The sequence below is a fragment of the Chroicocephalus ridibundus genome, chromosome 11 (genome assembly GCF_963924245.1).
Source record: "Chroicocephalus ridibundus chromosome 11, bChrRid1.1, whole genome shotgun sequence".
Taxonomy (NCBI): Eukaryota; Metazoa; Chordata; class Aves; order Charadriiformes; family Laridae; genus Chroicocephalus; species Chroicocephalus ridibundus.
The window spans coordinates 2272534-2341880 of record NC_086294.1 but is presented as its reverse complement, the minus strand read 5'-3'; the positions used below and the strand labels follow the sequence as shown (position 1 = coordinate 2341880).

General features: G+C 60.5%; 1 protein-coding gene across 2 annotated transcripts; it reads left to right on the top strand.

Moving 5' to 3' along the window:
• Positions 1-20714: 20714 nt before the first annotated feature.
• LOC134521916 (START domain-containing protein 10-like) lies at positions 20715-69047 on the top strand. 2 transcript variants are annotated; one of them, XM_063349026.1, is made up of 6 exons: positions 20715-21096; positions 66857-67004; positions 67123-67226; positions 67344-67461; positions 67746-67798; positions 68072-69047. In XM_063349026.1, the coding sequence occupies exons 1-6, from the start codon at positions 21073-21075 to the stop codon at positions 68282-68284; spliced, it is 660 nt and encodes a 219-aa protein (XP_063205096.1). In that variant the 5' UTR covers positions 20715-21072; the 3' UTR covers positions 68285-69047. The 2 variants fall into 2 exon arrangements, with proteins under 2 accessions (XP_063205096.1, XP_063205095.1); XM_063349025.1 differs by lacking the exon at positions 20715-21096 and adding an exon at positions 61893-63515.
• The last annotated feature ends 300 nt before the right edge of the window (positions 69048-69347 follow it).

The window sequence follows — 69347 nt, the reverse complement described above, 5'->3', positions numbered from 1 at the left end:
CCAGCAACTCAGAAGAGCACAGGCCTCCCCAGTTGCCACCAGTGCTAACAGACCTGCCTCGTTTTTAGGTGCATAGTGGGGCCCAGCCATCTCCCAGGTGCCCTGCATGGGTGTTGAGTAGACAGGCAAGAAGCCCAAGAAAACCCTCTACCCACCACCCTTCCAGGTCACCATCTCCCCTGGGTCTGCCATGACATGGTCTGTGTCCTACCCACCACCTGTCCAGGTTACTCTCTCCCTCTGGGTCTGCCCAGGTCAAACCACATCCCATAACATGCCATGAGCAAGATGTGTCATCCTCTGCTCACTTGGACTGCTGAATCAGTTGGCCACACCACTGGTGTCTCCCAGGTCACAGCCACCAGAAAGAACCCATGCGGAAGGGCTTCCCACAGAGGTCTGGTATTTGTTAGCTCCTCACAGGTGATTCTTGCACTCCCACCTTGATGACCACGTGCAGAGACAACCTGCATGGGGCTGCAGTTTGCAAGGATGTAGAAGCATCCCCTCCCTGGGCTGGAGGGAAGACAGGTGAGCTGGCTATAAAGTTCCTCATGCCCACAGCGACCTCCTCCAAAGTTGCCAGACTCCATGTGGGGAAGACTATGGATCCAGCAGCTTCCAAAGCTGTGGAGAAGCCAAGCAACATCCCTAAAAGCTGTATGCTGGTAAGATGATACCACCGCTTTGCACAGAGCCCTGGCCCAGTGCAGCACAAGATCCCCTTCCCCGGGATCCCTTCATTGACCGATGCAGGCAGCAGGGAAGGAGAAGGTGGTAGTCTCCAGGATTTTCTGCCTGCCCTGCTCTCCCTGCCTGCAGCTCCAGGCAAGTTCCCATGTTCACCACCTCAGTCGTGTGGGGTTCCTGTGGTATGGAGGAGAGTTGGGGCACCTACCGCGGGTACATCACTTCTCACAGCACAGAGGTGAGTGTGCAGAAGTCAACGATCACCTAACACCCAGGTTGGCATCACGGGTGTCTGGTGTCCCATGGGTGGTGCAGGTCCCAAGGACACATGGAAGCTCACTGGCAGAGCCTGCTATGGGGCAAACCTGCCAGCACAAAGCTCATGGCCAAGGGGCAACTGCCGACATCTGGGTGGAGGGTGAGGACTTGGGACAAGCTTGGGACACATGCAGGTGGCACATGGCACACGGGACAGGAAAACAAGGAGGGCAGCACATCAGGGCATCAGGGGTGGCACTTTGTAAGCATTGCCAGTCCCCAAATTTCTATGCCAAATCTCGTTCCCTGCTGATGTATAAAAGCCCCAGTGCCCCGTATATCAGTGGAAAGACCCTGTCCTCTGAGAGCTGAAATATCTGTTGAAACCTGAAAAAATACTGTGTGTTCCCAAGCAGGAACCAGGGGCAGGAGAAGAGAGGGGACACTGAAGGGTGGAGAGGGTCTGGGAGCAGGGATGCTGTGCTGGGAAAAGAGGGCTGGGGTGGTGGGAAGGGATGCAGTAGGCAGCAGGCTGAGCAGAGTGAGCTGCAGAAGAGAAGGAGAAGGGCTGGTGGCAGAGCCCGAGCAGTGGATCCAGGAGCAGAACCACACGTGGGAGGTGCAGCCCTAAACGGGTACTGGGAGTTCGTCGCCCAGCCCCGGGTGCAGTGCTGGGGCGGTTTCCATGGCACTTTCCGTCTGCTGCTCTGCCTGCTCCGAAGGCTGTGATTAAGTGCAGGCAGACCCACAATTACTGTGGGGCGGCTGCTGGCAGGCACGCCAGCTCTGCGGGAGTGCTGGGGGCCCTGCCTCTCTGCACCTGCCTGCGTGCGGTGTGCCAAGGGGCATCTGAGCTGCTGCTGCTGTGATGCCTGTGCTGCCTGCACTGGCCCCAGGCAGGGCACGGATCAGAGTCCCCATGTCCCCAGGCAGGGAAGGGATCATGTCCCACGTGCCCCAGGCAAGGCAGGGTTCAGTGCCCCCATGTCCCCAGACAGAGCAGGCAGCAGCAACTCTCCATGTCCCCACACAGGGCAGGGATCAGTGTCCCCATGACCCCAGGCAGGGCAGGGATCAGTGTTCCCATGTACCCAGCCATGACAGGGATCAGTGCCCCCTTGTCTCCAGGCAGGACCGGAATCTGTGCCCCCATGTGCCCAGGCAGGACAGGGATCAGTGTCCCCATGGCCCCAGGAAGGACAGGGATCAATATCCCCATTGACACCAGGTAGGGCAGGGCTCCATGGCCCCATCTCCACAACGGGGCAGGGATCATGCCCCACATATCCCCAGGCAGGACAGGGATCAGTGTCCCCATGTCCCTGGGCAGGACAGGGATCAGTGTCCCCATGGCTCCAGGAAGGACAGGAATCTGTGTCCCCATGTGCCCAGGCAGGATAAGGATCAATGTCCCCATGGCCCCAGGAAGGACAGGGATCAATATCCCCATTGCCACTAGGCAGGGCAGGGCTCCATGGCCCCATCTTCACAGGCAGGACAGGGATCAGTGTCCCCATGTGCCCAGGCAGGAACAGGATCAGTGTCCCTGTGGCCTCAGGAAGGATGAGGATCAATATCCCCATTGCCACTAGGCAGTACAGGGATCCATGTCCCCAGGTCCCCAGGAAGGGCAGGGATCATGCCCCACATATCCCCAGGAAGGACAGGGATCAGTGTCCCCATGTTGCCGGGCAGGACAGGGATCAGTGTCCCCAGAGACCTGTGGCAGGGCAGTGAGATGACAGGGGTGTCCATCCCCTTGGGGACCCCTCCTTGCTCAACACCCACCGTCCCCCATGTCCCTCATCTTATTCTCCACATGTCCCATCCCTGTGGGGTGACGCCCTCTCTCCGTGACACCCAGGCGGGGTGCCAGTCCCCAAGGAAGGAGCACAGAGGGGCATCCGCCCACGCAACTGGAGCAGAGTAAATGCTGTAACTTTGAACATGTCCGGAAATAATGACTTTAAAAATGTATCATTCTGCAAACTAATTAAGGCACGCGCCCGCATCCCCGGCAGCAGGGGAAGTGAACTGTGAGTAACTCTCCCAGACCTGGAAGCCCACTTGATCTTTACAAAATGTGCGCAGCGAGTGCTCCTGAATATTTAACCTCGTCAACTCCCCCGGGGCTGGGGAGGCGGTGGGAGGCACAGAGGGGATCCCGGAAAAGGGGACATGGGGACACAGGAGGAGGGGGAGGCCCTTTCTCCTCGCCCTCCTCCCCATGTGGGCACCTGAACATGGGTGGTTGTGCTGGGCTCCCTGACCCACAGCCATGCCTGTGTGGGGCAGGGTGGCTCCCAAGCCTGGATGACACTTTGGTTTGGGCTGGGACATCCATCCCGAGCCTGTTCAGCTCCAGTTTTGGCAGCACTGGTGTGGGATTAAGCATGGGAATGCTCATCCATCCCTGTCCATGCCTGTGCTGGGAGCCAGGGCTCTGCCAGATCCACCCCTGGGGACAGGGAGGGAGTCTCCGCGTCCCTGGGGGAAACGGCAACACCAGTGGCACTGCCATCCATCCAGGCAATCCTGTGTTGGAGCGTCTTCAATTCCCAACTGCAGGGCTGGCATTTGGCACTGCCTCTGGTACCTGTGTCCCTTGCTCTCCTTGTCCCACGGCAACCCCTGATGCCACATACCACGGTACCCCACAGTGCCCCACGGTCCCACGTGATGCCTCACGAGGTACCCTCCATGCCGGGCTGCCCTGCAGCGCTGCGCCCCACTGCTGTGCCGCATCGTGCCCGCTGCCCGGTGCCTGGTGTGTGCCAGTGCCTGGTGTCCCCGCAGAGCTGCGCCCGCAGCAAGGCTCTGCCGCCCGCATCCACCCTGCAGGGCTCATCCCCAGCAACGCACCCGCCCGTCATGAGATTAATTCTCGAGAAGGGGCTGTAATTACCTTCCGTCTCCCCCTTCATAAATATGTAGAAATAAAAGCAGCGCACTCTGCCGAGCCCACCAACACTCGGCGGTGACCTTTCCGAAACAATATGTGCTGCGAGGCACATTCGCGCACCAGGCAAGCGTTGCCATGGCAAAGCAGGAGCACAGAAAACACACCGCAATTACGGGGGGAAAAGCTCCCCGGCAGCACCGCGATGTTCACCGCGGAGCCACGTACCCGCCTTTATTGATACGGCCTTTTGCGCAGTGTAAATGTCGCCGGGGGTCTCACCTGTCTCGCGCCACCCGCTGGGTACCGTCACCTGTGGGGCCTGAGGAGGTGGGAGGTGGATGCTGAGGTGGGTGGTGGCCCTGTGAGGAAGCCTGTGAGGGAGCACAGCATCCTCATCCTGCCCAGCCAGGTCACCCGCAGCCCCTCTCCTGCATCACTCAGCTCCATCCCCATCCTTGCCCAGCCCACGGCTCCCCGTCAGCTCAGCTTTCTGTCCCCAGCTTCAGCTCAGGACAGTTATCATTTCTGGTCCCTTCTCCCTTCTCTCTGCTGGGGACACTTGCTTTCTCCATACAGCTGTAGATATAGGAAGCATCCATACTCCTATTCCCCCATATAAACCCTAAACCCCTCCTTCCCACTCCCTCTCCCCTTTCCTCCATCCATCCCGGCTTTGCAAGGCATGCCAGCCCGCTCAGGTGCCAGCACTGAGGTCCCTGTCCCCTGCCCTGTCCCTGTCCCTGTCCCCTGCCTGCCACCTCCCCCGGGTGCCAGAGGGTTTTGAAAGGCAGGACGGCGAGCGCAGGGTCCCTGCTCATGGAGCGCGAGCAGGTGGCTGCCGGCACGGCGCAGCACAAAATCAATCGCCCGCGCTCGCTCCCGGAGACGGATTTATACAGAGAACAAAAGGTCTAAAAATGTGCCAGCGCTCCCAGCCTGCTGGGAAAGCTCTTCATGCACAGCGAGCGGAGATGCTCGCCGGGCCTCCGGAGCCGGCTCGGAGGTACACGTTGCAGCGTGCCCCCCCTCTCCTCCTGCCCCCCTCCCAGTGCCCTGCTGATGTGCAGCTGCGCCAGCCTGGCTTTCTGCCCCCGCACACCCACCCTGCTCAGGCTGGCATCTCCCCAGGGCACCTCTGCTTCCTTTGGGGCTGCTCCCATGGGTGCTTCAGGTCCCACTGACAGGCACAGGCTGGTGTCCCCCTGCCAGGGCTGGGGGGTGGCCAGAGTTGGCTGAGCTGACTTGGAGCGGGGGATTTCAAGGCTTCTCCCCCCAACAGTGCCACTGCAGGGTTGGGATGCTCTGTAACACACGCACCCCCCCGCCTCACCATGCAGGCAATTTCCTTTTCTCGCAAAATCCTGCTGCTGCAGCCCCAGGAGCAGCGCAGGCAGCGGTGGTGCTGCGGAACACCGGGCAGGGTAACGCAGCAGATGATTTGCAGAGACAGGCTGACCCCGGCCACATCCTTCCCTGCGCCCACCCATAGGGATGGGACAGCACAGGGGCCATCGTCACCCCATCCCAGGGCTAACTGGAGCCGGAGCTGCTGCTGCCATGGACTGTGCCGTGCCGCTGCTCTGCTCCGTGCCCCCAGGGACACCAGCCGATGTCTTGCCTCGGGCAGAACAGCTCCGGCGTGGCGCTGCGTCCTCAACATTATGCTCGACGCGCGGCTGGCAGGATCTTTTCAGATGCTTTTCCGTCATCCTGTAACATCTCCACCCTCTGCTGATCCAGGTGCTTATGGGGCACGCACCGAAGCATCACTTCTGGCCTTTTCAAAGAAGCCAAAGTCGAGAGCGCTGCCTGAACATGGGGGTCTGGGGCACCCCTGCCACCTGCATGGGGTACCAGGGATGTCACAGCATGTGCGGGTACCACTGTGGGTCTGGGGGCATTGCTGTGTGTGCCCCTGCGTCCGCACATCACCGGGAAATGAAGTGACATGGGTTGCGGCTGCGTGTGCCACCGGCAGCGTGGCACAAGGCGAATGCCACCCTGTGTGTGTGTGAGTGTGCTGCAGGATTGCCGAGCGTTCCTATTAGCTATTTATTTAACCTTGTTTTGGAGGCGGGTGAATTCCCTTTGCAGTGATGCGAAGCTTTATTGCTGCCAACCCATAAATCAGGGAGTTTCACTCCTCTCAGATGCCAGAGGACTGCAATTAGCAGCTCTCCCGCTCCGTGCCTGACCCTGCGCAGGATGCCCTCCCTGCACCAGGGGGGGCATCAGGGCTGACAGCAGCCTCCTGCACCCCAGGGGAGGTTGGAAGGAGCTACTGGGAGACACCCCCCCAAAAATGCAGAGGCTTGCATTGGAGGGGTGAGGCTGGGAAGAACCCCTCGTTGCAGCACACCGGAGGGCTGGCAAAGCCAGGGCCAACCATGGGGCATGGGGTGGGGATGGGGCAGCCCCAAGTGCTCCCTGACCCAGTGCTGCCCCCAGGTACAGCCAATGCACCCCGAATAAATGGGGGGTGGTGTCTCCATTTGTATTTTCTGAGCCAAAATGGGAGCAGGGGAGATTTTCTCCCCTGTGAAGAGCATCACTGATGCTCTCAAGGTGGAGGAGGCTGGTTCGCATGTGTGCAGGCAGCACTGGCCCCCCAGAAAAGGCGAGGGTCTCCATCCCAGCGGAGCCTCTGGCAGGCAGGCAGGGAAGCAGGCTCCTGTTTGGCACCTGTATCTGCCAAATCCGGCTTCCCAGTGAGTCCAATTTTCCTTCTTGCTGAAGAGGGAGAAGGCGTTTCAGCAGAAACACCCTTGTTAGGGAGCTGGAGCGAAAGGGGAGCTTGGGAACACGGCTGGCCAGCCCTGAAGGTGCCTGCGACAAAGCAGAGCCAAAGCCACAACAAGCTGGAGCTCCCTGTCCCCACTATGTTGGCTTTCCAAAGCGAGAGGTGAGGCTCTCAAGGAGAGCACCCAGGCTCAGCAAAATCCCCCCCTGCGCCTTGGGGAGGGAAAATGTGGAGGATTTCCCACTGGGAGGACACGGGTTCCCATCAGGCCTGCAGCAGGGATGCTGCCCAGCGCACGGTGGGGTGTGTGGAAGGCACTTCCAGGGTCTGCCATATGGTCCATGCACTGCAGCATGGATGGTGCACCGCCCAGCAACTTCCTACCTCATCCCCGTGCTCAGACTGGCAGTGCCAGGGCCACTCCTGGCAGCAAAACCTCCGCTTTGTGACACCCCAGGGACAAGGATTGCCGCTACCACACGGCACAGCTGGCAGCAAACTGGCCATGGCCGGGGCAGGGAGCAGCGTCTCTCTTGCTGCCTGGGGCTGCCCCCACGCTGCCTTCAGAGGGTGGCTCCGTTTCCAGCTCAGCAACCCGCAGCGAGCTCCCATTTTCCACTTTGTTAGCCTTGCTGCTGGAGCGGCAGCCGGCCGCACGGCTTCCCCAGCCGGCCAGCACGCAGCCGTGCATTTCCCAGCTCGCTGGGGAGCCCGGGGCCAATCGCCACTGCCACGGGACGAGGGCAGCGGGGGACCATGGCACAGCGAGCCATGAGACGCAGAAGGGATGCTTATCTGCGCATACGGGCTCATCCAGCCAGGCATCACTCCAAGGACGAAGGAAACCTCTGGGTTGCACCGCGGTATCCTTTTCACCCTGTGCCAGGAGGCTGAGCAGCGCGGGAGGCAAGTAGCAAGGCCGGTGGGCTCAGTAGGAAGTAGTGTGGCTTGTCCCTGCCATGAGCCCTTCCCTGACACAGGGATGGGTGCAACGGGCTGAGCTCCATGCCCGCAAGGTGCTGAGCAGAGAGGGGGAGCAGGGGCTGGCGATCACGTCAGACTTCAAAGGGGAACGCGGCGTAAATATTTCACCAGGCCCTTGCGCAGAGCATAGAGGCAGCGGCAATTAGAGCTGGGCACGTCCACTCGGAGCAGAGCGGGGAAGGAGATCAAAGCCGCCCAGCGGGAGCCCGGCCAGGACCTCGTCCTGACCTGGGCACAGCCTGTGCCCTCCTTCGGCCCATCTGTCCCGGACCTGGCACTGTCTGCCCACAGCTGGGGACACCCAGGAGCTGCAGCTGGTATCCCCCAACCCTGCCGGGAGCTGCTGCGCAGCTGAGCACCCACGGGTGGGCTGCTTGAAGCTGTCCCCTTGCATCACCCTGCTCCTCCTCCTGCCCTGCTTTGCGCCCACGCAGCCATCGTCCCAGCCCAGAGGGGTGGCAGGTCCCACAGGCACAGACAGGGTCACTGCAGCGTGTACCGGCCCCGAGCCCTGCAAATGGGGAGCTGTGGGGCAGAGGGTGGCGCAGGGAGCCGGGAGCTGCTGCGCTGGGAGAGGCAGCGCTGCCGCCTGCACTGCATTTCGTGCCCCCAAATTAAATGGAATAATTCATTTGCTTTGGCTTCAAAAAGGCGTTTGCTGGAAGTGCTGTGAAGCATGCCCGGGCCCTGCTGCCGTGCTGTTTCATGGCATGGCTGGCACAGACAAGAGGGGTGTCACCAGGAGACGGTCTCTCGGCCTTGGGACACTAAAGGACTGTCCCCAGGAGGGCAGTGGGGCTCAGCGGGGACGTGGGGCTGCCCCCCAATTCCCCGTCCCCAGGTCTGCCCAGGACAGAGGGACAAGGGGAGAGCACCCTGTGTGCCAGCAGCTTGTTCTGCCCATCCCCGTGACCACGAAAGGCTGGGAGGTGACACCAGCCATTACTTTGGCTTCCATTTCGGTATTCCCAGTAACAATACAAAGCTCTTGGCTCCCTCATCTTCCTGGCCAGGAGGAGAAGGGTCAGGGTCCCAGCAGTGCTCTGAGCCGTGCCAAGCCACACTGCCACATGACGCTGCTGCATGACCCTACCAGCAAAAGGGCTGTGGCCAAGGTGTGAGGTCACCCTTGGTGGCACCCGTATCCTTGGTGGCACACTTGCCCAGCAGCCCTGGAGTGCACAAGCTCTCCCTGGCACCAGTGACACAGTGCCAACGGGGCTGCTGAGTGCCCTCAGTGCCACCACGCTCCCCCCATCCCACTGCTCCTGTGGTTCTCCCGTGGGGGTCTCACGCAGTGAAGCCAGAAGGTGGGTGGTACAGGAGGAGCAGGGTGGGCAGAGGGTGCTGGGGGCAGTGGCAGGGCGATAGGGGCTGTGCATGCACACGTCTTTGTGTGGGCGGGTGTTTCCAGGGGTGCTGTGTGTGTGCGCACACTGGGGCTGTGCACGGCAGGGCTGTGCGTGTGCAAGGGGGCTGTATGTGCAGTGGGGCTGTGTGCACAGCACACACAGTGGGGTCTGTGGCACCACTTGGCCAGATAGCAGCGCCAGGGGACAGCAGAGCCCCGTGGGCAGGGGGGGCTGTGCTGGGGACCCTGATTTCTGAGCCCTCCCTTGCTCCCAGGGGTGGGTTACAGCAGCCCCCGCTAGCCGACTGCAACCCCTGAGCTCCAGCCCCCTCGGGTTTCGGCTCTCATTTAAAATATTCTCCAGCTCTAGTGATGCTGCCAAGATGGTCCGAGCAGAACTGGGCTCCCCACTGAGGCACCCAGCCCCTCCTGGGGCACCCACACTCCCCAGCACCCATGCCACTGGGGCGTCCTGCTCAACGGGGATCACAACCTAGTGGAGGGAGGGTAGCACTCTGCAATATGCCATGGTCCCAGAGCACAGGGAACTGGGACGAGTGTCCTCCCATGGAGGCGGGTGCAGGAGCGGGGACCCCCGGCACCCTGCCCTACAGCACAAGGAGAGGATGCAGCCTCCAGAGAATTGTCCCGGGAGCAGAGACTTGAAGCCGGAGGCAGGTTTTTCATCACCAGCCTCGGCAGCACAAGCCGTGCCGAGCAATGGGGGTCCTGCACCCTCCCCCCTTGCCCCGAACAGGTTTCGCTCGCCGGCACAGCTGCCACGTCCAGATGTTGCTGGTATTGAGGGAGGCAGGCTGCTCAGCCCACAGCTGCTCCCTGCTTCGCTTGCAATTGCTTTGGAAATATTGTGTGTGCTCAGCTCTTTAGAGCTAATCTCCATCCTGCAGCCGGGGCTGGGGGAGCTGCCCACGCCTGCCCGGCCGGTGGGGAAGCTGGGGAAGGGGAGGGGGCCCCACCGGCAGCACCCTGCGTGGGGCAGGGCCGAGGCAGCCGCGATGCTGCAGCGAGAGGTGGGCTGGGTACCACCCCAGCGATTCCTTCCCGCTTGATTGGGGTCATTAATCCTGCACTCTCCGCCAACCTGACAGAGTCTGTAAGTGTCAGCGTGTGAGCGATCCGCTCGCTCGGCACCATCCATCAGGCCCCTGGCAAACGCCGCGCGACACCCCCTCCCTGATTTATCTGAGGCCAATGGAGTCATGAAAAACAGCTGGTAAATCCTTCCCCATCAGCCGGCTGATTATTAATGCAGCCAAGTGTGGAGGCAGCGAGCGATGTGGAGAGACGGGCCCGGCCAGTGATGGTGAAAGGGAGCATATGGCCCAGTCCGGCTGCCCCCACGGCGAGGAACCCGCCTGCTCCCTGCCACGGCCGCAGCCGAGTCCTGCCTGCCCCTTGTGCACGTCAGCAGCAATGCGCCGGCTGCAGAAGTGCCCCGTGCTCCTGCCTGCACCCCCAACTCCAGTCTCGGGTGTGCGGGACACCCTCTGCCCCAGAATGCCCAGGCTGGGGGACTCAGCACCACCGGGAAGAGTAAAATGGGTAAAATGGCCCATGGACTGGGGGCAGCTGGCACAAAAGGGCGCCGGGGCTTTTCCAAGGTGAGGACAGGCACAGGACGCTTTGATGCAGGGGCAAGTGGTTGCCCAAAGGAAGGAGGGAGAAGCCAGCACCAGCGCTACAGGCAGTTGTGGAGCGGGACCAGGTGCTGAGTGAAGGCGCAGCGCCCCAGACGTGGCCCGGCGACACTGGCTGCACCATGGGGACATGCACAGCCCCCGTGCACGGGTGCAGGATGCTCCGGTCCCTCCAGCCCGCGCAGCCCGTTGCATCCCCTTGCACTGCCCCACGGAGGCAGCACAGCCCGGGGGCACCCAAACCTGGTGGTCACCGGCATCATGGCCACCATGAAGATGCAGAACCTGCTGCCTGCACCCCTCACGGGGACCATATCCCCACGCACATCCCACCCCCTGCAAAAAAACATCCCTCAGGGCCAGGAAAGCCACTCGCCAGCTTTTACAGCCCCCAGACCCCTCTATTGCACCACGCACGCCAGGGGCCCGGCGTGCTTCTCGTGCCCTGCAAAGCTGCCGTGCCCTCTGCATTGACGTAACGGCTCGGGGAAAAAAAAAATAAAAATAAATGAATTGTGTGAGTGGGCTGGAAGGAAGCTAGAAGCAGCATTTTTGTGGTTGTGTGCCGAGCAGGTGCAGCTGACAATTAGCTATCTCTTCCCAGCCTCTTCATTTAGTTCCTCAAGGTTATTTTGAAAATTGAATATTCAATTAATGAAAGAGTGGCTTTCGGTGCTCCCTTCCCCGGGTGGAGGCACCCTCGGGGACAGCTCGGGGGGGGATTGAAGGAGGAAGAAGCACATCCTCCTCCTCATCTTGGCCTCCTCCCCTTCGCCCCCCTCCTCAGCAACGGTTCGAGCACTCTGAGCCCCAGATTTATGCTGAGAAGATGAAGCGGCAGAAGTCGTCGTGGTGGAAAGTAGGTGACGTTGAGTCACGTTTGAGCCTGTCGCGGAAGATGTCGTGCTCCCTTCACCGGTGAGCCTCCCCTTCGAAACCCAGCTGGCAAAAAGCCCCACACCCCGCCCATTCCCCCCACAGCATCACCCCAGCCCACCCAGTCCCCAAAGCCATGGGGCTGCATGGGAGGGAAGGGGGGCAGCTCCTCCCCTCCCTCCAGCACACCCTCTCTCCCGCCCTCCCTTGTCTGTTTTATTTTCTTTTCTGCGGCTTAAAATATCGTGCGACGGCGAGCCCAGATTGCTTGGAAACTGCTTCTCTGCTGTGTCTTATTCCTCAGCACCTTGCCAGTGCCCAGAGTAATGCTCTCCTCCACCAGCAAACACCCTTCCTGGCCAATATGCTCATGTGGGGTCACCTGGTGGCACCCTCACAGCCCACTGATGGAGTAGAAGGTCATGGAATCATAGAATGGTTTGGGTTGGAAGGGACCTTAAAGCCCAGCCAGTGCCACCCCCTGCCCTGGGCAGGGACACCTCCCACCAGACCAGGTTGCTCCAAGCCCCGTCCAACTTGGCCTTGAACCCCTCCAGGGATGAGGCAGCCACAGCTTCTCTGGGCGACCTGGGCCAAGGGCTCACCACCTTCATAGGAAAGAATCCCCACCATGGGATCCAGGAGTGCTGGCCTGATCCCACACCATTCCCAGCTTCCTTTATTTTAAATGATGAGCCCTGCACTGCTAGAAAGTCATCAGCATCATGCTCAGACCAGTGGTCCCCATTTTTGGTCCTTTTCATTGCTGGACTCAGAAAAACAGCCTCAAAGCCCAACTGGAGAGAGGGGACATGAGCTCTTCCACAGCCCAGGGTTTGCCAGAGGGGACTTTGAGTCACGGAGCCCAGTTCCCAGAGCCAGCTGCAGCCCAGAGGCAGCAAAGAGGCGGCATTTTCCCCAGGGAAGTGGCCACAGCAGATTGCCAAGGTGGCCGGAGCAGGTGGCGGCAGCGTGGGGACACCTTGCCGGGGTGATGGACGAGCGCTGGCTCAGACCTCTGCTTCCTCAGCTCTTCGTGGAGAAGGGATGATGGGAGAGAGCTGGGAGATTTATAACGAAATATCGCTTGGTGTGTGCTTGGTGGGTCCCAGAACTGCTGCGTGGACCCTTTGCAAGGTGCTCGGCAAGGGCAGGAGCCCTGGTCCCCTCTTTGCTGACCTGCAGGTGCTCTCCTGCAAGGTGCCCTCCAGCAAAGTCCCCGTAGCTGTGTGACAGCTGGCCCTGGGGACCACGGATGGACCCGTGCTGAGAGCTGCGTCCCCTCTGTGAGCTGAGCAGAGCTCACTATGGCAGCAGGACCCCTCCAACACAGCTTTCCCAGAGCCTCTCCGCTCATCCCAGTCCAGAACGCTCACTGGGAAAGAAGGATTTTGCTTGGGAGACGCTGCTGTACGTCCTGTCCTCTGCCTACCCCTTCTTCCACCCCAAACCACACAGGGCCATAGCTCCAGGAGGGGACATTTTAGGCTACCAAGGGGCATATTGCCTGGATTAGGGATGACGTGCGCTGCGGGGTCAACCTCCCAGCTCAGGGTTCATCCCGGAGCTCCTCTCCTCTCTCTCTTGTGTGTCCCCCCCCGCCTCCATTTCCCGTTCCCAAAGCCACACTCACATCTTCCTTATTATCCTCCTCCCCGCGCTATCTGGGTCACCCTCCCCTGCCATTACCCCAGATAATTGCGAGCTGAGCGGAGGCCACGGGCAGCAATCTGGCAGGCAGCACCTGCGTCGTCACCCCAGCACGGGGGAATGTGCCGCCTCCGCGGACATCTCCTCTGCCTTTCTCACACCCTGCTCCTCGGGTCCCTCAAACCCACGCCGTTCCTCCACTCTTGGGAAAGACAGGCAAGCTGGCAGGGCTGCAGGCAGGGGAAGCCTGAATCGCTGGGCAAAATCACCCTGAAGGGGGCTGGGGTCGCCCCACTCGCACTGCCCCGTGCAGCGAGGCATATTCACTAAGTGAGGAAAAACCTTGGAAGATAGCTTTGGGGAACGGTCCTCGCCGCAAAGCTCTGGTTTCTAGGCAAGAAATTGCTGCGCCCCAAGGCAGGAGGGCTCTCAGCCCAGCGCTGCCTGCGTTGGTCTCACGGGCACGAACAGATTCAAGCCTCACCCAGAGAAAAAAAAAAAATTAAATGGCACCATCTGGCACTGGGAGACCTCTTCCCCCTCCTGCCAGCGGGGACGGGGTAATCCGAGACGGGAACCAGGCCATGCTGCGGGACTGGGCCACCAGCCTGTGTACAGCGGTGGCCAGGCATCCCCCTGCCCACAGACTGGGTGGGCAGAGGGGAAGACCCCCACCATGGCCAAGGCAGGGTCTAGGGTCCCCAAAGGCCGGCATGGTCCCATCAGGTCCCAGCACATCCCAAGTGGCAGAGCTGGACATGGCTCCTCCCCACAGGGACAAGGCCAAGCTTTTTTTATACATAATTATATCTCCGAAACTGGCCCAGCCTCCTCCCAAAGCTGGTTTTAGCTTGGAAACGTGGAAATATAGCTCCCGCATGGAAACTCAAGCTGTCTGGGCTGCCCAGGGACCCCATCCCTCTCCCCTCTCCTGCCCAGCTGGAATGCTCCAAATCCTGGGCAAGGCAGGAGATGGAATATCCTGCATCCCAGCCTGTGTGAGCAGGGCACAGGGCAGGACGCTGGGATTTTGGTCCTTCCTCTAATGATTTAGTAGAAATGAAGTTAAATAAAGGACGAGAGGAAAAGCATCGAGCCCCGGCTGGACTTTCCCCCATCAGGTGATGGTGGGTTCTGTGCATCGGGGCTGCTCTGCCCCAGCTGCCCGCTGTGCCCCAGAGCTGCCTGCGTTTCCCCTGCCTGCATCTCTCCTGCCTGCGTTTCCCTGGAGAAGCGGTGGGGAGGAGGCGCCTGCTCCCTGCGATGGCATCAGGGTGGCTGCCTCCGCAGGAATGCAAAACCATCAATTAGGAAATAACTGCCTCGCCTGTCCTTGTTAATCCCCTCCTCTCCGGGCTGTTATTTATTATTTATGGCGAAGGCGCCCCGGGATGCGCTATCAGAGGGACGCCTGACAGGCTCAATCTGTACCGTACAATTACATCCTCCTCGCCAGCTGGGGAAGCCCTTTCTCCGCTCTCACCGGCCCGCTTTATTCCACATCCCCTGCAGGACCAGAGCTGGGAGTACCAGACTCCCCCTTGCCCTACCATTGGCGACTGACCCCACCATCCTCATGGGTACAGGACACCCCCTTGGCCCCATATTGAGGATGTCCCCCCATGCAGGGCAGATGCGGGGGGACACCGGCCCCTTAGGTGCTGGGCATGGGCAGCTCACCCACCGTTCTCCTTTTGCCCCCCATCTCGGGCGTGACACTTTGCAATGGGCACAACAGCATCCCAGAGTGAGCCACAGGATGAAGCTGCCCCACTCATCCCCTCTTGCCTGTCTGCCGGTGAGCATGGGAGGCAGCCAGCCTGGAGGGGGGGCCCAGGCGAGCTGCTGTGGAGGCATTAGCTGAGCCTGGGATTAACATTCACCAGCGAAAAAAATAACTCCATCCAAGCTGCGTCTGTTCTGGGGGCCTCGTGTGCGGCACGAATCGAAGCGCGAGCTCCCCTGGGAGCCCTGGGGATGTGTGTGCTGCAGCCGCGTCAGCTCTTTGCAAGGGCTGCTAATGTCTTGGCTAACAAGCTCCCAGCTGAATGTGTCCTACACACACCTGAGGATGGAGCCGGCCTCCTTTGCTTCCTCCCTGCCCTTCTTCCAGCTGCTCCCATCTTCTGCCAGTGCCATCACCTCCTCCAGCCACCCCATGTGGGGACCAGCGCTGGGCCGTGGGGTCTGTGCGGGAATCACTTGGGGACATGCGGGCACGACGAGGAGGTGTGCAGGGGCTCGGAGGCTGGGCAGGCATCCCGGGGTGTTGCGTTGGCACTCAGGGATGTGGCAGGAGATTTGCAGGTTGGTATCTTATAGGGCCAGATGGGGTTTGTGGCCTGCAGGGTCCATACTTGGAGTATCCTGGGGAGCTGCGACGGGGCTTGGGGGCTCATTGCTGAGCTTTGTGATGACCCCACACACACACACACACAGTCCCCCATGAATGTAGGCAATGTGTGCCATCTACGCTGAAGTGCCGGGACAGCTCTGGCACTGGTGGCATGCAGAGAGGGCACTCAGGGGTACCCACACATACCTGCAGCAGGTGGGTGTCCCCAATGTACGCAGGGTCCCCGTGCCATGGGCTGGTGATACGTCACGAGGCGGTGTGTGGGATCAGCTGGATGCCCTGCACATACATGTGTGTGCAGGTGTGTCTCCCCAACCCCTGGGGGACACCCCGGGGAGCTGCTAGCATCCCATGGCTCGGGAAATCCTGGGGGTACCAGGCACCTGCAGTAACCCTGTTCCCCAGAGGGGTTGTGGGGTGTCTGTTGGGGTTGCGTAGGGGGGTGTCTGGCACATTATTTGCCTCTCGGAGCTGTTAAGCTCCTGTTCATCTGCGGTTTTGCACTCCCAGCTTTGACCAACGGTGAGTTGTGCCTCCAGGAAAGGGCAGTGCCCCTGGAGCCCAGGCCATCTGCGTGGGCAAAGGCTGCGGCTCCAGCTGCAGTGGGCACCGCAGGCCAGCATTTTAATAACAGGCTGAGGACAAGAGGGATATAAATAGCCCCCGGTACTGCCTCCCACTCTCCAGTCTGTGGGGAAATGGCGCCTTGCCACCCCAGCCCAGGTGGTTATTTTTAGGCTGTCACCTCCTTGCTTCTCTCGGGGGTGGCTTTTATAAATAGCCGGTGCCTCTGAGCGGCTCCAGTGCCAGGCAAGGAGCTCAATGTGCCCGTGCCCGGCAGAGCTGGGAAAGACCCTGCCTCACCTGCCCAGCCATGCCTGCTCACTGCCCTCAGCCCTGCCTCCTCTTCCTCTGGACATGGGCAGTAGGGATAGAGCCCGATCCCACCACCCAGCCCTTCCTGCCAGCCCCCGGGGCTCGGGCACAGCTTCCCCAACTCCCTGTGGTCACCTGGGTGCTTCAGATGCCGTCCCCCTACCTGGATCTTCTGGCTCCTGCTCCCACATCCTTCTGGCTCCTGCTCCCACATCCTTCTGGCTCCTGCCCCCGCATCCTTCTGGCTCCTGCCCCCACAACCTCCTGGCTCCTGCCCCAACACCTTTCCCAGCCCCGCTCCCCGTCCTCTGCTCCTGAGCTCCCCATCCCTGTGCTCCAGCTCCTTGCCAGGTCCAGTCCTTCCTCTATCGCAGCTTTGCCCCTTCCCCAGGGCCTGGAGCATCCTCAGGACCCCTTGATCTTCCTCCTTCTTTTGCTCTCCAATTTATTTTAGCAACCATACCTCCCCAGGCGCCCCTTGCCTGGCAGCATCTCCCCAGCACCAGTTTGCCCAGTGCCGGCTCTCTGCAGCCGTAAGCGCTGCAGAGTGGCGGCCGCGGTGCCGTAATTAGCCAGGTACAGCAGGAACGCACTTGCAGCCTGACAGCTCTTCTGGAGTCGAATGGGAGCCAATTAATCTAATTAAAGCGGCCGCTGGCTCGTTATCCCTGCACAGTTCACAAGGCTATGAAGGCGCCCTGTCCTCGCTCTGTCCCTGCCCGCGAGCTGCTCGAGTGGGTGCATACGGATGGGCATGGAAAGCCACGGCTCCCTCTTTCCATGGATCCGAGGTGCTCGGGGCACTGCCTTGGGATGAATAAGGGGGCACAAGATCTGGGTGCCCCTGGTGGGGTGAGTCTGCCCCGCTCATCGGGCACCTGGATGTGCCAGAATGTGGCTAGGGTGCCAGTGGTACCCGTGGGAGCAGGATGCAGGGGGATGCCTGCCGAGGATGCCATGGCTACGGGGTTTGTATGCCATGAGGCTGCAGTGCCAGCCATGTCACCAGCCCCGGCAGCCGTCGGTGGAGCCTGGCGCTGCGCCACGTCCCGGCGAGGAAGGGTTTTGTTTGTCGGTGCCGGAGCAGGTCCTGCCGGGCGGCACGGCAGCATCCTGCAAGCTAATTACGAGGCAGGCCGAGGAGGAGGTCTGTCTGCACAGGTGTCTGTCAGCGGGGCGCTGGCACTCACGCCACCTAATTAGACACCCTGCCAACCTTTAATGAGAACAAATGAGAGGCCAGGCAGTACAGGGCTGGGCCGTGGCATCCGGACCCTGTCCTGCATGCTGGCTCTGGCCAAGTCCCCTCGGAGAGCCGGTGGCCACTCGCATCTGGGCATGAGGGGGGGGCTGCAGTGGCTCAGCGCCCCATGTCAGGGAGCCCCGGCATCAGGGCAGTCCTTTCCCTGTCCCACCATGCCCCTGTGAAACATCCTGCATCCCACAGGGCACGGGGTACCACTCTCCTGGTAGCCCCTGAGCCATCCCCATCCCCTTTGCCCTTCACCAAGCCCTTTGGGGAGCTGGGTCTTGGGGCTTCATCATGGCAGGGGGGGTCCCGCCATATCTGCCATCTCCCCCATAGCTTGTCTCACTGCAAAGAGGGGAGCTTGGCCCCAGGTGGATCTGCCCGCATAGGCTGAGCCTTCAGTTATGAGCCTCCAGTTATCAGCTCGGTAGCTGCCGGTGCTCCATGGGGCATCCCACGGCATGCAGAGTGCCGCCCCCCTGCCCTCATCCTGGCAGCACTGATCCAGCTGCACCGTGGGGTTCAAAAGCAACAAGCTGTCCTCGGGATCCCCACGTGGCTCTTCCATGGCTCCCTGTAATCTTAAAGGCAAATAAGCAGTGGTCCTCAACAGCACGTCCCTGCACCCTGAGCCTTGGGCACAGGCAGGGTCCCTTGTTGGCGCAGGGACCTGGGTGGCTAGGGTGGCCAGGACAAGTTGGGAGCCTCAGGTATGCTCCAAAAAACCTCAGTGAGGCTTGAAGAGGGGCTGCAGGAGAAGACCTCGGGACACACATGCCTCCGGAGAGGGAAGTTTAACCCAACAGCGGGACCTCAGGGGAGTCTGGAGGCTGCAACAGGGCTGAGCAAGCTGGGAACAAGGAGCAGGGTGATGGGCGAGGATGGTGCTGCTGGGAGACAGCGCTGAAGCCCCGGTTATAAACTCCTCTTGCAAGTAGATTTGCAGACCAGCGGGCGCTGGGACATTGTGACAGGCGTGTGTGCCCAGCCTGGGAAATGGGGAAGGGGGGTGGCGAGCCCCCACGCTGCACGCCGGCTCCACAGCAGCCCTATAAATAAACACAGCCCCACGCCACGGCACACGCCGGGATGCTGCGGGGAGGAAATTGTGCACGGCTCCCAGTGGGCAGCAGGGAGTAACGGGACAAGACCAAGCAGGGGGAAATGCCGTGTGGGTTTTAGGAAATGTCACCTGGCAAAGAAGCCATTGGGGAGGGCGGCAGGTCCCCCCCCCGGGAGCCGGGCACGGGCAGGGCTGGAGTGGCCCTGGAGCCCCCAGGAAAAAGGTGTCTGGAGTGACACAACACCTGTGCAGTCTGGAGGGGAAGATGTGCCATTAAGGGACGTGCACGCCTCCGCACCCCCACTGTACACACACACGCGTCTCCATCCCTGCGTGCAAACTGCCCTTTCCCCCCGCCACGTTCACCCCCTCGTCTTGACATGCCCCACCCCCCCCACGCATACACGCACCTTCACTTCTCTGGTGTCCTATGCATGCATGCCTCCATCCCTCCTTCCGTACACGTCTTAGCCCCTGTGCACCCTTGCAGGCACGCGTCTCCCTCCTCCCCGTCTGCATCCCCACCAAAAATCACCCTCGCAGCACCCGGGGTTGGCATCCCGAATCTCCATGTCCCTGGGGGTGGAGAAGGATGGCCACATCCATGCCACCACAACTCTGCCAGCCCGGCAGCTCCCGGCAGGCTGCCGTCACGCTGCGGCTTAGAGAGGTTTAAGGGAAAGGCGGGGGCGGGGGGGAAGACGGACGTGCCAGGTCTCGGAGGCCGAGGCCAACCCCAGCAACGCCAGGCAGGGGGTGGTGGGATTTGCTGGAGTGCTGGGCAATTTCTCTGCTGCTCCGCTCCATCCTCTCATTTTCGCGGCAGGGTCCGAGGGGTTGATGGGCAGGTTGGTGTCGCTGGCGCGGCTCCCCTCTGCTCTGCCGGTGATGCTCGCCCGCCTCCCAGTCCACCCAGCGTGTGCCTGTTTTTTTGCAGGAGGAAGTGGACGCGGAGCTAAGGGGCTTTGCCGGGGATTTTTGCAAACCTTGGGGATGGGTAGGGGGCCACACAGCATCGCCAGCGGTCCCAGCTCCATCCAGACGCAGCCCCGCTCGTCCTGTACCCCTGGCAAGCTGTGCTGTGGCCATGCCGGGCATCCCATGGCACTGGCCGCTGTGGGAAGGGGCAGAGGGAGTTGGTGGAGGAGGATGGAGGCAGGTGGGGACAGGGATGCTGCAGCCAGGCGGTTCCCCTCCAGCCGGCCATGGACCAGAAGCTGGGGAGCCACACCAGCTGGCACTGCCAGCGGGGCAGAGGTGTGGGGCAAGCGGGGGTCCTGCAACCTCAGTGCCCCTCCAGCCCCCTTCCGGCGACCTCGGGCCCTGGCCTGCGGGGATGATGGAGCAGATGATGCTCTTGGTCTGAGGCGAAAGGCAGACCGGAGTTGCCATGGAGACCGGCTATGTCATTTTAAGGAGGCACGGAGGCATTCGCACCCATCCCTCTCGGATGAGCCCCAGCAATGGGAGGCAGGGGGAGCGGGGTTGGGGGGACACACCAGCATCCCCTTCAACCCCAGGGGGGTCTGCTGGTCCCCAGCAGTGCCACCCTACGCCGGAGCCAGCAGCCAGGCTGCAGGCAGGGCTGCCTGCCCAGGGCGTTCCGGGGTGGGGGGAGCGGAGCAAAGATCCCTCAGGGACATCTGTGAGCAACTGGTGGCACTGGGGCAGAGTTACTCTGCTGCCAGCCAGGCCTGGGCAGGCGATAGGGAACAGCCTGCAAGGAGCAGAGGTCAATACATGCCCCCCTTCCCACCCTCCATTTTCCTGAGATTGCCCCATGTGCTGGGGAGGGGCTGCGAGTGCCGACCGAGGGGCTGGGGTGAGGTTCTGGGTGAAAGCAGTCATATCCTGGCTTTCTGGATAATTTAAGCTTTAATTAAAATGAGGCTTTAAGTATTAGCAGCCCCCCCCCCCTCCACCACCACCACACACACACACACACACACGCTCTGCTTCCCGGGAGCGGGAGCGCTGCTGCTGCTCGGCCTCCCGGCGCCTGCGGGCAGCTCTGGTGCCTCTGCTGGAGTCCCCTCCGCATCGCCACAGCCCTACAGAGGCAGAAATTATAGGGTGGGGGGGGGATTAAATATAGCAGCACCTCCAATGGGAAAAAGCGGCCCTAAATACGGAGGCAAATAAAGGGATGCAAAGATGCCCCCTCCATCCCCATTTTCCCAGCCCGGGAGGATGTTTGGGCATGCTCTGGTGCCATGGGGCAGCAATGGGGCTGGGGGTCGCTGCATGTTTGCTGTAGGTCCCCTTGGCCTGCCATCCCCTGGCCCTTTGCGGGGTCCCCCCGCAGTGCTGGTACCCCGAGATCGAGCAGTTCCGGAGATGCTGCCGGCTCTCCCTGGGGCTGTCATGCTGCTCGGGGCTGTCGCGCTGCTCAGCGCTGTCGCCGTTCAGACGGGACCGGATGAAAATCGGCATAGCTGCACCGGTAAGTCCATGGCCGGGAGGATGCCAGGTGCCGAGGTGGCTGCCAGTGCTGTGGGCCAGGTTGCCCAGGGCAAGGGTTTGTAGCAATGATGGGGCGGGGGAGGACGGGACACGGCAGCGTGTGCTGCCTGCACAGGAGGCGGCCAAGCCTGCAAGCTGCAAACAGAAATGATGCCTTGACGGGGTTTGGGGAGAAAGGAGGGCGGCCGTCTCCGGCACGACTCAGAGAGAGGTGCTGGCACTGTCCTGGGGGTCACACAGGCTGGGCTCAGGGACACCCTCCCCTGGCAGATGCTTGCCCAGAGCAAGGGGACATGGAGCTGGGGCGAGGGGCCATGGGCTGCGCACGGTGTGAGGTGTGTGCACACGGTGTGAGGTTTGTACGCACGGTGTGTGCAGCGTGAGCCACCTGCTCCCGCCGGGCAGGTGCACGGTGAAGGTGTGCGGCCACGCAGAGCACGTGGGAGACGTGGGCGCACCAAGCGTGTGAGGCTCGTGCCGTCAGGCACGGGGTGAGTGTCATCGGCCGTGCCGCGTGTGCAGTGTGAGCTGCGGGTGCAGCCCGCGCGTGCGACGTCGACGTGACATGTGGTGCGTACGCGGTGAGCTGCAAGTCTCTGTGCGGCAGCGTGCAATGCGAGGTGAGTGAATGCAGTGCACGCTCACTGCGGGTGGTGTGAGCGGTGCAGGGCATGGACTCGACGATCTGAAAGGTCCCTTTCAGGCGGTTCTATGGTTCTATGCGTGCATGCAGCGCACGCTCGCTGTGGGAGGTGTGAGCGGTGCAGTGTGGTACACACCACGTGAGGTGTGTGGATGCAGTGCACGCTCGCTGTGGGAGGTGTGAGCGGTGCAGTGTGGTACACACCACGTGAGGTGTGTGCAAGCAGTGCACGCTCACTGTGGGATGAGTGAGCGGTGCAGAGCAGGGCGATGCATGCATGCAGTGCACACACCACGGGAGATGTGAGCGGTGCAGTGCAGGGAGATGCATGCATGCAGCACACACTCACTATGGGAGGTGTGAGCCATGCAGTGCATGGACTACATGATCTGAAAGGTCCCTTCCAACCCAGGCAATTCTAGGATTCTATGGGTGCATCCAGTGCACGCTCACTATGGGAGATGTGAGCAGTGCAGTCCGGTACGCCATGCGAGGTGCTTGGATGCAGTGCACGCTCACTGCGGGAGGTGTGAGCGGTGCAGTGCAGGGAGATGCGTGCATGCGGTGCATGCTCCCTGTGGGATGTGAGAGCTGTGCAGTGCAGGGAGATGTGCGCATGCAGTGCACGCACACCATGGGAGGTGTGAGCAGTGCAGTGCGGGGAGATGCGTGGACGCAGTGCACACTCACTGCAGGAGGTGTGGGCGGTGCAGTGCAGGGAGATGCGTGGAGGTGGTGCACAAACACCATGGGGGGTGTGAGCCGTGCAGTGCAGGGAGACGTGTGCATGCAGTGCACATTCTCTGCGGGAGGTGTGAGCGGTGCAGTGCAGTACGCCACGCGAGGTGTGTGCATGCATGAACTGGGCGAGAGGAGCGCGGCGTGCAGCTGCATGCCCAAGGCCAAGCGGCAGACCGTGGTGGCCAGGGATGCATGGAGCAGGATCGAAGTATTGGCACCCCAAGGATCCCAGGCTGGATCCAAACGGGCCCCAGCTGCTATAGGCATCTCCCAAAACCTTAGGGAGCTCTTCCCCCCAGCTGCCGGAGCCTGGCACACGCCCGCAGCCGCCTGGCCGGGCGGGAGCATCTCCTCCTGCCATGCCTGCCAAGACTCCCACTCTCGAGACTCTACGACAGGAGAAAAGGGAACAAAAATTCACGTTTTCACATTTAGCTTCCTTTGTACTCAGCTAATTAGCGCCTGAGTCTGGTGATGTCATTAAAGCAGCACTAAGTCTTTATTGGGGTAATTTAATTTTCCCTTTCATATCAGGATGATTTCCTTTGTTGGGGTAGGTGCTGGGGAGGGGGAAGGGCCCGTGCAGACAATTGCTATTGTCAGGATAAATAATTCCCCAGTGGATTGACAAGGGGGGGAGGTGGGCTGGGGGGGGGCTGGGAGCTGTCACTCACCCAGGTGGCAGCAGGAGCCGGCCAGCCCGCGGGGAGTTGGGTGCCTTGGGGTGCCTCTCCCCATGCCGGGTGGGCTCCCCCCGGGCCAGCCAGGCACCTGCCTCGGCCCCTTTCCAACCGCCAGCACCACGGCAGCCTCTGCATTCCAGAGGCGAGTGGGTTAAAGTTGGCGGGGGTTGCGGGGGGGTGGATGTCTCCCGTATAGCTCCCCTGCTTCTCCCACCCCATCACCATCCCTGGTGCCGGGGAGAGGAGGGAAGCAGATTGTAGTGGGGTAAAAGGAGCATTTCAGAGCCACCGGAGACCCCGTGGGTAGTAACCCGCTGGAGACACACAGGGCTCTGCGTGCAGCTGGGACGTGCAGGGGAGCAGGGACCTGCCGGGGCTGGCGTAGACCAGGAGGAACCCTTAGGGGTGAAGGTGACCCCAGCTTGGGGGGGGGGGGGGGGGGGGTCCCCAGTGGCATTCCTGCACTTGGAATGGTGGAACTGGGCTCAGCAAATATCCCCTGCTCTCCAGGCTCTGCGTGCCATAAGGTGATGCTTGAGCACTCACTGCCGCGGCAAACTTGGCACAAGGAGGGGGCGGCCTCCATGGGGCAGCGTGCGAGACCCAGTGCTTGGCGTAAGAGAGGGGCAGGAGGCTGTTCAGAGTTGCAGCTCCCTGGGAGACCCACTCGAACAAGCCTCCAGCCCCTTTCCCAATCCTGTCTTCCCTTGTCCCACGCCTCCCCTCAGCCCCTTGGCTCACGCTGCCCCAGGAGGGATCCCAAACATGGCGTGAGAGGAGAAGGAGATGTCCCATGGGGTCAGAGCCCCTGAGGACAGGCTCTCTCAGTCCCCACCAAGCATCGCTGGCAGCAGGTCTCCATCCCACCCCTGCCCCACCATGCTCGTCATCTCCCAGCCCTCCAGAGCACGGGAGAAAAAGGTGGCACGTCCCCAGGAAGCAGCTGGGAGACGAGAGCTGTTGACGTGTGCCATCATTCAAGTCATGATGTCCCCGGGAGCTTGGGCACAACCCGTGGTAAGGCTCCAAAGGGGTGATGAGTGGGGCAGGCTGACCCTGGTGCAGGGGTGCACTTCTTGCCCAGGCAGAGCTGGTGGCCATGATGTCCTGGTCCAGCAGAGCATCACCAGGGTGGGAAGCAGTGGCTGGTGTGATCCCAAAGTCCCAATTCATCAGATTTAACTCTCCAGACACTTCCAGAGGAGCCATCCTTCCCCGAAAACAGGAAGGGATGTGCCTGGGAGGAGAGCACAACTGAAGGGAGCTATTTTCCACCCACCCCCGGGTCCATCACCAGAAGGAACCAGCCCTTCTGGAGCCCACCCTGCAAGTCCCACCTTCCCCAAGGCCCCCCAAGCACTGCTGCTGGCTTGGATGTGGACCAGGAGGAGGGGGAGACGGGCTGCAGAGGGGAACGTCACACCCAAAATGCAAACACCGGCTTGTTGGTAATTAGCAAATGTTTCAAGAGGAATGATGAGAAGCCAGTGACAGGCGGGCGGGTTTCTATTAAAAGCTGCCACGTGTGATCCTTCTCCAAGCCTGCCGGCCCCTCCTTACCTGGCGCAGGGGAAATCAGATGCAAACCTGACATTAATGCAGCGTTCTGGGGCAAGCTTTAATTGCAGCCGTGGCAGGACCTGTGGAGCCGGGGGGACAGCGGTGGGGCCCGGGCGGCAGGGTGACGGGCACCCTCACCTCCGCCGCCAGGAGAGGAGCCGCCCGGTGCCTTTGGGTGCTCTTCTCCCCGCCATCCTCCTCCCCGACCTTCTCGCAGAGGGCGTTGAGTCACAAGGTGCGCTGAAGAGCGCACTCGGCACCCCGCGTGTCTCCACAAGCAGAGGCACTTGCTTAAATGTTAAGGGCTTGTTTGCATCCAGCGGAAGGGAAGCAGGAGCTGAGCCCCAGCTTGCCAATTGCTCCTCTGTGCCTTCCGGAGCCAAGGGGCCAAGCAAGTGCTCCTCCACGCAGGGAAGCATCCTCGAGTGATTCCTCCATGTGCTCAGCCCCCAAAATGCCTCTTTTCAGCCTCACATGGCTTTTTTTTTCTGCCTTAATGACTTTCCAGAGCATCTGCTGTGTTACAGAAGGAGCATCCCAGACATTAGGGAAGGTGGAGGCCAGGGCAGTGTTTGCGAGGTGGCCCCAGGACTGATAAACAGTGGTGGGGTGGGTTCTTCTCATGAATCTGCAAACCAAGCCCAGGAGGAGCCAGGGCACACGGCACTGGAGCAGTAGGAGCTTGGTCCAGCAGCATCCAAAGCAGACATATGGTGGCCTTGGGCCAGGAAGGTGGAGATTGCCACAGAGCAGGTTCTGAGGATAGATCTGCTCAGCAATACATCTTGCAAGTGACGGGAGCCAGGAGAGTAACCTAGTTCTGGCTTTATGAGATTGGCTCCCCCAATCCCCACTCCCTGAGATGAAAGTGAGTAATTACTGTCTGACTCGGCAGAACGGTGAAGGAGATCAGCCAGAGGGGCCAAGCCCACTGGCGGTCGAGACCATCGCTTTGTGGGTTAGTGCGCATCTCCTGCCTCTGCTCAAGGTGTGAGCAGCGGTGCCCATGTCCCTTGCCATCATCTCAAGGTGAGGGCTCCCCTTGCTTCACAATTTCTTCTGGCCTCACCACCGTCACATCTCGATCCCAACCTTTCTGCTGTCCAACAGGTCTACCCACATACTAAGGAGCCAGCTCCATTGGCTGTAAACCCAAGAGCAGGAGCAGGGATGAACAGTGTGCTCATCTGCCTCTCGGCAGGGTCCTCTGGCAACTGATTTGCTGAGCGACAGCAAGGTTTTGCTTTTAACGAGGGCTGGTTGTGCTGAGCAGGGTTTTACTTGGCCTCCTGCTGCCCTGGGCTGGCTGAAGGACGTGGGTCTCTCTCAGATGAGCTCCAGACCTTCTGGAAGCGACGTGAGCTCTTCCTTAGAGTGTTCTCGGGGAGTTTCTAGCCGTCGTTCTGCCTGGATCTAGCACTGGGGACAGAGTTGCTTTAAAAAAGAAGTTGGATGAGAGGCTCCTTCCACCCAGTCCCCTCTGTCCTGGCTGTCCTTGGTTAGCTGGGACCTCCTATGATGCGGCTCAGGTGAAGGCAGTGTGGGAAGTGAGGGCTCTTCCTGCTTCGGGTCAATTCGGAGCAGCGGGATCCTTGCAGGTGAGATGTTGCAGAAAGGCAAAGAGGTGCCCGAGGACATCGGTGACACCTCTCCCCTGTCACTGCTGCAGGAGGGGACAACCCTCAAAGGTGCATGCAGCTGTCGCAATCCCACCACCACCAAGAAAACCCCAGAGCAAAGGTGCTTCAGGATGGCTGGGGACATCACAATTATTGGGTTATTACCCAAAATAGTCAGCTGGGGACAGCAGGTCTGGAGCAGAGGACTGTCCTAAGGCAATATCAGCTCTCCTTGCTGTCAGCGTCTGCTAGCTGGATCTACCCTGGACCTTCTCAGTGGTCTTCCAGGGTTGACAGGGTGCCCCCTTGTCCCCTGTGGGTGGTGACATCCTCTTTCCTTGCATCCAGCTCCTGGCTGCCCGGCAACTCTTCAGATGCCCTCACACCCTCCAACTGCTGCTGTTAACCAGCTGTCCCCGTTGCCTTCACCACCGTCCTGAGCTTCAAGAGCTCATTTGTTTCATTAGCTGGTACCTGGGGAGGGGGTCCCTGTGCCACTGCTTTGTCCAGGATGCCTTGTCCCCGCTTTGGGGTGACCCTTGGGACTCCGTCCCTGCCTGTCCCCGCCGCTGCTGCTGCCTGCCCAGGCTGCTGCACACACTTGGCAGCACCATGTGGGTCTGTGACCTCCACACGGTGCCTGGTTGGGGTGATTTGTATCTTACAAACACTCTAGTCATTGTTTAAGGGCTCTTCTTTGGACTACAAAAGCACAGGCAGCTGCCACACTTCTCTGCTCCTTAATGTATTGCCTGGCCTGTCTGTCTTCCCTCGAGGCTGAAAAAAACCCTCTGCCCAGGCAGCATCTCCAAGCTCTCCTCCTGCCCAGGGTCACGGCTCCTATCAAACAGGTTTGTGAGCTGCAGTGGTGTTCTCCGGTTTATTTCTGCAAGAAGAAAGACTCATTGCTTTGTTTTCCCATCTAGACCCTCCACACTCAGCCCTGTTTCGTAGAATCATAGAATGTGTTGGGCTGGAAGGGACCTGCAAAGGCCACCTAGTCCAACCCCCCTGCAGTGAGCAGGGACATCTTCAACCAAATCAGGTTGCTCAGAGCTTTATCCAGCCTGGCCTTGAATGTCTCCAGGGGTGGGGTCACCACCACCTCTCTGGGCAACCTGAGAGGCAAACTGGCTTTGCCACCAGTTTTTAGTCCTGGGCATGTGCAGGGGTCCCCCCTGCTCCTGGCCAACAGCCACCCCATGGCTGTGAACCCCCCAAGCAGTGATGGTGGTGGTGCCAGAGGGGCCATCCTAGCTCTGCTACAGCGTGAGCCCGTGCCATGTGAGCTGGACCAGCGAGCCCAGGGCATCCACAATTGTTGCCGCAGCCCAGGAGGTGCTGGGGTGGGTGACACCAGCGGCATGGAGGTGGCTGGGGAGAGGCTGAGCTGGTGGCGACACCGCTGGAAGAGGCAGAGGGAAACAAGGCGGGGGAATAGAGGAGGGGTCCTGCCATGAAGAAAAGCATGAGGAGGATGAGGAGGGGTCCCCAGTCCGCTGCTGTGCGGAAACGATGGAGCCCGCAACTCCTGCCCTGCCTCCCCCGCACCGTAGCTCACTGCAGAGGGGCCCTCGAGTGCGCGCAGGCGAGGAAAGGCAGGGAAGGGGGGGGCAGGGGGAGAGATCTTTTCATCTAAAAGGTTACATTTGTCCTACTTCCTCCCATCTCCAGCAATTAACTTGAAGGGAGACATCACTGCTAATTGAGCAGTGAAGATCAGGAGCAACAATTACGCCTTTTGACAAGAGACAGCACAAGAGGGACTGCTCTGAGGCTGAGAATGGTAGGGAACGGTTTCTATGGCAATATAACTTTCCTCTCTTCCTCTCCAGCCATAGAAATGATAAAAATGTAGATTTCTCCCTGATTAATGATTTAATGAAAATAAAGAAAATTCTTTAAAAAAAAAAAAAAAGAAAAAGGAAAAAGGGAAAGGGGGGGGGAGAAAAAATCGATAGGACGCAATGTTTAGCATGAGTCTGCGGCTGTGGGGAGAATCGATGTCCTTCTCTGGGCTGGACGCGGTGAAATCTATTACGGCAACGTGCCGAGGACTCAAAGCGGCCCTGCCGTTTGGTAATTAGGCGGCAGGCTCACACGGGGGAAACGTGAGGGCTATATTCAGATCTCTGATCAAAGGAGCTGCCCATCAAAGAGCTCCTCGCTCTGGCTTCTCCAGCAAACCTTCGCGCTCGCTCCACATCTCTCCTGCCTTCCTTTCTCCTGCCTGCCTTCCCCCAGCCTGCCGTGCTCCTCTCCAAAATCATTATTTTTAATTTTAATTATTCAGCCCGGGAATTCAGCCTGACCCCATGGCGGCCGGGAAGGGGCGGTTGCCAGCCCGGCAAATGGCGATGCCACGTTCGCTGGCAGCGAGATAAAGGGATGACCTGCCGCAGAGGTGGCCCTAAGCACGGTGGCAAGGGCTACCATGGCCAAGCAGTTGTCTCCCTGGGAGAGAAGCAAGGAGGAGGAGGAGGAGGAGGGTCAGGACTCATCCTGCCCCTGCGGAGCTGCCCCTTCCCTTGTGGAAAGACCTGGTGGGGAGCAGGTGGGGCAAACAGCAGCTCGGGGCTGCTCATAGCCCATAGCTGAAGACGACACGAGGGACGCATCCATCCGTATCCATCACCAGCAGCAGCTGGCCACTGTGCCACGCTGCCTGGCTGGAGGAGCCAGCAACAAAGTCTAGAGGGGCCAGCAAAGCTTTTCCCAAGCCTTCTCTTCCCCCTGCCTCGCTGACCGGGCACGAGCATCCTCTGTTTCGCAACACACTCCGCAGCCCATCTACTTCCTCCTCAAACAAGCAAGTTTTGGGTTGTTTTTTATTTTTTTTCCTTTAAGGTGATGCTGCTTCAAGGATGCAGGGAGGTGGGTGGGGTGCGCCCGGCCGCAGCTGCTCTGCTGACACAAGGGAAACGATGCAGTGGGTTCAGGCCAGCTCAAACCAAAAGGCAACGGCCTTCGGCGAGCAGAACTGGGGTCTGCAAAACACCCCAGGGCAGCGGGGAGACTTCTGCGGCCGGTCCCCTAAGCCCAGCCCAGGGTATGTTGTGCCTCCTGCCACGGGGACCATCCTGGGTACTCCCATCCCCCCTGGCTACCTCCATAGGGATGCGCCTTCCCCATGGCAGACTGTTCCCCCTGCGGCGGCAGCCCTACAGCTGCCCATCCTGCCCATTCCTGCCCATTCCTGCCCCTCCCTGCCCATTCCTGCCCCACACCAGGAGCCAGCAGGGCCCCAGGACGCACATCTCCAGCCAGAGCTCTTTATAGGAGCAGAGCTTGGGCACACGGAAGGACTTTCCCACCTCCTCAGTTCCTATTTTATTTGCCAAACCGAAGCATAAAACACACATAAACAAATCTAACGGCGAGAAATGGGTTGCTATCAAATCAACAAATTAATCTAATTATAGGGCTGATTAAATCGTATCAGATAAACCAGCGTCTCCTTCCCAGTGCTTGGCAGCCGCGTGGGGGAAGCAGGCAGCCCCGGCTCCCGCTGTGCTGTTGGGTCCATGGCATGGACAGGATGCGGACACCCCGGGGCCGGCGGCATATTGGCAGCCCCAGCATGGCAGGGGGGCACCGAGCCCCCTCTCCCCAGCCCCGGCGCGGGACGGCTGCGCTGCACATCTGAATGGCAAATGCGGATGCAAAGTACATGATTCCTCGGGATTAACGATGCCGCTCGAGCCCGCGAAATGTATGCGGGGAGCCGTCTTTGGAGCGAGATTGCTTAAACCTAAGCCTGCTTTACGGTATTTGAGGAACAATTTTATCAGTGCTGTTTGCAGAGCTTTGCCGGGGTCGTTTCCACCTCTCCGGGTGCCTGCATATGCCAGCACCCATGTGCAGGCGGGAAGGCACTTCTGCACCAGCACCCATGTGTCATACCCTGCCTGCTGGGAGAGAAAACGCATCCCGTCTGAAAGGCAAAAGCTCTTTATCGCCTGGTGACACCCGGCACGAGGGTTCTGTGTGCAAGACCGCTGGCAGGCTTCGCCCAGGAAGGTGGTGGGGTGGCTGCAGACCTTCGCTGGAGGGGCTGGTGGTGGCTCTGAGGCTTCACACGACGGACTGGTTCCCCGGTTCCACCAGAGCTTGAACTTCAGATCTTGCCCCTCGGGAGACTCTGGATGGGAAGGTGGAGAAAGCACCGGTGTGCCCGCCTAGGCCAGGACGTGTAGGCTCCCCACAAGCTCCTGCATCTCAGTGAAGAAGGCAAATCCTTTTAAAAGTGAGTGTTGGCTCTGGTTTCACCTGCCTCTGGAGGGTGGCAGAGGTTTCACTGCCGCTGGCAAGTTGTTTTCCTCTTTTCAGGGCATCATTTGCTCCCAGCCATGGGTTACATCAGGTCTTGATTCTCCTCCTCTTGCTCTTCTCTTAGCCGAGTTGCTCTTTTCCAGGAACAAAGGCATTGAGAAGTGATGTTTTGTCCCCTAATGGAAGATTATACCACAGTGCTGTCAACCTCAGCAGAAGACAAGACGAGCTGGAGAGCCCCAGCGTGGGGCGGAGCTCTTAACCCTCTCAGGGCTCCCAGCAGGTCCCACTTTGCCCCCGGCTCTGCTGATGCTCTTCTCCTTCACACCCCGCTTCAGGCCATCCTGGACAGCTTCTGGAGGCCAAGAAAATACACAACAGCAGGTAAATCGGAGTATCACCCGCTTGTCAGAGCCAAGGCCAGGGTGCTATGGCCAAGACCAGGCACATCTCGCCATGACACGGGCAAGCGACGCGTGGTACCGCGGCTGCAGGGCTGTGGGGGGAGCGTCCCCCCCAGGAGCCAGCCGGAGGGAGAGGATTATCCAGCGGGAAGACTAAAGATACGGCTGTGACGGGCCCAGCTGGGTGGATCAGCCCGGCGGAGATGAGAGCAAAGCCTCCTTTCGTGTTCCAAGGCACCGCTCCGTGCCTGTCCCCAGCATGCCACGTCTTGGCAGCACCGCGAGGGCTGGGGTACCGGTGGGGAGCCACCGCGGTGGGCAGGGGGGGTTCAAAGCAATGCCGACCCAGGCAATGAGCTCAGCTTCGGACAGTCTCTCGCTACTATTTTTTTACAAATCAATCCTTAATCTGTCCTTTCCCCCTTGTAAAAACACGTAAATAACGCAAGCGGCGGCTCAGGGATACTCAGCTGCCAGGTCTTGCACCCCTGCCCAGAAATATTACTCGGGGGGCACATCACACAGCAGATTTCCCGTGTTTTCGGCACAGGCGAGCGCTGCGGTGCCCTGGGCCATGCCAGGTGCCTGGGGGTGCTGAGGACAACCCCAGCGTATCCCTGGGGTGGGATTTAGGCTGTCGGTGGCAGGGTGGGCAGCGATGGGGGATGCTGAAGGTGATGCTGGGCTGGCAGCATCCCCCATCGCTGGGGAGGACAGCTCGGGTGGGGGGCACAAACCAGCCACCTAAACGTGCTCCCAGTGCCCCCCGCTGCTCCCAGTGCCCGCGCCCACCCGCTCTGGGAGTGTTTGCGTGCGCCCTTCTCCCTGTGTGCATGCATGTATGTGTCTACGCAGAGCCGCGTGCGTGCGTGCATACACGTGTGTTTCTGTGTGCACATGTGTGTGTACACGTGTGTCCGTGCCCGTGCGTGCCCACGTGAGGGTGGGGGTGCGGGGGGCTGCGCACAGGGGTGGGGGGGGAGCTCCGTGGAGAGGAGCCGTTTCCCAGCCTGCGCTGATGCAGTTTAGCAATCAGAATAACTTCGCTGATGAATATTTAAGCCCGAGCGCTGAATATTTAAAGCATTCAATTATTTTAATGGCTTCTAAGTGTGACAGCGAGAGGGGACGGGGGGGATGGCTGCCCCCCGGGTCCGGGCAGGCAGGCAGGGATGCTGTGGGCAGCCCCCTGCTCCGGATGGGGTTGGGAGGGAAGTGTGTTGTCCCCAGCAGGGTGGTGGCATCTTTGTCATCCGGTGCCGGATTCCAGTGCAAACCCTGCCGGAGCTTGGGTGGGTGGGCGGGCAGAGCCCCAGTGGGCAGGAGGAGAGTGGTGCCCTGCCACCCTGGCAGCCTGTGCCCTGTCCTACTGCCCTAATTCTTGCCTGAGCAGCCTCGACGCGTGCCAGCGCCACGCAGTGCCAAACCCCTCCTCCCTGCCACCAGCCCTGCTCCCGAGCGGCGCCCGTCCCCGTGCCATCGTGCCACCGTGGCAGTGGAAGCACCCCCACACCAGCACCGGGATGCTGTAGACATCCCCGGGGATGCGAGGATGCAATTGGGACGCCACAGCCACCCTCACCCCCAAAGTGCCCCCGAAGGCAGGTTGGCGGTGATGGGAGCGCAGTGTCCCCACCGTGGTATGCCCAGCCCCACGGCGGGGTGCTGCCCCCCGCAACCTGCCCCAGGCCCGGGGCAGGAGGGTGGCGGAGAGCAGAGAGGAGCAATTCCTCTGTGCGTGCTCCCGCGGCCATAAATATTCATATTCTTATACTAATTTTCCATGTACTTTTCTGTCACATCCAATTTTATTTTAATTTCCCTTTATAAACCTTCGCAGCTAATGCACTCTGTGCTCCCATGATTACCCCAATCAGCCGGCGCTTTAAACACAATCCCTGTAGGCAGCTCCTGTTGGAAGCTGTAGGATCACCGAGCATCCACGCAGGAGCTGGGCACACTCGGCAGAGCTCCTTTGCCACCCTGCGGTGGGCACAGCTCCCATGGTGGGTCCCACCCATGGTGGGCACCGTCTCCGGGCTGCGCTGGGCTTCCCGTGGTGGCCACACCAGAGGACACCTCCAGAGTCTTGTGTTTTTTGCAGTAGACTTGGTCGTGTCCGTGTCCTGCAGCATGTGTGTGGCACGTGCTTGCGTCTTGCATAGGGACACGGCTGTCCTGGTCACGGGTCGCCTGGGCAGGTGGTTTGGTAGATCCCACCTCCGGGCACCTTCCTGCGTGGCACCCAGCGGGCAGTGACGCCCTGCCTGCGGGCAAGTCCTGGTTCCTGGAGCTCCTGGAGAAGAGGGGCAGAAGGTGTGCAGGGTCACTGTGCTGGTCTAGCCGGCATGCTAAGGCTGTGCCAGGGCTGTGCCATGCCGGATGCCTGGGCTCAACAGTGCCTTCCCTGCAGGGATGTGCCGTGCCGTGCCGTGCTGTGCCGTGCCATGCCATGCCATGCTCTGCCACACCAAGCATGTTTCCCAAGCTCAGTGATGCCATCCCTGCAGTGTCATGCTGTGCTGTGCAGCTTGGTCACGTTCAGCAGTGCCGTGCCATGCCACGCTGTGCCATGCTGTGCCAAGCAGGTTGACCAGGCTTGGCAGTGCCATGCCATGCCACGCTGTGCCATGCCATGCAGGCTGCTCATTTTCAGCAGTGCCATCCCTGCAGTGCTGTGCACTGCCAGGCTGTGCCATGCTGTGACAAGCAGGCTCAGTGATGCCATCCCTGCAGTGTCATGTCATGCTGTGCACCCTGCTCAGGCTCAGCAGTGCCATTTCTGCAGCACTGTGCCATGCCACGCTGTGCCATGCTGTGCCGAGCAGGCTGGCCGTGCTCGGAGGTACCATACCTGCAGGGCTGTGCCATGTCATGCCACGCTGTGCCATGCCATGCAGGCTGCTCATGTTCAGTGGTGCCATCCTTGCAGTGCTGTGCCATGCCGTGCTGTGCCATGCTGTGCCAAACAGGCTGCCCAGGCTTGGCAGTGCCATGCCATGCCACGCTGTGCCATGCCATGCAGGCTGCTCATATTCAGCAGTGCCATCCCTGCAGCACTGTGCCATGCCACACTGTGCCATGCCGTGCCAAGCAGGCTGCCCAAGCTTGGCAGTGCCATACCTGCTGTGCTATGCCATGCCATGCCATGTTAGCTGCCCTGTGCCGTCTGTGTGTGTCAGTGCCAGGCCCCGTACTGGCGGCTGATGAAGCCGGTGTCTGTGCCGTGGCCCATCTGTTTGCCACACAACTCAGGCAGCCCTGGCCGGGTCCTGCTCATCACATCCTGCGTGCCACCAGCACCCTGGCACGGCTCAGTGCCACCACACCGCTGCTCCCACAGCACTGCGGGGTTCCAGCAGCCCTGGAGGCACCAGCGCTGGCCAGGCAGTGCCAGCAGTTGTGCGGAGGCTGAGCCAGCACCAGGGTCACCAGGGATGCCATCAGTAACGAGAAAGGTGCTGGCTGCCTGCAGTGTGCCACCCTGCCCAAGGGGACGTGTCCCTGCCCTGGGTGCAAAGAGGTTGGCACTGTGTGTGCACAGGTGTCCGTGCATGTACCCACAGCTGCGTGTGTGCATAGGGGTGTTTGTGCCCGTGCACCACTCGGTCCCTCGCTGGGGACCCCGAGCCAGCCCGTGGCCTGAGCACACAGCAGGCATTGGACAGGACACAGCCCCAGAGGGTCAGGACATTTCCCCACACCGGACAGGACATCTCCCCAGCAGGGCAGGACGTGTCCCCAGTGGGGCAGGATGTGTCCCCCGTGGAGCAGAACATACCCCAGTGGGGCAGGATGTGTCCCCAGCAGGACAGGATGTATCCCCAGTGGGGCAAGACAAGTGTCCGGTGGGGAAGCATGTGTCCCCAGCAGGGCAGAATGTGTCCCCTGCAGGGCAGAACGTGTCTGCAGTGGGGCAGAACATGTACCCCAGCAGGGCAGGACGTGCCCTCAGCAGGGCAGGATGTGTCACCAGTGGGGCACAATGTGTCCCCAGCAGGCCAGGAGGTGTCCCCAGCAGGACAGGATGTGTCCCCACTGGGGCAGGATGTGTTCACAGTGGGGCCGGTCATGTCCCCAGCAGAACAGGACATGTCCCATCAGTGCAGGACACGTTCCCAGCAGGGCAAGACATGTCTCCAGTGGGACTGGATATGCCCCCAGCAGGGCAGGATGTGTCCCCAGTGGGGCAGGACATGTCCCCAGCAGGACAGGACATGCCTCCAGTGAGGCAGGACATGTCCCCAATGGGGCAGGATGTATCTCCAGCAGGGCAGGACATGTCCTCAGCAGGGCAGGATGTGACACCAGTGGGGCACCATGTGTCCCCAGCAGGGCGGGATATGTCCATAGGGGGGCAGGACATGTCCCCAGCATGGCAGGAGGTGTCCCCCACAAGGCAGGACGTGTCCCCATTGGGGCAGAACGTGTCCCCATTGGGGCAGAACATGTCCCCCGCAGGGCAGAATATGACCCCACTGGGGCAGGATATGTCCATAGTGGGGCAGGACATGTCCCCAGCAAGGCAGAATGTGTCCCCATCAGGGCAGGACGTGTCCCCAACAGGACAGGACATGTCCCCAATGGGACAGGCCACCTGCCCTTGCGCAGGAACGGCTCCAGAGTGGGGTCACACAGCAGCAGGCGATGGGAAGGGCCAGGGCTGCCGGGATGCAGAGCGCTGCTGGCAGAAGGAGGCAGCGCACGGATGATAATTATTTCCTCGCCATCCATGGGGACACGAATTAAAGCGGCTGGGGGGAACCCGTGCCCATCTCCTGCTGGGGGTCCCACGGAAATCCCCCCGCGGGCAGGGACGGGGCGGCTGCCGTGCTCCTGCCAGCCGTGGGAAGTCACTCAGGCTCCGCTCGCTCGCTTCTGAAGACCTCTTGATAAACATTTATAAACATTTGTAGTATTTTAAATTCCCCCTCAATAATTTATGAATAGTTATTTTATATACTTTAAAGAGGGTAATAATGTAAAATTTATAAGGCGGGAGCGCTCGGAGTGGCAGCGCGGCGTCGCGGGGCTGGGAGCGGGAGGCGCAGCCTTCCCCGCCTCTCCCCGCCGAGCACTGATTGAAACTTTAAAGGCTGCGGCAGCGGGGGAAAAACGGGGCGTCGCGGGGACGCGGAGGGGCACGTGAGCACGGCGGACACGGGGGGACACGTCGGCCGGGCGGGGTGGCAGCGTCGAGGCTGGGCCCGAAGGTGGTGGAAGGAGGGAGGGATGGAAAGGAGAGAAATGCGGGGATGGAGGGGGCTGAGCGGTGCAGATGGAGAAGGAAGAAGGGGAGCGGGCGAGAGGGGCGAAAGGATGAGGAGAAGGAGGAAGGGAGGGAGGAGGGATGCGTGCGAGGGAGCGATAACCGCGGCGGGAGGCTGCGGGAGCGAGGGATGGGAGAAGGAGGGATGGAGGGAGCGGCGGGGAGGGGCGAGAAGCAGCTGGGAGCCAGAGATAAAGAGGGAGGAGAAGGGTGCCCAGCTCGGAGCGCGGGAAGGTGTCAGGCAGACGGACGGATGGATGGATGAGGGGGTGGACAGATGGATGGATGGGTGGATGGGGGATGAGCAGAGCAGGGAGAGGCGTCAGCAGGGGTGCGTGGGGGAGCGTGCCGGCATGCCCAGATCCACAGCGTGCCCCCATGGTGGAGGGGGGGGCGGGGCATGAGCAAGGTTTGGGGTCCAGGGGTACGGGAAGGCGGGGAGAGGTGCCCGGAGCTGTGGGGATGGGGATGGGTGCGTTTGGGGGCTGTTGGTGTCTGGTCGTGCCCAGGAGGCGCCTCCGAGGGTGCACCAGGGTGTAAGGTACGTGGGCAGGGTGGGCTCACGTGCGGGGTGGCTGACACACACGGGGGGTGTGACGGTGCCAGGTGGGTGCGAGTGCGCACGCAGGCCGTCAGCGCCCGCCTGAGAGGTGGGGCGGGGGGGGGGGGGTGTGCGTGTGTGTGTGCGAGGTGTGGATAAGTGTAGAAAGCGCGCAGGGCCGGAGGGTGTGCGCAGCGTGGGTGAGCAGGGAGGGAGTGCTGGTGCAGGGGGTGAAGATGGGCAGATTGGGAACGCTGGTGCAGGGGTGAGCGTGAGCAGGGCGGGAATGCTCGTACTGGGGGTAAAATGGGCAGACTGGGAGTGCTGGTGCAGGGGGTGAGTGTGCGCAGGGAGGGAGTGCTCGTGCAGGGGGTGAAGATGGGTAGATTGGGAACACTGGTGCAGGGGTGAGCGTGAGCAGGGTGGGAATGCTCGTACTGGGGGTAAAGATGGGCAGATTGGGAATGCTCGTGCAGGGGGTGAGCGTCAGCAGGGCGGGAGTGCTGGTGCAGGGGGTGAAGATGGGTAGATTGGGAATGCTGGTGCAGGGGTGAGCATGAGCAGGGTGGGAGTGTTCATGATGGAGATGACTGTGAGCAGGGAGGGAGCGCTCCTGCAAGGGGTGAAGATGGGCAGATTGGGAGTGATGGTGCAGGGATGAGTGTGAGCAGGGCGGGAATGCTCGTCCTGGGGGTAAAGATGGGCAGATTGGGAATGCTCGTGCAGGGGGTGAGCGTGAACAGGGTGGGAGCGCTCATACAGGGGGTAAAATGGGCAGACTGGGAGTGCTGGTGCAGGGGGTGAGTGTGAGCAGGGTGAGTGGTGGTGCAGAGACGAGCACAAGCAGGGTGGAAGTGCTCGTTCAGGGGGTGACTGTGAGCAGGGCAGGAGTGCTGGTGCAGGGGGTAAAGATGGGCAGATTGGGAGTGCTGGGGCAGGGAGGAGCGTGAGCAGGGCGGGAATGCTCGTACTGGGGGTAAAGACGGGCAGATTGGGAGTAGTGGTGCAGGAACAAGTGTGAGCAGAGAGGGAGTGCTTGTGGTGGAGGTGAGCGTGAGCAGGGTGGGAGTGCTGGTGCAGGGGGTAACGATGGGCAGGTTGGGAGTGCTGGGGCAGGGACGGGCAGGAGGAGGGTGGGGGTGTTTGTGCAGGAGGTGAAGATGGGCATATTGGGAGGGCTCAGGCGGGCATGAGTGTGAGCAGAGAGGGAGTGCTCGTTGCAGGAATGAGTGTGAGCAGGGCGAGAATGCTGGTGCAGGGGGTGAAGATGGGCAGATTGGGAGTACTGGTGCAGGGAGGGGTGAGTGTGCACGCCCCGCAAGTGCGCACGGGGCGGGAGTGCACGTGCGGAGCATTACTGCACGTGCACCTGAAGGCGAGGAGGCGAGTGTTTGCCACACAAAGGTGGCCCCCCCCGGCTTCCCTCAGGCTCCCAGGGGTCCCTGTGGCAGGACCCTCACACCAAGGCACCTCAGAGCCCTCAGGGACAGCCCTCCCCCAGCTCCCCGAGGGGATGGGGGGCAGCACCCCACGCTGGGCTCCTGGGGGCTGCCCTGAGCTCCCCGAGGGCACGCGACGGGTGCCCCTTCCCACGCAGGGCACGCCAGCAGGGCCCGCCTCAGCTGGAGACACCCCCCCCCCAAAATTACTGCCCAAATTACCAAGGCACCTTAAATGCCCAAGCGAAATCCGTCAGGAGCTGGCAGCCGCAGAGAGGGACCTGCCACAAAATGATAACATCTCCCCGTGCTATATATAGCGCTGCCTTTATATACATATACCGATAGATATTTATTTATGCCGCTTCAAGGAGGCTGGCAGGGAGAAAGGGGAACACCCAGGTAGGGCGTGTGTAGGGCTGCAGGGGGGGGCGGGAAGGGGGCACGGCGTGTGAGGTGGGAGCACAAGCACGGGGCAGGAGCGCACGTGCCTGTGTGGGGGGTGTGAGTGTGTGGGGTGTGAGTGTGTGAGGGGTGTGAGTGTCCTGGGTGTGAGTGTGCAGGGTGTGAGTGAGTGTGAGGGGTGTGAGTGTGAGTGGGGTGTGAGTGAGCGTGGGCCATGAGTGAGTGTGCTGGGGGTGAGTGTATGTGCAGAGTATGAGTGTGCGCGGTGTGAGTGTGCAGGGTGTGAGTGAGTGTGAGTGGGGTGTGAGTGTGCTGGAGGTGAGTGTATGTGCGGAGTATGAGTGTGTGCGGGGGGTAAGTGAGTGTGCGGAGTATGAGTGTGCGCGGTGTGAGTGTGCAGGGTGTGAGTGTGAGTGGGGTGTGAGCGTGCGTGGGTGAGTGAGTGTGCAGGGGTGAGTGTGTGCACGGAGTATGAGTGTGCACGGTGTGAGTGTGCAGGGTGTGAGTGAGTGTGAGAGGTGTGAGTGTCCCAGGTGTGAGTGTGTAGGGTGTGAGTGTGAGTGGGGTGTGAGTTTGCTGGGGGTGAGTGTGTGTGTGGAGTATGAGTGTGCACGGTGCGAGTGTGCAGGGTGTGAGTGTGAGTGGGGTGTGAGTGAGTGTGAGGGGTGTGAGGGTGAGTGGGGTGTGAGTGTGCTGGGAGCGAGTGTGTGTGCGGAGTATGAGTGTGCGCGGTGTGAGTGTGCAGGGTGTGAGTGTAGGTGGGGTATGAGTGTGTGGGGTGTGAGTGAGCATGAGGGGTGTGCAAGGTGTGAGGGGTGTGAGTGTGCGGGGTGTGAGTGAGCGTGCAGGGTGTGACTGTGCTGGGGGCGAGTGTGTGCGCGGAGTATGAGCGCGCGGGGGGGTGAATGAGTGTGTCGGGTGTGAGCGTGTGCGCAGGGTGCGAGTTGTGCGGGATGTGAGTGTGCCGGGTGTGAGTGAGTTTCAAGCGCTCGAGTGAGTGTGCCAGGGGCGAGTGTGTGCACAGGGTGCGAGTGTGTGTGCGGGGTGTGAGTGTGCGGGGTGTGAGTGTGCGGGGTGTGAGCCCTCATGCGAGCTGGGCGAGCTAGCTGCATCCAGGGCGCGAGCGTGCGAGGCGGTGTTCGCACGCGTGCAAAGCACAAGCGGGCGCAGGGAGGCTCGGGGGCTCCGTGTCCCCAGCTGGGGCCAGCAATGCCACCAATGGGGACCCACCGGGACGCGGGGATGGGGGCACACGCAGCACCCGGGGTGCAAGGGGAGGAGGGAAAGGGACACCCCAGGCTCCCTGCAGCCCGGAATGGGGAAGGCGCCGGAGCACTGTCAGCAAAGGGAGAATTTCTTTATTTTGATGATAATTTCCCGGCGTTTGGGGCTGTCAGGTTCCTGGTTAGCAGCTTCCCCCCCTCTCCCGCCCCACCTCCGTGGAGCTGCTCCGCGTAGTTGACATCGCAATTGTTTTCTGAAGAGAACACGCGACTCTCTTCTTATGTATTCCCTTTCCCGGTGTTTGTATTTGCTTCAAAGTCTCCTCATCACCCTGTTTGGTGACAAAAACTCATGTCTGGAGATCAGGGTAATGTGTTGCTTTTCAAAGCCCCGGGAGGAGGGGGTTGGTAGACATGGGTTTGCTGCATTATTTACTTCCCCGCGGCGCCCTGCCTCCCCCGCAGCCCTGCCTGTCCCCCCCCACCATCCCATCTGGGTGCTGGGGCACCCACCCTACCAGCTGGGCCCCCCCCGCAAGGTGCTTGGCATCCCACCCCGTGCTCTGGGGTGGTTGGGGGCACGCAGGCACTGCAGCACCCATGGAGATTGGGGGGGGGGTGGGGGGCAGGGAGGACACCGGGGGTGTCCAGCTCAGCCAGGCAGGAGCCCCCCGGGTGAGATTTGGAGCAGAGCAGACACCCCGCAGCTTTGCAGATGGTGTCACAGTGTCACACAGCGTGGATAGCACGGTGTTGAGGTGTCCCTTTGCCTGGCACTGCCCCGTCCCTTGCCCATGTCCAAGCTGGTCTTGTGGGGGGGACAGCAGGGCAGTGGACGAGGGCCCCCATTGCACCTGCCATTGTCCCTGCGCCGGGGGTCTGCAAGCTGCCAGTGCCCCGTGGTCACCTTGACTGGTAGCCTGTCCCCTCCGGTGGCACCCCGGTGGACGTGACCCTGCAGCCGGCGGGGGAATGAAGGCAGGGTGCGGGGTGCGGGACATGCGGTGGTGCACGTCGCCCTGAGCTCAGCACCTTCGGAAAGCAGCCTGTGCGTGCACGCCGGGGTGCACGGGGCTCCCTGTGCACACGCTGAGCACGACGAGGTGGGAATCGTGGCGCCCGCTCGCACGGGACGCGTGCTGGGGAATCGCCTTGGCAGGTGCGCTGGCACAGCCTCCCCTTCCTCGTGCGTGCCGGGCCACGAGCACAGGCAGTTCTCTATCTAATTGATCAATTAATTATCTCCGGCATTCAGCTGCATATTGGTTTTAGATGAAGGGATAGGCTAACAAGCGGATTAGGCGCGTGTGTCTTCAAGGGAGCGAGCGAGCCGGGATGTGGGAGGAAGGAAGAGAGATAGGAGATAGGCGAACACACAATATGGGCCCCTTGCTATTAAAAATGCTGGAGCTGGCACCAGGGACACAGCTGCAGTGACGTGGTGACACTGTGTGGAGGATGCTCTAGAAACAGTGATGCCGAGACAGAGGATGCTCCAGTAATGAGGGGCCAAAGCAGGAGGGGGATGCTCCAGAAATGCTGGTGCTGAGGAGGGAGGATGCTCTAGAAATGGTAAGACTGAGGCAGGGGGATGCTCCAGAAATGGTGATACGGAGGCAGGAGGATGCTCCAGAAGTGCTAGACTGAAGCAGGAGGATGCTCCAGAAATGGTGGGACCGAGGCAGGAGGATGCTCCAAAAATACTGCTGCTGAGGCAGTAGGGCACTCCAGAAATGGTGAGACCGAAGCAGTAGGATGCTCCAGAAATACTGGTGCTGAGGCAGGACGGTGGTCCAGAAATGGCTCTGTGGCAGGAGGATGATGCTGTGGCACGACAAGGATGCTCCAGAATCAGTTCTGAGTGCCCAGTGCCCACCATGGTTTGCAGCCCTGGCCTGGCTCATCCTTTCTCCATCCCCTTCTGCCCTGCCCAGGGTGGTTGGGACCAGTCCCACTGGTCCCCGTGGACCATGGGTCTGGGGAGGCAGCGTGTCCCTGGGCAGCGTGGCTGCATGTCCTGGAGCTGTTGTGTTTTCTAGCACGATCGTCTCCCCAAAACGTCTGGGGTCAGGAAAACCCAAGCAGCTTCCCATTGGCATTCAGGAGAAAGGATGGCATTGGTGTCAGACCCCCTCGCCCCGGACCTCCTCCAGCAGTGCCTGATGGTGGCGAGCCCCCAGGGATGGCCCGAGGAGGCGGCCGCGGGTGTCAGCCATCCCCACTTGCTATGGGGGCTTATTAGCGCGACAGGCTGTCACTCAGGCTGCAGCCGGCCCTGGGGGCACACCTGGGGCTGGAGGGACTCCCGGCAGCGTAGGGTGGGTGGCAGAGCTTTGCACTCCTCCAGCAGGCAGGGGCATATTTCTGGAACATATTTCTGGAGCATCTTCCTGCCTCAGCACCAGTATTTTTGGAGCATCATCCTGCTCGGTCCCACCATTTCTGGAGCATCCTCCTGCTTCAGTCTAGCACTTCTGGAGCATCCTCCTGCCTCATTATCACCATTTCTGGAGCATCCTCCTGCCTCCGTATCACCATTTCTGGAGCATCCCCCTGCCTCCGTATCACCATTTCTGGAGCATCCCCCTCCTTTAGTCTTACCATTTCTAGAGCATCCTCCCTCCTCAGCACCAGCATTTCTGGAGCATCCCCCTCCTGCTTTGGCCCAGCATTTCTGGAGCATCCTCTGTCTCGACATCACTGTTTCTGGACCATCCTCTGCCTCAGTCTTACCATTTCTAGAGCATCCTCCCTGATCACCACTGAGCCTCCCCGGGCACCCAGGCGCAGTGTCACCCCCCCGGTTGCAGGGGGCTGCAGCCAGGCAGAGGGTGTGGGCAGGGGGAGGCAGCAGCGTCGGCCGCGGTCCCTGCCTGTCACCCCAAGACCACAGCCCCGGAGTGCCTTGTTCCCTGCCAATCTGTGTCAGGCGCCAATCCCCACCTGTCAGCGTGGGATATGACAGTCCATTAATGACCGTGGCGGAGCGGGATGGCTCCGCGCGCAGGGGAGGGATAATTGTTTGACTTTCTTTACTTCCCCTCCTGCTGTCACTTGCTCTTCGGAGCCCTGTCAACCCCGCGGCATCCTCCAGCCCTCTCGCACAGCACACACAGGCGCTGCACAGCTCGGCACACGCACGCACGCACGGTGTCCTGCGAGCGCCAAGCCGTCGCACACGGGAGCTCGCGTACGTGTATGCACACGCGGTGTCCGCACACATCTCCCCGGGAGATACCTGCACATACACGTGTGCTGCAGCCTGTATCCCGCATGCGTGTTGCTGCACACACATGCACGACATATACGCGCACATCCTTTACTCTGGGGGCGTTCAGCGCTAAGAAACATACCCACATGCTCGAACACACGTGCACGCACACATGTGTGCATAGTCAGCCCTGGGAGATGTATGTACACGCACCCACAGCCCACCCTCAGTACCGAGGCACACAAACACACCCCTACAACGCTCCCACACTCGTCCCCTCCATCCTACACACATTTGCAGGCAGGGAGCACACACACGCCCTTGGGTACACGAGGTACTGGCATGTCCCAGTGTTTTTGCCAGCTGGGGACTCTGGCGTGTCCTAGCCGAGCTCCAGCCACCCCGCTCAGCCTGGCGCAGGCACAACTCTCCATGCCCCGTGGAGCTCTGGCCCCAAAACCTGCCCAGGGTGGGGGGATCATGCCCCAAAACATGGACATTGCATGCCCTGAGAGTGCATAGGCATGCACAGATATGTGCCCAGCCACCTCTGTGCGCCCAGGGCTGCATTCCCGTCGTGTCCCACAGCATGGGAGGAGCAGGAGGGAGGCGAGCAGGGTTGGGAGAGGAGGAGGAGGGAGATGAGGAAGAAGGGTGGCAATGCCAGCCGAGGTTGCGGTCACTGCGCAGCCAGGGGATGGGTTGGCTGCGCCGCCACAATGCCGCACAAGGATGGCTCATGTCGTCTGCCGGGGTCCCCGAGGGCAGAAAGCATTTCCCTCGTTAGCCGGGATGCTCTTGCCGCTCTCGGGCTGCCTGCCCACTGCCCGCAGTCCTTCCTCCTCCCTGCTGCGCCCCGCCGCTTGCCTCGGCGTAATTAAAGATCCAACGACCTTTGCCGGCTGCTTGAGACGCTGGAACAAATGAAGGGTAAGCACCAGATTACAGCCCAGCTCGGCAGCCCCGCAAATCCCTTTAATGAGACATTTTGGCAGGGCCAGCGGGGTGCCCAGCTGCCGGGGTGGGCTGGCACCCGTGCCTGGCCGCGCTGGGGATGGAAGCGGGGACTGCACGGGGTTTCTCGGCCAGCCTGGTCATCGCCTGGCGACAATGGCGCCAATGGATCCCAGTCCTGACCCCATCCTTGTCCTGCTCCTGACCCTGGCTAGGCAATGGTCCTCAGGGCCCCGACCCCACAGGCATCCTGGTAGCACATCCTCAGCGAAGGGGCCACCATGGCTCCAGCGCCACCCACCTCCCCCTTAGCACCCACCTATGTCCAGTGGGAGCAGCACTGCAAGCGGCAGTGGGGAGAAGGCTAACAGCACCAGGACCAGCCTCCCGTGGGGACACGGGGTCCCCGGCCACCGGGCTTGGGGACGGGCACAGCACGCCCAGCCCAGGGCTGCCAGGAGGTTTATCTAGTCCGACTGTAATATCAAAAAATGAAAAAGCCCGAATGACTGATGGGGCCATAAGGACGCAAATCAATAGTTGACACCACGAACGATGTCTCCGCTCATATTAGTGCCAAATTAAGCTGTTTACTCAAACTTTACCCGCACAAGAAGAAGCCGGGACCAGTGCAGGGAGCCGAAGATGGATGGCATGCTCAGGGGCCTGGAGGTGTGATTTTTCTTGCTGTGACAGACAGTTTGCAACAATGACGGCCTTCTCCTCGCCTTCTCCTCCTTGCCTTCGACTTTGGAAGGTAGAGACACGGTGAGGGGACTTGGAGAGCACCCAGGCAGCAGGACCCCATCCAGACACGCTGACTGCCAGGGCCTGGGGCTCACCCGAGCATCCTCCTGGCCAGAGAGAGCCCAATGGCCCTGTCCCCCTCCTGGGAACACCTGAGATGATGGCAGGGGCCAAGGTGGTCCCGGGCTCCTCTGTGACATGTTGCAGGGACCAAGTGAATCAGGAAACAGGGTGACATCCCAGCTGGACTCCTTACCCAACCATACCGAGCTGACTGGGGTCCCCAGTCTATCTGCACTGTCCTAGCATGTCTGTGCCCCGGGGGTTATCTCCAGTGTCCCCAGGTCTTTCTGAAAGACAGCACTTATCCTTCGTGTCCCTGGGTGCTTCTTCATGGGGACATTTATCCCCTGTGTCCCTGGGTGCCCTCACCCTGGGGTATTTCTCTCCGGTGTCCCTGCCCCAGGCGTTGCTCTCCCGCATCCTTGTTCCGGGTCTTTATCTCCAGTGTCCATGGTGTGGTGTTAAGTGATTCCCTGCTCCCACCTTGCTCCACTATGTGACTCCTGCTCACCATGACCGAGAGCCTGCTGGTGACCACAGCACGCTCCGTCCGCCAGCCATTCAAGTCCCTCCCTGTGGCCGTGACATCTTCTCCACTCCCCCCAGCTACTGAGTTGTTGTCCAAGTACACATTTCCATCAAAATTTGAAGGAAGACCAAAATGACCAGGGAATTCAGGACGAACTCAGCCAGTACAGAAACGAAAGCAGGGATGCACCGCAGGAGAGCAGCAATATTTTCCAACCTAGTAATTCCAACATGGGTTTCTCCAAATTGACCTTAACCTCTGGCTAGCAGAGCAAAACCCAGCGGCCAGGGCATGCAGTACCCTGCACCCTCTTGGTGGTTAGCATCACCTGAGCCCCGGGATGCCGGCATTTGGGATACGGGGTGGCAGCAATGTGGCACAGGGACCCGAGGATGGCAGAGCCAGTGATGCTCCCTCCTCCCGGAGCTGCGCAGGCGGAGAGAGGGCAGCGGGCAGAGGCGGGGGCCGGCAGCATCCACCTCATGCCTTTTAATAAAACATGAATTAGGTGCCAACGCGTATTAGATTCACTTCCCCGGTGACAGAAAATCAAAGGCTTCTCCCATCTTTTCTAGAGGCGCGTTCCTGATTGATCTGGAAGAAGCAGCTCAGTGCGAGGGAAGGAGTCTATACACACCGAAACAGCTCTTTAATTTCTTAATTTAATATCTGACACGTAAAGATTCTCATTAAGCCAGTCAATGAAGCCTGGAAATACAATTTTCGTGCAAACTGTCGCTATCATAACTTACACGAAACTTCAGATGGTGCCCTGTAAGCGGTGTGATTAAAACCATTCATCTTCCCTGTCAGTCGCCCGCTCCTGCACCCCCCTCAGCCGGTCCCCTGCCCCGTGATGCCCGTGCCCGCCGTGGCCGGCTGGGCTCGGCACTGCGTGGGGCTGGTAGATGCCGCTGCAGCGCTGGGCATCTGGATGATGCTCTACGTCTGCATCCCGGGTCGGATCCTGCAGGGACACAGGGGCAGAACTGCCCGGGCCTGGCAGGCGGGGGGGTCCGGACATCACGCTGGGCAGCCCCCCCACCACGCACTGCCTCAGTAGTGGGTCCCCCAGCCCTGAAATTCCCCCCTGGCAGAACATGCACGGGAGGGAGAGCTTCCCAAAGACGCTAATTAGGCAAATTAATTCCTACAGAGTCGCAGCTCTTCTCTGCCTTAGAAGCAAAAAAAAAAAAAAAAAGCTACTTACTTCAGTGCTGATTAAATCCCAAATATCGAGACAAGGATTAGAGCTGAGACTATTCCTCCGGGGTGGTGCCCCCCACCATGCGGAGCAGGGCCGGGGCTGCTCCCAGCGAGCGACCGCCTGCCGTCATTCGGGCATGCCAAGGAAGGGGCTGGCAGGGGCGGAGGGGACATGAGCCATTGACCTCCGCGCACTGCCAGCACCAGGCAGAGCACGAGCTGGGCTCATTCCTCCTGCATGGGCTGAGGAAGAGGGTGGTAACGCCGCGTGGGCACAGGGCACCATTGGGGCACAGGGCGTTAGGATGCTCTGCCATGGCAAAGCCTCGCTGAGCCTCAGGCTCCCTCTGAAACCACCCATAAGAGGCAGCCGGGCAGATGTCCCGCTCTTGATGGGGCCTGATGGTGGATTAAACGATTTCTCAGTCTTTTTTGCCTCTTTCCGCCCTTTTTCTCCCTCTCCCTGATCCACTCCCCCTGAGACTTTCAGCTCCAAGAAAACTCCAGGAATTTCCCAGCAGCTGGAAACTCAGTGCTGGACACCAGGCTGGGGAACAAAAGCCACCCCAGGGGACTCAGCAAACGCTGGCGGATCTGTCTCTGCAACGAGGCGGGGGTTGCACCGCACCTGGTTGGAGCAGGGGAATGTTTCCCTGGCAGCATTTGCCACCTAAATTTCTGGTGACCAACAGAGAAGAGACAGCGACAGGGGAGCAGAGAAAAAGATTCTGAGCATCACCACCTGCCCGGCCCTCGGATTTCTGCGGCCAGCCCTGGTACAGCCCCATGTGGGGCACAGTGCCATGGCATCGCACAGCCCCATCGCTGGTGGTGCTTATGGAGAGAGGGTATTAGACACTGTCCCCCCCCACACAAATCATGCAGCTGCACCCCACCTGCCTTCCCACTGGGGAGGGGGCACAGCACTACACTGAGGATGGGTCCCCCACTTACCCCAGCCGAGGTCCAGTGCTGTGCCCTGGCACCGAAGGACCATAGAATCACAGAACGGTTTGGGTTGGAAGGGACCTTAAAGCCCGCCCAGTGCCACCCCCTGCCCCAGGCAGGGACACCTCCCACCAGCCCAGGTTGCTCCAAGCCCCGGCCAACCTGGCCTTGAACCCCTCCAGGGATGGGGCAGCCACAGCTTCTCTGGGCAACCTGGGCCAGGGGCTCACCACCCTCACAGCAAACAATTTCTGCCTCACATCTCATCTAAATCTCCCCTCTTCCAGTTTAAAACCCTTCCCCCTCATCCCATGGCTCCCCTCCCTGATCCAGAGTCCCTCCCCAGCTTTCCTGGAGCCCCTTTAGGGACTGGAAGGGGCTGGAAGGTCTCCCTGGAGCCTTCTCTTCTCCAGGCTGAACCCCCCCAGCTCTCTCAGCCTGTCCTCACAGCAGAGGAGTTCCATCCCTCCCAGCATCTCCGTGGCCTCTTCTGGCCCCGCTCCAATAGGTCCATGTCCTTGTGCTGAGGATGCTCAGGTGAGGTAAAGACTGGGAAGAACATCCAGGATATTCTGGCATTGTGATGTGTGCAACTCCAGGGGGAGGAAGGCAGGTGGGTGGCCACCAGCAGGGACACCCAGATCTGCCCCTGTCCCCTGGGCTGCCAGCTTGGATGACTTTGACTCCAACCTCTCGCTAGAGACCAAACCTGCCCTGAACGGCACAGACACCCACCTCAGCTCATCCATGCCATCTCCCATGGGTCCAGCATCCAGGGCACCCCAACAGAGGGACCCCACAGCCCCGAGGGGACACCTTGTGGGTGACCCTGGGGAAGGGCTCTGGAGGACACGGCACCCGGTGCCTGCTTGTCACGCTGGCAGAGCAGCTTGCCTTGTCTTTCTTCTGCGTGTTATCTCGAGACGTCGGAGCTGCCAGCTCCTGCCAGCGCTCACGGAGCCTGACGTCGGTGCAGCTTGAAAGTGCGCGTGGCGTGTTTGATGTCAGGATTACCGGCTGGGTGTATTGTAAATGCTAAAATGAAATAAGAAGATTAGAGAAGAAAAGCGCCGCTCCGCAGCGTGCGCCTGCCGATTGCCTCCCGCTGGATCTTCTGCGGATGACGGGGGGCGCGGGGACCTAGCCCGGTGGCAATCACGCGGCGGAGGCAGCGGTACCACAGAAAAGGTTAAAAAGGGACCAAGCATCTTACCCCGGTGCTGAGATGGGGTGAGAGGCACAATGAAGCCCTTCCCAGCTTCCCCAGGGTGCTGGGCATCGCGATGCCCTGGCTCATGGAATTGTCACCGGCTACTCCTGCCGCCTCCCAACCTGGGTCCTGGGGATCAGCGAGCAGCCCTACATAGCCCTACATCATCTCTGCCTTGCCCAGCCCCGGGGCAGAGCACGGTGGGGCAGTGGGGCGGCGTGGGGCTGGGTGGGTGCCTGTAGCCTCGCAGGGAGGCTGGTTGAGCTCTGCCTCCCTTCCCACCGTGCTGCATCCCTTCCCCAGGAACAGCGGCACGGCCGCCTCCCAGCCTTGGGAGCTGGCTTTTAAGTGGGAAAAGGCTTGAACCTTCTCGGAATATCACCCTATGTGGGTCCTTCCAAGGGAATCTGGGGGTCTCCAAAGGGCGGGTGGGTGCAGGATGTCTTTGCCCATCCAAGCCCAGACCCAGCACCGGGCATCTCCACACCTCTCCTGCACCCTCGCGCTCCCAACGCCAGCCTCGGCCAGGAAGGGAGCGAGGCCAGGAGGCCACAGCCCCATAGGCAAGGATGAGAGATGGACAGGACAGAGGAGGAGCTGGGGTCAGGTCATGCCGAGCTGCTCTCCATCTCCCATCGACAGCAGCGTGCCCCCGAGTACCTCTGCCAGCACTCCAGGACCCAGCCCCACGCACCCCAGCCTCTGCGCAGGCAGGAGGACAGGGGGCACCGAATTTCAGCAGCGGAGTGATTAGCCTTTATTTTCAGCTGCGCCCTTGGCCTCAGCCCGGCAGAGCTGTGGCTCATCTTGCTGAGCCCCGCTGCCTGCGCTGGAGGAGGAGGAAGAGGAGGAAGAGGAGGGGGAAGCCACGCCATGCTCCCCACCGCACTTCTTGTCCTGGTCCTGCAGGATGCCAAACCAGGCACGGGCGGCAGTGTGTGGGATGCAGGGCTCAGCCTCGCACATGGCAGGATAAGTTGTCCCTGGAAGGATAAGTCCCAGGCTCTCAGCTCCTTCCAGTACGGCAGAGCACCCTCCCCATGAATCCCAGCTGCTGGTGACCCCCAGCCATCCAGGGGACAGCTTGTCCCCCCACGAATGACGCAGGACCTCCTACCACAGCAGCAGCCTGTCCTCCCAGCACTGCACCCAGCATCCCGCATCCAGCAGCCAGGTGCATCCCATGTGCCGAGGCATCCTCCAACCACTCCCGTGCTTGGCGCTGGCACCCAGCAGGTCCCTGGGTGTCCCGGCGTCCCTGGATCTGCCAGGACAGCAGGAAACCCAGCACCAGCCGCCTCTGGGGCCTCTTCCCTTCCCAGCAGCAAGGAACAGCCAGCAGGCTGGCGGCTGGCCCCGTGCCGGAACCGCACGGGTACCTGCCTCCCCCCCTTTTCTCTCGCATCTGTTCCCAATCAAAGCATCATTTCAATCCGTTCAGGAGAAGGTTTTTCTCCCCCTGCTACCAAATGCTATTGTTTTTCCCAGGCGCGGCAGCTCGGGAGCAGCAGCTCGGCACCTGCCCGCGCCAGCTCTGTTCAGACACGTGCGGGATGCGGGATGCGCCCGGCTGCTGGATGCGGGATGCTGGGTGCAGTCCTGGGAGGATTGGGTGCTGCTGTGGTAGGAGGTCCTGCATCATTCGTGGGGGGACGAGCTGTCCCCTGGATGGCTGGGGGTCACCAGCAGCTGGGATTCATGGGGAGGGTGCTCTGCCGTACTGGAAGGAGCTGAGAGCCTGGGACTTATCCTGCCAGGGACAACTTATCCTGCCATGTGCGAGGCTGAGCACCGCGTCCCACACACTGTTGCCCGTGCCCGGTTTGGCATCCTTCAGGACCAGCAAGCCCCGGCTCGGCTCACGCCTGTCGAAAGCGGAGCTCATTTCACCCCCACGGCAAAGCACCAGGCTGCCGGGGGGAGGGGAGATTCAGCTGATACCCCCCCGAGAGAGGCGGCAGCTGGGGGCTCGACCCCCTTTCCGAGGCTCAGAGGTTGATGTGGGCAGTGCTTGGACATCCACATGGGGTTGCCGAGTGGGTGATGGAGACTCACCACAATGCCCACGCACGTCCCCCCATCACGCAGGCTTTGCTGCCAGCTCTGGGATCCCACCCCAGGCGGGTGCAGACCCCCCCCCTTGCCCCACCCAAACCACCCTGGAGGTGCCAGGGACTGCCGGGTCTGGCGCTCCCCCTTGCTGGATTCACCCCCACACATTGCCACGGGGCCTCTGTTGCTTCTGCGCAATTAATGAGCTTTAATTGCCTGTAAACACATCCCCAGCAGCGCCAGAGCTGCCATGGGAAGTCGCTGGAGTCGGGAAAAGGGAATGGGAAAAGGGGATCGTAGCAACTGTTGCTACGGCTGGATCAGCCATCCCCAAAAAGTGGCCGTGGCCGAGTAGTGCTGGCAGTATCACCCCAGACTGGCCACAGCTCTGGGGGCAAAAGCCCCTGGGGGGACAAGGTCCATGTCCCCCAGCTCTCGGTGCCACCACCATTGCTGTGCCACGGCGCTGAGTCGCGTGGGGCAAGGGCATCCCACAGAAAGTCCCCGCTCTGGGACATGGATGTGTTTGGGGGATCCACGGAGGGGCTGCGATGGTGGGAGTGGGGGAGGCGGGGAGGGGTCCCTGCCATCCTCCTCCAGGTGCCCCCCGGGTGGGACGCGCTGGTGTCTCGGTGGCACTAATGAAGTTTGCAAAGGTCAGGGCTCCAGGTGTCAGCAGGCAGTTTCTGGAAATGCTATTTTCTAGCTCAGTGCCCTGTGACTCTCCCTGAGGCTTGGGCTTAAATAAAACAAACAGCGCGTTTTAATCACCCCCTGCACGCCACTCCCGGGGGTTTGCTCTCGGCACGGCTCCCTGCCCCCCGCCCACCACGGGCCACCCCCTCTGCCCACCCCCGTGGCACAGGACGGGATGGGCCACCCAAGGGTGTCCTGGGGGCTGTCCCTGGGGTGGCACCGCAGCATGGGGACTGATGCCACACCAATGCAGGAGTGGGATGCACTTCTGTCCTGAGCGGGCATGGCATCGGTGGCACATTGTGGGCTTGGCGCAGCACCTGTCCCCTGCTCACCGCTCAGCCGGAGATGGGAGAGGTCCCGAGGCACCCATATGTGGCCACGCATGTGTGTGTATGCACTTATGCATATGTGTTCATGCGTATAGGAACACGCGTGTGCAGGTGCCGGTGTGCGCAGGTCCATACTTCTTAGTGCAGGTGTGTGAGTGCACGTGCAAGCGTGGAATCGCGTGTCTGTGTACACAGGGATGCACGCACACATGTGCACGTGTATGTGTGTGTATATGTGCACAGGTCTGTGTGCGTGTGCGTGCATGAGTGTGAGTGTTGGCGTGCCTCTGTGTGTAGAATCACAGAATGGTTTGGGTTGGAAGGGACCTTAAAGCCCAGCCAGTGCCACCCCCTGCCCTGGGCAGGGACACCTCCCACCAGACCAGGTTGCTCCAAGCCCCATCCAACCTGGCCTTGAACCCCTCCAGGGATGGGGCAGCCACAGCTTCTCTGGGCAACCTGGGCCAGGGGCTCACCACCCTCACAGCAAACAATTTCTGCCTCACATCTCATCTCAATCTCCCCTCTTCCAGTTTAAAACCGTTCCCCCTTGTCCCATGGCTCCCCTCCCTGATCCAGAGTCCCTCCCCAGCTTTCCTGGAGCCCCTTTAGGGACTGGAAGGGGCTCTAAGGTCTCCCTGGAGCCTTCTCTTCTCCAGGCTGAACCCCCCCAGCTCTCTCAGCCTGTCCCCACAGCAGAGGGGCTCCAGCCCTCCCAGCATCTCCGGGGCCCTTCGTGTGCACGCGTGTATGGAAACCTCTGTGCCAAGGATGCAGCGGCGGACGTATGTGTGTACGAGGCTGCGTGTGTTTGCTTGTGTGTGCGCGCGCATCGCACACCCTATCTACGTGCTCAAGCGCACACGTGTGTGTGTGTGTGTGTGCGCGCGCGCGCGTGTGCACCACTTCCTCATCCCACGCGTTTGGAGCCAGTTCCATCGCTCAAGTCACGGGGAAGTTTTGCTGCAGCCGCGGCGAGGGCTGCGGGCGGGCGCGGGAGCAGCCGCAGCGGCACGCACCCGCGCCGCGGATAAGTTCCTGCCACAAACTTTTCTTTCCCTGCTAATTTTCTGATTAGCCCCTGTCTGATGCGGCGGCGGCGGCGCTCCGCGGAGCTTATTCCAAAGGCGGCGTAATCTTTCTAAGCAGCAAACAGGGGGCAGGGACGCCATTCAGCTGCCGGCAGACAGAGCCCTGCGTCGGGAGGTAATAACTCTTCAGGGACTCGCAGCCGAGCGGTGACAAGCCGCCAGGAGGGCTGTGGAAATCCTTTCTGCGGATGAGCCGAGAGGATTCTCCTGCTATCCCCTTAAAGCCTGCGTGTCACCTAGTCCAATAAAAGGCATTATCGGGAAAGGTGGCATTTTGTTCCGGCGTATCTCAGGCCTCCAGCCCAGCCCAGGCTCGGCTGGCTTTGCATGAGAACGGGAGGCTTAGGGCACGCTGGGTGCTGGGTGCTGCCTGCCAGGGATGCTGCTGGGTGGGGGGGGGGGCTGTACCCCACTCTCTGTGCCCCCCACCCCTGCAGCAGAGGGGTTGGGGAGCACGGCGGTGTCCGCTCTCCCTCCTGCGCCTCCACTGGCCTGCAGCCACCCCCCCTGCAGCACCCAGCCCTGCGCCCACGGGACGGGTACCTCCTGCCCCGGGGGCACCGCGCTGGGCCTCAGCACACCCACCAGCTCTCCCCTCTGCCTTTGAGGGGGTGCCAGGCGGAGGGATGGGGAGTTTGGGGGGCTCAGAGCAGCTGAGTGGAACTGGCATCTTTGATGTGCCTATGACTCAGACCCATCCTCGTCCACGTCAAACTGGGTAACCCCGGGGGTGTCCTGTCAGCCGTGGGGGTACCAGGCACCTGACGACCCCAGCCCAGCAAGGCTGTCCTGGGGGTACGGTGCCACAGGGAGAAGGATGGACCTCACAGTGCAGGAGGTCACCCTGGAGTGGCAGCTCTGAGAAAGAGACCTGGGAGTCCTGGTGGACAACAGGATGACCATGAGGCAACAATGTGCCCTTGTGGCCAAAAAGGCCAATGGCACCCTGGGGTGCATCAAGAAGAGTGTGGCCAGCAGGTGGAGGGAGGTCGTCCTCCCCCTCTGCTCTGCCCTGGGGAGGGCACACCTGGAGTGCTGTGTCCAGTTCTGGGCTCCCCGGTTCAAGAAGGACAGGGAACTGCTGGAGAGGGGACAGCAAAGGGCTACCAAGATGCTGAGGGGACTGGAACACCTCTCTGATGAAGAAAGGCTGAGGGATTTGCGTCTCTTCAGTCTGGAAAAAAGACAACTGAGGGGGGATCTTATCAATGCTTATAAATACTTAAAGGGTGGGTGTCAGGAGGATGGGGCCAGGCTCTTCTCAGTGGTGCCCAGTGACAGGATAAGAGGTAACGGGCATAAACTTGACCATGGAAAGTTCCACCTAAACATGAGGAGGAACTTCTTTGCTGTGAGGGTGGCAGAGCCCTGGCACAGGCTGCCCAGAGAGGTGGTGGAGTCTCCATCTCTGGAGACATTCCAAACCCACCTGGAGGCGTTCCTGTGCCACCTGCTGTGGGTGACCCTGCTCTGCCAGGGGTTGGACTGGATGATCTCCAGAGGTCCCGTCCAACCCCTGTGATTCTGTGGTCCTGGCCATCCTGTGTCCCCTGGATCCTGCCTAGTCCTGCACACCCCAGGAGCTGCCAGCCTGTGGCATTGCCACCAGCTACCCCCCAGGGTCAGGGCATGTACCAGGGCATGACAACCAGGGCCCACGCCTGGAGGGGACACCAGCCCTAACTCCCCCGGGCTAGCAGGGGGCTTCCCTACTGCCAACCGCACTGGCACAGCTGTGCAAAGCTCGGGCAGTGCGGGGGGGGCACCCATGCCCGCTCTGACCAGCTAATTTACTGTGCTGCTGTGCACCGCGCTAGCCAATAACTTTGAAATGATGTGGAGATTTGCAGCCAAACCCTCTCATAAAGAGATTTAGGAGGGTGACGAAGATAATTAAACATCCTTCCCCGAGTATTGACTTGCAGCTGAAAGGGGGAAAAATAACTACATTTTTCACAGTCCTTTTAAATCATCCTGACGCCCGGCTGGGGCGCTGTGCGAACAAGCCCTGGCCTGGCAGCCGTGGGGCTGCGGGCACTGAAGCCCTATCTTCCAGGCTGGGAAAAGGGCTATGGGGCAGAGCCGGGGTTTGGGCGGATGGGGGCTGGCACAGGGTCCCGGGCTGGCAGCGGGTACCACGGGGAGGGAAGGACTCCCCAGCGCAGACAAGGTAGGGGTGACACGAGGCAGCTCTGAGCAGCTCTGAGCAGAAGGGTTAAGCTAAAAAGAGAAGCGTAATGTGGTGGGAGAGCTGGGGAAGGGGGAACACGAGGCTGCAGTACAGGGACAGTGGTGGGAGGCAAGTGGGGAGCAGGATGCAGCAAGGAGGCTGACGGAGACCCTTGGAGAAGAGAAGGCTCCGAGGAGACCTTATAGCAGCCTGCCAGTACCTAAAGGGGGCCTACAGGAAGGATGAGGAGGGACTCTTGATCAGGGAATGTAATGACAGGACACGGGGTAACGGCCTCAAACTGAAAGAGGGGAGATTTAGATTGGATATCAGGAAGAAATTCTTTACTGTAAGGCTGGTGAAGCACTGGAACACGTTGCCCAGGGAAGCTGTCAATGCCCCATCCCTGGAAGCGTTCAAGATCAGGCTGGATGAGGCTTTGAGCAGCCTGGTCTGGTGGGAGGTGTCCCTGCCCAGGGCAGGGGGTGGCACTGGATGATCTTTAAGGTCCCTTCCAACCCAAACCATTCTGTGATTCAGTGAGATGGGAGCTTAAGGTGAAGCCTTTGAGGAGCATCAATCAAGAAGCATGCCGAAGCAGCTGCAATGTGCATGCATGTGCCTGCACGCACATACAGCGTGTTTGCAGTGCTCCATGTGTGCATGCACATGTGTGTGCATGCACATGTATGTGCATCACAAGGGTGGGGGTGCCCAGCATCCATGGGCTGCCCTGGGCCCCTGGCTGATGCACTGCCGAGCCATGGGGTGCAAGTCACACCAGCTCTATGTGGTTCCACACACGTGATGCTCAGGTGGCCACATGTGCATGGCTGACACACATGTCCAGATACATCATTGCTGTGTGTTCTCCATATCAGTGATGGCTTCTGTGCCACCAGTTGGGTGAAGGACTCATAGGTACCTGCTGCATGTCTGTGGGTGTAACAGGAGCCCCTGGGCAGGTCGCTGCCCCACAGCTGCATCCACGCGGGCACTTGCCCCAGGTAACTCTGCATCATGCGTACTGTGGGCTGCCATTTCTGTACTGTGTGTCACGCAGAGGTGTGTCACTGCGCAGTGTCCATGTCCACACAGGTATGTGGGATGCACGTAGCTGGAGGAGCATCTTCATGGGGCAGGACCCTGACCTGGCACGACTCCAGTTGTAGGAGGGTGCTGAGGAGTGGCAGGGAGGTACACAGGTACTCAGGAGGTGTGAGGAGTCACATCACCCAAGGGACCTTCTGCCCCACCACCAATGGGGCAGACCTGCTGTGGGATCTTTCTCCTCAGTCTCTGCACCCCAGGGAGCCCCCCCGAATGCGTTGTCCTCCACTGGGTTTCTTGAGGGCAGAGCTGAGGCCAAAACTCAAGGCGGGGGTGAGCAGGGAACACCCACACATCCATCCATGCCCCTGTTTGCTGTGCCAGCCCCTGGGAAGGTGCCTGGCAGCCTTCCCCCCATCCCACCTGTGTTTTGCCATCGGTGCCACCTGATTTTGCCAGCCTGGATGCTCTGAACCCCCCGCCCTGCCTTTGCCTGAGGGAGATGGTGCTGCCCCCTGCCCAGCTCCCTGGGAAATGGTGCCAGTGATGAGACCCTGCACAGGGGACAAGGAAGGGACACAGCAGGGCTGGACACCCTGGCTGTCCTGAGTCCCAGCCTCCAAGGGGAGCTGGAGGGGAGCAATTCCCCCCAACACACAATTTTCCTTGACACCAGAAGCTCCCAAAGTGGCAGAAAAGAGTCTGTGCTAAAGCATACAGAAGCTCGTGGTCCCCAGGTGCAGGGTGACAATGATGTCCCTGCCCTGTCCCCTTCTCTGGGAGGGCTCGGGGCGGCTGAGGGGGCCACTGTGCATGGGCTCGGCTGCGCAGACCCTGCCGAGAGCAGGAAGGATGCAACGGCAGCGCAGGGTAGGAACAAGAAGGAGGAGCAAAGTTTGTGGGTCTTCATCCCATCCTCTGCTTAACGGCAAAATTTAAGGGGGGAGGTCCCTTCTCTGGGCTCCTTGGCACTGAGAGGAGCGTGTCCCCAGCACAGCCACTGTGATGGGGACCTTTAACTGGGTCCAGTAATACTGAGTGTCCCGAGAGGCTGAAACGGAGGTGCAAATCACCCCAAACCCTCAGCTTTGAGCTGGCAAGACCTGTCTGTTCCTGGGGTGCCACAAAACAGCTCAGAGCAGCGGGGGACATCTCGCACAGGGAGGGGGGTGAAGGCACTGCCAACTCTACTCTGGGAGGGCATGTTGGGGAGCAGCCCCCACCCGCCTGGCGCCAGGGTGGGGGACTCAGGTCAGAAACAGCCCCAGCCATCACCTCCACCTCCGTGGACGCACTGGTGGCATCGGCGTGGAGCAAGGGGGACACATCTCCTCCGCGGCTGGTGGCTGTAGGGGAGCTGTGGCTGACCCCTCCGCGGGCATGGCACTACTCCTCTGTTTGTCCCTCATCTTGTCCCTTTCCCTGGTTTCTCCCTGATGCTGGCCATGTCCCAGTCGCTGTGGTCCGTGGAGCACGCGTGACACCCAGTGGGCGAACACCAGACTGCACACGCCGGGCGAGTGGCACAGCCCAAAGTGGGGTCCCCGGGCACGGTGGCCCTGGCTTGGGGATGTCACCGTTATGGGGGACGTTGTCCTCCTGCGGGGCATGGCGTAGCACTGCCCCAGGGACTTGAAGCCGAGTTTTACCTTGGTTGGGTTGGATGGGTACATGGTTGGGGGGTCCCTGCAGCCCAGATGCTCTGGGGTCGCTCCAGGACCCCCAGTGTCCCTGCAGGCCCGGCACTCTGTGGTCTCACCAGGGCCCCTGTGAGTCCCTGGGGCAACCCTGGGGCTCTGGGCTCTCAGCGGGGCTCTGGGGTCTCACCAAGACCCTGGGGTCCCTGCAGCTCTGGAGCTTTGGGGTCTCATCGGGGCCCCAGGGGTCTCTGCAGCCCCAGGGCTCCAGGGTGTCACTCAGTCCCCTGGAGGTCCCTGCAGCCCCGGGACTCTGGGGCAGACCCTGAAGTCCAGGGACTCTTGGACCACACTTGTCATTCAAGGGTCCCTCCAGCCCCAGGGCTCTGGGCTCTCACTTGGGCTCTGGGGTCTCACCAAGACCCTGGGGTCCCTGTAGCTCTGGGGCTTTGGAGGTTTCCCTGGGATCCCAGGGGTCTCTGTAGCTCCAGGGCCCTGGGGTGTCACTTGGTCTCCTGCAGGTCCCTGCAGCTCTGGACTCTGGGGAAGTCCCTGAAATCCTGGGACCCTGGGACCACACTTGGCATCCAGGGGTCCCTCCAGCCCTGGGCCTCTGGCCTCTCACCTGGGCTCTGGGGTCTCACTAGGATGCTGTGGTTCCTGCAGCTCTGGGGCTTTGGGGTCTCATCAGGGCCCCAGGGCCTCCCACAGCCCCAGGGCTTAGATGTCACTGGGGCTTTGGGGTCCCAGGGGTCTCCTCAGCCCCAGGGCTCTGGGTTCTCACTCAGTCCCCTGTGGATCCCTGCAGCCCTGGGACTCTGGGGTAGTCCCTGCAGCCCTGGGACTCTGGGGTAGTCCCTGAAGTCCTGGGACTCTGGGACCACGCTTGGCATCCAGGGGTCCCTGCAGGCCTGGGGCTTTGGGGTCTCCCAGGGCTCCAAGGGTCCCTGCAGCCCTGCAGTATTTCATGCCTGCCCCACTCCTGGGTCAGGATCTCGCTTTTCCCTGGCTTTCCTGCTTCTCGCTGTGTCCCTCAAAGGGGAGGCAGCCTAGCCAGAGCTGGTGAGCTGATGTCTTTCAGGAGCTTAACACCTTCTGACTCCCATCCTGGAAGATCTTCACCTCCCAGCCACTACCTCCTAATGCTGTGTGGCTGGCTGTAAGCCTTCCTAACTTCTCCAGCTGGGTTTCTCCAGGCTAGGAAACTCTCAGCCCATCTCTACCTTTTCCTCCTAACTCTCTTGTTCATGCCCCAGCAGATAAACCCTAGTGGAACAAGGATCTGAGGGGAGCTGCCGCTGTGGTTCATATAAAGCCAAAGCACAACTGTTTTCCATAGAAAAGAACATTTTCCATTTCCATTTGCAAAGCCTTTCAAAGCCAATTCTCAGAAGAGCAGGAGTGGTCAATGCAGAGGGGATTGGATGCTCTTCTCCAGCTCTGGAGAGGCTGGAGCTCATTCTGCTGAGGCATCCGAGCTTGTTAGTGGAGCCGTGAACACCCACACACAAAGCCCTGCAACCCCACTCCCAGCGTTCAACTCCCACTTCCTGGCTCTAGAGTCTGTAAAGACACTTGGAAAGTTTAGAAATTTGACCTGGAGACTGAAAAGAGAAGGAGGAAGGAGCAAGAAAGACCTTGTTTGGACACAGCCAGGATGGGAGCTGCACCCTCCTCACTGTACCCTCACCATGCCCTGGCCCCACCAGAGGGCCCTGCTCACAAAGTTGGTGGCCACAGTCCAGGCAGGGATCCCAGGGGCTGCTAGTGTGATGGTCTCTCATGTCATTCCCCACTGCCCATGCACAGTGACAGAGCGTGGTCAAGAGCAGGACCCTGCGTGCTCACAGCAGACGGACCCATCTCAGCAGTACCCTGGAAGAGCAGCCCAGGGATGGGACAACCTTGTGAAGAGCAATCCTGTCAGCTCATGCTGCATTTCTCACTTGGGAAGACAGACATGGAGCACAGCCATGCTGACAGCCCAGGGAGTGTAACCCCATGCGAGCCATTGGGCCACCACGAGCTGCTGGAGTCCCATGGCTAATGAAAGCCAGTGTCCAACTCAACCAGGTATGCCAAACTACCACCAGCTGCTGGATGCTGCAGGACAGTGGGGTTACACCACTAACCCCAGGGTGCAGGTTCATCCAGCCCCTGCAGCAGGGCCTGGAAGACACCATGCAATGGGGACACACCCAGAGCCCAGGCAGCTCCCTGCTAACAGATACTGGTGTAAGACCAGCCCATAAAGTCCATCTTCCTCAGGCTCAAGTCTTGCTAGGGTGTCAGCTCTAATGCCTCCAGAGAAGCATCCCTAATTTCCTCCCTCCCGTCTGCTGAGCTCCTGCCACTTCCTCTGCGGAGGATGGGAAGGGTGGGACTGTTGTACCTTAGGGACACCCCACAAGATGGTGTCACATTGCTCCTGAGATAGCCACTGCTTGGCTGAGAACTCAAGTCGGCTTCAGCCACGGGATGTTTTATATTCAATGCTCACAAAGAGAAGTGAAACAAGATGTGACGGAGGGAAGGTTGCGGTAACGTGTTGCTTTGTGTTTGATACAGTCACCTTCATCTCTCTCTCCAGCCCTGCTGTGTCCCTTCCTTGTCCCCTGTGCAGGGTCTCATCACTGGCACCATTTCCCAGGGAGCTGGGCAGGGGGCAGCACCATCTCCCTCGGGCAAAGGCAGGGCGGGGGGTTCAGAGCATCCAGGCTGGCAAAATCAGATGGCATCGATGGCAAAGCACAGGTGGGTGGGTGGGGGGCCACTGCCAGGCACCATCCCAGGGGCTGGCACAGCAAACAGGGGCATGGATGGATGTGTGGGTGTTCCCTGTTCACCCCCGCCTTGAGTTTTGGCCTCAGCTCTGCCCTCAAGAAACCCAGTGGAGGGCAATGCATGGGCGTTCTTCCTGGGGCAAATGGGTCATGGAAACCTATCTCATCTCAGCTGGTAGCTTGCAGGGGACATGTGATGGTGACCAGCAAGCTTTTGGGTGGCTGTGTTGTTGTCCAGCTTCAACAATGACCTCAAGGACCACCTTCAGAAAAGAAGAAAGCATTTTCTGTTCAAGATTCCAGCCTGACCCACTGACAGAGAAATGCTGCCATCCCTCAGGTGCAGAGACAAGTGTGCCCAGGCAGGGCTGGTTCCTGCTTCAAAGATGCTGGGCAGGCCGTCTGCTCCTTCCCACACAGCTGGTCCAAGCTCCTCCATCCCCAGGACTGCCGTGTCCTCCCTTCTTTCACTCCATGGGCATCCTTTGGAGCCACAAAGCCCCCAGACTCAGGTCCCACCTTCCCCCACGCACTCCAGGCTAAGTCCAGCTCTTGCAGGGGCTGGGATGACTGCACACGCTTGCACGTGGACACACAGGTGTGCACATGCTCACACACATGCTCCTGTGCAGCCCGATGCGCAGCAATGGTGTTAGACAGCCCTAGACCATAAATCCGTCCAGCTTTGCTTGCTCCCTGCTCTGCAGCCCCAAGGCCACTCCAAGGTCTTTCCTCTGCATTGTCCCCAATTCGGGATCTGCCACTCCCTGCCCACTGCGGCAGCTCTTTAACCAAGCGTGGCGCTTGGCAGCTCTGCCTGACTGGTAGATGGCCATGGCACCCAGAGCACAGCTCCACAACAAGCAATGCTGCATGGAGGAGCAGTTGCTCAGCCCACCATAGAATCATAGAATCCTTCAGGTTGGAAAAGACCCTTGGGATCATCGAGTCCAACCATCAACCCCACTCTACAAAGTTCTCCCCTACACCATATCCCCCAACACCACGTCTAAACGACTCCTGAACACATTCAGGGATGGTGACTCCACCACCCCCCTGGGCACAGTGTGGGCAACTGCAGGCAGCCTTCCTTCCCAGGCAAGACTTTATGAGTGGCTGCAGCTCTCCAGCTTTCTCCCTGTTCTCCCTTCCATGAGTTTTTGCCCATGCCTTGATGCCCAGCTGGCAACTGGTCTCAAATGGGGTGCCCCAGGGCCAGTACTGGGGCCATGTTCCCCATCCTCATCAGAAGGTCAGATGAGAAGACAACTGCACCCTTGTCTTGCAGGTGAGGCTAAACTAAGGGGAGTGCATGTGCAACAAATAGCAGAGCCTTGGTCCAGGTGGACCCCAAGAAATTCAAAATTCAGGTCAACAGAAACCTTGTGGACACCAAGAAGATGGGCAAGATAACCCCAGGTTTCACCCAGTCTGGGGACTGAGGGGTTAAGCAGGGTCCCAGTGAAAAGGACCGGGGACAAGGTCCCAGACAAGGTCCTGGACAAGAGGCTGAACAACTGGGACAAGCTGCATCCTGGGCGACATGAGGTGGAGTGTGGCTAGCAGCCTGAGAGAATGGGTTGCACAGGACCAGAAAACCCCCAGCTGGATGCTGTGCCTGGACTGGCCCCCCAGTTCAGGGAGAGGTGGAGAAGGTGGAGAGGGACCAGGAGTTGCTGCTGGCAGGGCTGGGGCCTGAGAATACAAGAGGGGTGGATTGGGATCTATCAGCATCATGCAGCTACCTGGAGGGCAGATGCAAAGGGAACAGAGCCACGCTCTCTTGGTAGGGCATGAGATGTAACAAAGGACTTTAATTGCAGCTTCAGGTTGGACAGTAGGAATTATTATTTTTTTCCTGGGGAGGTGGTACAGCTGTGGGACGTGCCACCAGGGAGGTACAGCAAGTTCGTCCTTCAAGACACAGCTGGGTAAAGCCATGGATGACGTTACCCATCTGGTGGCATTTCTGTTCCAAGTGGGAGAGTGGGCTAGAGACCCCCAGGGGTCCCTTCCCACCAGCATCACCAGGATCCCGTGAGCCCAGTGAGGGCCAACCTCCCCACCTGCAAATTCTTTCCCTTTCCCACGCCAGGAGCCCACCCTGCAGACCCAGGACACCTTGACGGCCAAGGTCCTGTGCACTGGACCATGGCCCCATCCCAGGCGTGTCAGGACCCGCGCTGGCCCGCATCCTGCCGATGCTGAAGCCCATCTCTTCCGCCGGGCTGCTGGCAGGTGATCAGCTGATCCCGCCAGTGAGCTGGTGCTGCAAAGTCAGGCACAGAGATTGTTAGTGTGCCAGCGAGGGGAGAGCGGGGCCGGCAGGGCCGGGGGGCTCAGGGAGCCTGGGGCAGCTCTACCCTGAAAACCGAGCCACCTGCGTGCTGCTACCTGCTGAATAATAGAGGAGCTGCCAGCCAGCCAGAGAGAAATGTGATCCTGGTTAGCCAGCCAGAGAAGACATCTGAGCTCCCAGCAGCTGCGATAGCAACTGCAGGGAAAGAGCCTTCCTCCCTGCTGCTCTGTGCGGCGCAGCGTGGCCGGGGTGGCTGGAGGTCTCTTCCCATCCCGGTGTGCCTGGGCGGCTGGTGTCCGCTCCGGGGGCACAGGCTCAGGGCTCGGAGGATGATGTGAGCTGCAGGAGGCACCCAGCAAGGCAGAGCTCAAGGGCAGAGCCAGGTTTCCCAGGAGGTGAGGCAGAAAGAGCCTGCCTGCAGCCGGTGCCCGCATCCTGGGTCTGGCAGCTCAGCCCCATGTCCAGAGGAGGAGAGATGGTTTATATTCCAGATGACTCCGACTTCAGCTCCTTCAGGGATCAGTGCGAGAGCCTGGAGGGCTGGCACTGTCGGTATAACAAGGCTGGTGTGACCGTGTGGAGTCAGGGCCAGGAGGAAAGCTGCACCGTGCAGAAAATCAAGGTAAGCAGACGCCGGCGGCTGCAGGATCGCCAGCCCTTCCCTCCCCAGGCTGCGTGCCCAGCTGCTCCCGAGGGTCCCTGGTGTGCTGGCCCATCCTGGGAGTGCACAGCACCCTTGTCCAGCCTACCTGGGGGTGTTTCTGCCCCAAATGGCGGGGCTGGCAGGGTTAGATCCCCAGAGGCGCTTCCCCAGCTGGCAAGATTCTCTGCAGGCTCTCGCTGCCTGCCCTGTGGCTTTAGCCTCTCGACCTGCTGGGATGCCCGCTGCGGTGTCCTGCCATGCATGCACGCACACATGTGGGCTCACGTTGCGGCTGCCCATGGTGCAGACACAGGCGGGAAGACCCTGGGATCAATTACATTATGGAGACGGCCTTGCCGGCAGCCCCCGGGTGTGAGACAGGCTGGCGGGATGCCTCCCTGCTGCCTCTCCCCTGGTCACACCATCCTGATCCTGGGGCACATCACCTCCCATCCTGCACTTGGTTGAGCATCCCAGAGAGTTTAAGACACCCCCCCATGTGCTGTCTCGCGTGGTTTGTTACTTGCCAGGGGCCAGACCTGGGATGCTACAGAGGTTCAACCATCCCTCAGGTTGTTACCCCTTGTTGCTCATCTACATGGCACCAGTGACACTGCCAGGTGACCCTGAGTACATCAAGAGTGTTTACAGGGTGCTGGGGGCAAAGGAGATGGGAGCCAAGGGGGATGGGAGCCCTGTTACAGGGTAAGCCCTGCTTGAGAGCATCCTCTGGTCAATGCTTGGTCCCATGGCTGGTGTCACAGGCAGGGCTGTGACTTTTCTGGCCACCATCAGGACTGCTGGTCAGGGATGGGATCCGCCTAAGCAAGTAGGGCCGGAGCATCTTGCCTACAGGACAGACAGCCTTTCACCTAGGAGTGCCAGGGAAGGGTCACTACGACCTGAAGAGCAGGGAAAGCATGGAGAAGTGGTGAGGAGGTGCCTGGGGTACAGTATGCTGGAGGAGGCTCTTGCACCGCTCTCCTGAACACAGAGTAACTGGCAGCCCATCTTGGATGCCTGCACACCAGCATGTGCAGCTGTGGAGTGGAGCACACAGTCATTGCAATGCTGCCATGGATGAAGGCCCTTCAGGGTCAAGGTGAGGAGGAGGAGCAACGCTTTCTGCAGAGGTGTAGCTGCAATTCACGCCACCTTGCCACCATGATCTGGGGAAGAGCTTCTGGGGTAGGATCAGGGAGCACTTAAGTCAGTTGGGCATGCACAAGTCCACAGGTTTGGGCAGGATACACCAGGGGGAGCTGAAGGATCTGGCCAATGCCTCTTTGAAAAGTCCTGGTGACTGCAGGAGGTCCCCGATAGCTAGAGAGAGGCAAATATCACATCCATCTTCCTGAAGGTTAAGAATGCTCCAGGCCACTATGGGCTGCTGTGTCACCTCCATCCTTGGGAAGGTGATGGAGAACATCCTCCTGGAAGCCATGTTCTGAAGGACAAGGGCAATGGTAACAGCAGCAGGGACCTACCAAGGGTAAATCACGCTTGACCAGCCTGACTGATAGGACTGGCTGTGTGGGTACAGGCAGAACAGTGAAAGCCCCAAACCTTGACTTCTGTAAAGCCTTTGACAGGGTTTCCTGTTGTCTCCTCGTCACCACATTGGTGAGATCTGGACTGGAGAAGCGGATTATGAGGTGTGTGGAAAACCAGCTCACCACGAGGCTCATGGCATGGTGGTCAGCAGTGCAGAGTCCAGATGGTGGCCAGTTGCTGGGTCTCGCCCTGTTACTGGGATGATGGGATCGAGTGCCCTCTCAGCAGGCAGCACTGTGGAGAGCGTTTGCAGTGCTGGAGACAAGGCTGCTGCTCGGCGTGACCTGGACGGGCTGGAGAGATGGGCTGGCAGGAACCTCGTGAAGTCCAGCCAAGTTCAAACAAACACAGCCCAGCAGAGGGGATGCAGTTATATCCCCCTTTGCCACCGTCACCAAGCCCCATAGAGAGGGGATCCCGGGAAGGTTCATGGGGGTCTGAGCACCATGGCCCAGCCAGGTTCATTGCAAGTAATACCTCCCTGGTGAGGCTTTTTCCTGCTCTGGAGAGTACCTGGGTACAGTGAAGGGGTTAGCACTGCCCAGGGACCCTTCCAGAAATGTGGGATGGAGGATCCCACCCAGTCTGTGCAGGAGACCTGAGCTGCACAGGCTGGGGCTTGGGGGTCAGAAGAGCCCCAGTCTTTCCATTAATGCAGGCATAACCTGGAGAGTCCCTGAGCAGCTGGAGCTTGGGATTTTTTCCACCTGAATTCAGGTGGATGGTCTGGGTTTGGGCTCTGCACTTTCCCCGTCCCAGTTGACTACTTGCTGTGCCTGCTGAAGCTGTTGTGCAGCCTCTGTTCATTCATGGCTGAAGAGGGGTGGTGGACAGGTTTTAGTGGAGGATTTTATGACTGCAAGGCTGTGACGGTCCCACTGTGATGACTAGAGCTTCCATGAGTCCAGGAGGACCATGAGCTCCAACTGCATCTGGAGGTATCCTTCACCCTGCAGCATCAGCACCTCCAGACCCAGCTGGCAGGGGTGGCTGGGGGGGAGGAGCAGGAGGAGGTGGCTGGGTGCTCCCACATACTCCTCCACGGTGGCCCAGGGAGTGCAGCACATCTCCAAGCCTGTCCTGGGCACGAGTCCAACACACCAGGCAGAAAACATCACCCAGGCCAGCAGGGAAAGCTTGCCTGAGATTGATGGGACCTGCCATGTTCAGAGGGCCATCTCCAATTACACGGCCCTGCTGAACACCTCATCAAAGATGCAAGGCCTCTAACAAGGAGCGTATGACATCTCCTTCCTCCCAACATTGAGAGGAGCAGGGCGGCCAGCTTCATCAATAATGCATTCGCTGGCGCGGTCGGGCAGCTCCACGGCTCCAGTTACAGCCGAGGCCCCACCAACCATCCCGGACTGGACCCTGCACCCGAGAGCATTGTGCCAGGGCAGGAACATCCCTTTGCTTGCCCTCCAGGAACATGGGGTGAGGGGACAGGGCTGGGTTTGGGGTACCCCAGCATCAGAGCCTGGACCACCCGCTGGCTCCGTTTGAGGCCAGAGGGTCCTTCTGCCCCTGCTGCCCTCCTGCCTTTGCACTGCTGCGTGCTGACAGTGGGGCTGGTGGCTCTGCCTGGCCTGGCCTGAAGCAGATGCAGAGCATCCTCCATGGCACACGTCCACGTGGCTTTATAGCAGCACAGGGCCATGCCACCACACACAGAAACAGCCTGAAGTCCTTGTCCCCAGATGGGCACAGCTCTGTGCTCCGAGGGTGGGTGCTGCCCCCCTGCCCAACTGCCCATCTCCCCACAGACCCGCATCTCCTGCAAGGATGTCCCTGCTGAGACGCTCTATGATGTGCTGCACGACACCCGCTACCGCAAGAAATGGGACTCAAACATGATCGAGACCTACGACATCGGGCGCCTGACCGTTAATGCTGATGTGGGATACTACTCTTGTGAGCATCCCCCAGCCCCTGGGGACCACCAGGGCCCTCCTCCCTGACCCCCCAGCTGCATGCACGGATGTGGGGCCATGGTGGCAATGGGTTGGGGTGTAACAAGGTCTGTCCACAGGGAAATGCCCAAGCCCCTTGAAGAACCGGGATTTCGTCACCCTACGCTCCTGGCTGCCCCTGGGTAATGACTACATGATCATCAATTACAGCGTCAAGCACCCGGTGAGCCCCCAGCCGGCCCCAGCCCTGGCAGGGGTGCTGGCCCCATGGGCCACCAAGCACAGGCAGGGCTGGTCAATGGCTTGGACAGGTTCTGAGGTGAATGACATCTCTCTGCAGAAATACCCACCCCGGAAGGATTTTGTGAGGGCTGTGTCCCTGCAGACAGGATACCTGATCAAGGCGAATGGTGATGGTGCCTGTGTCCTCTATTATCTCACCCAGGTGGACCCTCGTGGTGAGTGCCAGCAGGAGGGGAGGGTACAGCATGCCTCTTTGGGGATGGGTCCCATTGTACTCCCAGAGCTGACCCATCATGGCTTTCCATCACCTGGAGGTCCAGAGGGCACTGGGAAGTGGGGACAACCCAGGGAAGAAGGAGGTCCCCTCCCAGGGCACAGTGTGGGGCAGGTGCCATCAGCCCTGGTGGGGATCAGTCTGGCACGGGGCACGGTAGGCTCATGGTGCCTCCTCTGGGGCTGGCCCAGATTGACTGAGTGGTGGGGCTTTGGGTTTTTGCAGGGTCGCTGCCAAAATGGGTGGTGAACCGTGTCTCCCAGTTTGTGGCACCAAAGGTAAGCAGGGTGCGTGGCCGGTGGTGGGATGCACAGGTGTGAGGGATGAGCTGTCCCTGAGGTAGGGGCAGGATGGGTGCTGGGTGACCCAGGGCTCGCAGGGCATGCACCGGGCATGCTGCTGAGGCTGTGTGGTCCAAGCCAGACCTCCATCCCCTCCCAGCACCCCCAAAAAGCAAGCAATGAGGAAGCTGGGAGCTGTGCCCATGGGGTGGCTTCATCCCCACTGGGGACTTAGGGCACTGTGACAGGCTGGACCCACTCTGCCCACAGGCAATGAAGAAGATCTACAAGGCTGGGCTGAAGTACCCGGAATGGAAACGCAAACATGACCCCGGATACAAGCCCTGGGTGTACCCGGAGCAGAACACACTGCCCAGTGTCAGCCTCGCCGAGCTCTCAGTGCAACACGCCGACTCACTGGAGAACATCGACGAGACGGGGCTGACCGAGGACCACCTGAGCACCAGTGACCATGAGGCCTGAGCCCTTGCCACAGCCCTCTTGCAGGGCAACCCCCTCATGATTGGGCTTGGCATATGGGGGGTTTGGGTGAGAATATGGCCCCCTGCACCCCAATAATCACATCTGCTCTCCATCTTCTTCATCATAGACTCCCCCTACACAGGCAGCAGGGTACTGTCCCATGGGAACCTATAGCACGGGTGCTAGAAAGAGGGAGGACAGGTACTCTGGTCCCCCTTGCGCCCATGGGGGCCCATGGAGATGTCCCCATGGAGGAGGTAGAGCTAGCAGTGGGAGCGGGTGCCCCAAAGAGATGCTGGGCAGGGCAAGAGAGTGACAACCCTTCATGGGGTGGGTAGGAGCTTTCCTGGCACCAGTATATCCCTTTGCCACTGTAAGAGCTTCCCACTGTAAGGGGTATCCCGCAAAGGTCCAGCAGTGGGGGGTCTCTGGGACATCCTGACCAGGCTTTGTGGAAGAACAGAGCTTGGACTGATCCTCTCTGGCCCAAGGTCTGGGTCTTCCAGACCCACAATCACACTGGCCCCCTTCCAGCCCACCAAGTCCCCCTCAAGGCTTTGTGTGACCCCACACCCCCATCTCAGGGAGCCCTCCCAGGTCCTCTCCTGGTCATCAGGCTCACCTCTGCAGGCTGGCTCTAGCCCAGCTGGCTCTGGGGACCCCTTCCCTAGGTGGTGTTTGGTGGCGGGGGGGGGCTTGCCCTGGCAGTGGGGTCTTGGGCAGCCTCTGTCCCCACTCTCTCGGTGTTTGCCGCTGCTGTGGTTTCCGGCACAACAATAAACGGGTTGGTGTGTGTGCGAGAGAGCTTTGGGCTGGCACGGGATGGCGAGGAAACTGGCGCTGAGCCTACCCTGAGGTTGTCCAGGCGCTAGGTCCTGGGTGGGACAGGAGCACAGCCTTCCCAGCACCCAGGGGTGACCCTCAGCAGGGAGCAAGGTAGCCAGCAGTGGAGCCGGAGAGGTGAATGCTGGTGTCCACACACCCACACGCACGCGGGTGAGCATCTGTAGGCACGGGGCAGCTTCCACCGGACAACGGGAAGTTAGTCTAGACAGACACCGCT

What these genes read in the sequence shown, in the direction of transcription:
- LOC134521916 (XM_063349025.1), top strand. Translation starts at nt 63,351, where the DNA reads ATGTCCAGAGGAGGAGAGATGGTTTATATTCCAGATGACTCCGACTTC. An exon ending in TGATGTGGGATACTACTCTT is followed by an intron (nt 67,005 to 67,122) that starts GTGAGCATCCCC and finishes GTCTGTCCACAG; the next exon opens with GGAAATGCCCAAGCCCCTTG. An exon ending in CCCAGTTTGTGGCACCAAAG is followed by an intron (nt 67,799 to 68,071) that starts GTAAGCAGGGTG and finishes CTCTGCCCACAG; the next exon opens with GCAATGAAGAAGATCTACAA.